General features: G+C 41.6%; 1 protein-coding gene across 2 annotated transcripts; it reads left to right on the top strand.

The window, feature by feature from the left end:
- The first annotated feature begins 12206 nt into the window (after window positions 1–12206).
- satb2 (SATB homeobox 2) lies at window positions 12207–62472 on the top strand. 2 transcript variants are annotated; one of them, XM_076874681.1, is made up of 14 exons: window positions 12207–12892; window positions 24232–24447; window positions 28509–28694; window positions 40102–40228; window positions 41197–41320; window positions 41920–42022; window positions 43747–43797; window positions 43877–44469; window positions 45467–45679; window positions 45805–45891; window positions 46665–46817; window positions 48769–48963; window positions 59732–59914; window positions 60012–62472. In XM_076874681.1, exons 2-14 carry the CDS (start codon window positions 24276–24278, stop codon window positions 60504–60506), a joined length of 2682 nt encoding a protein of 893 aa, XP_076730796.1. In that variant the 5' UTR covers window positions 12207–12892; window positions 24232–24275; the 3' UTR covers window positions 60507–62472. The 2 variants fall into 2 exon arrangements, with proteins under 2 accessions (XP_076730796.1, XP_076730795.1); XM_076874680.1 differs by having other exon boundaries at window positions 12208–12892; window positions 59711–59914.
- The last annotated feature ends 9617 nt before the right edge of the window (window positions 62473–72089 follow it).

Here is a 72089-nt window from a genome sequence, read left to right as displayed (position 1 = left end):
CATAGCACTAATGTGATGCTTTGTCAACTAAATCATTCCAACTCTGCATGGTTAATCAATGACACATGGCAGGTTCTGGCAGCGTCAGACTTTCACCATTCCCCTCATCTGCCTTGTCATTCCAACTCCTCCACTACCAGCCCCCTGACACACACACACACACACATACACGCTCACGTGCCAAACCAGACCGCTCGGCATACATATTAATGCTTCTGTTTCCTTTGAGCAGCTCCATCAGTCATTATCGCCTCACTCAGGATTCCCATTTCTTTTCATTTCACAGCTTTTGCAAAACATTTCACACACTCATGCAAATATTTGTGTGCACGCGTGTGTATATACACACAGATTTACACAAGCAAAGAATTTTATTAAATGTAACCGTTTTTCTTGAACATTTATGTGAGCTTATAAAGTCTGTCATATGTAAAAGAGGCAAAGAAAAGCAGGTGCTGCATCCACTCAGAAAAGGAACTGCACACGATAAATCGTTTTATTAGTTGGGAGGGACATTAGAAATAACCTGAAGGGCGTGGCTGAGGAAAGGAGGTGAAGGAGGCAGGAGTTGAGGAGGAATTATCTGTATCTGGTATCTGTGTCGTGATTATTTGAACAGCAGTTATAAAGCCATAAGGCCTGGCCCTGGTTCCTGAACATGTTGATTTTAAACCTCCCTGGACTGTAAATAATGACTGATTAAGTGGATACTCTCTTTTTCTTTCAATCTCTCATACATGTTCACCTCTGTGGTCCACCACACCCCCCTAAATATGTTCTGTATTAGAGGGTACTTGTTGAGTGATTGAAGTATGAAAATGGAAGAGGTGGGTGGCCAGCCGACCACCACACTCAGAGGAGACCTGTGACGCACACAGAACTATCCTCTGACACCACTAGCATACCTCTGCTGGCACAGCTATAGTCAGCACCACGGCCTCCACAGCTCTCTAATGTGGCTGCACCACAGAGGGGTCTGGAGGCCAAAGCTGATAGACACAGCAGATCAGTGGACATGTTTAATACACGTCCACATCATTCATACAACCTGAAATATCGCTCTACAATCCCAGTAGTCCAGTTCCTTGGATTGTTAGCTGCTTGCCTGTCGATCCCTCTTATCGTTTCCACTCACACTTGAGCTACAATCAGCTGATTTCAGTTTGTATGTTGGAGGAATAGCTGTACTATGCTGCTAACACAACTTTGGCTCATTGCAAGCACCTGCACACACAGCATGCTAACGCTAACAATATAGCTGAGTAAATATCAACCCAGCAACCAGACCCAGAACTTCAAAGGTAACAATCAGCCTCTGTTTCTACCTGTTCATGTTTCTAAAGTAGACTCACTGTGGCACTCACCTTAGTATGTTTGTGCTGGTTTTCATCTTTGATACAGGTTTTGTGAAATATAACAGATAGGACTGTATCTTCATTTTCTTGGAATAACATGGGGCATTTTGGGTTAAATATTACTTCAGCTATTTAAGCCTCTGAGTTTTATCTGTTTCATTTTAATGATTTCATCAATTTTAGCTTTTTTAGCATTAGAGGATTTTTGTTATCGTGGTTTGAAATTTCCCTGTGTGACAGTAATAAAGTATCTATCTGTTTTTAAAAAGAATATAAATAGCTGTTGACGTGTGTCAATTAGAATGATTATTTTAAGACTTAGGAGAACGATTAAAAAAACACACATTACATGTTCTAATGAGTTAGAGTTGGAGTTTGGGGTCATCGCTAAGTCTTTAACTCCTCTTCTGCTGCCGCCAGTTTGAACCTGCTCACTCATAGAAACCAATGACACGAAGCTCCCAGGACACAGTTTTGGTGCTTGGAACTCTGCAGCGCCGCTCTGTAATGATGTGGTCAAAGTACTGTGGTTCCTCAACACGTCCACTTTGCAATCTCACCAAAATTTCGCTAGCTGAGCTGGTGAAATGGGGGCATCCTGTTAACAGTACCACACTTAAATTCAATGATCCTTTTAGAATGAGCCAATTCTTTCGAAACTAACTGTAAAGACATTTCTAAGGGACTGAAAATCAGAATCACAATACTTTATTAAGGAAATTATGTGGTTAGAGCTGCTCCAACACAAGAAGAACAGTAACAGACGGAACTATATTAAATAATACAATATATTACAAAGTTACAAAATATGAGAAATAGCTCTAATATAGTCAAATAGCTTAATTATAAATATCCAGAATAATACAGAGATTAAACATGTACCATTGACATTTTACTTTAACCTGTAAAATGTTGTTATTTGTTTTTTCCCTGTATAGTTTGTGCAAAAGGGTGTAACTATCACAGTGTGGAAGGTGCATTAGATGGAGGAGTTGTACAGGATGATGATTTCCTGCCTGTGGCTGATTTTCCTCTCACTGAACGCGCTCCTGAAAACACCACAATTCAAAGATTAAGAGAAGTAAGTTTTACTTTACACACTTTTGTCCATGTGATATATTTAACAAAGATTTAATTAATAAATACATTTGCTTTTCATTTTTTGAAAATGTGACAGAATCACAGGCAATGGCAGAAGATAAGTGTAGGACTGGGGTGTGGAGTGGCACACTGAATCACATAGATTTTATTATTAGAGCCTGATTTTTGATTTATTCGTGAAATAATAAATAATATTAATTTTTTAATGAAGTACAAATGCAGCATAGCAAAAACAATACAAATTAATAAATAAATGAAATCAGGAAATAACTTTCAAGTGTATTAAAACTGTACTTCAGTAAAGTGCACGAGAAGCCCTCCTCTGTGGTCTCAGATCAAACTGCAGCCACTCGCTTGAGATTCCACCAAACACAAAAACAGTCACAGAAGTGACTTTCCACTCTGTCTATTTTTTTTTTACTGAAGCCGCTTCGAGCTGCATAACTCAGGTAAGCATGGCAGGAAGTCAGGGACAGAAAAAGGACACCAGGAGTGTTTTGCTGGTGTGAATTAAAGCTGCACAAAGAATGGAACAAATATAATTCCAGGTAGCAACATGCAAACAGTGAATTTCAGATGTATTTATTTAAAATAATGTCAGGCATTTAAATACTTTTATCCTAAAAAAAAAAAGTCAGGCATTGACAACACATTTTTAAAGTGAAGTTAAATATTTCTTAATAAATGTTTTTATTTCCTGCATGTCATTTGCTAGTTGCCCAGCCCTAACCCTGCCTCTTAACCTGCATAACTAGTAATATGTAATTTTAGTTTTTAGTAAATTGTTCTGCCAAGTTTTGGAAGTGAGGGAGCAATGAAAAAAATCATGTCAGCGGACACGCGTCCACATTTACACGCAAAAAACCCTCCCCTCCAAAATATGGGTTTATGGTAAAATCGCCTAATTACACTTCAGAGAATTAATTCAGGAAAAACACATTTAAAAAAAAAATCAAATAAAAATAAACAATAAAACAAATAAACTGATGTTGATATCTAATTAAAAGATAAATTCCTTTCATTTACACACAGTGCTTTTAAAAAGGATTTGGCTTTTGGGAGGTGTGTTTATTTACTGCATTATCACACACCTGTTGCTTATAGTTAAATGCAAAATACTGTGTAATGGTCATGCTGTAGATGCTGGTGTCCACATGTGCCCAGGAACTGCTGCAGACAGGTGACTAAAATATTGGGTTTGTTTTGTTACATTAAAGAAATTAAAGGTAAAAATGTTCCAACAAACCAACAAAATCTAAGATTTTAAAATGAAAGAGTAAGAGGAAGCAGTCCATGTCCCAGTTAGCTCAAACTAGCAACTATGGATCCAAACCTGTGTTTTCTGGAAAATATCTTAAATGAAAATGTAAAAAAAGTGACAAGGTAAAATATTCCACTGAACCACAGTAACATGCATAACTAAATCTCTCCATGTTCTCCTGCACATTAGAGGATGAAGAGAGCAGCAGTGGGGGCCAGCTGAGCTCCTGTCCTCCCTGTAGTAGGATAACATTTCACCAGTTTAGATTAGCTCACTCAGGGCCCATCAACACATGTGGAAGTGACCCTCAGACGGCTCTCACAGGCCTTGTGGCTGAGCAGTGTGTGTGTGTGTGTGTGTGTGTGTGTGTGTGTGTGTGTGTGTGTGTGTGTGTGTGTGTGTGTGTGTGTGAGCGAGACAGGAAGTGCACAGACCAGCTGATGCAGTGTGTGCTATGTTAACCCGTCCAAGGGCAGCACAGCAATAACAAACACAAGATCACAGCACCGAGGTCACCTCTGACCCCGCAGACTCGGCGCAGCCAGGCTGATCGCTCTGACGGCCGCTCAGGAATCCCACAGAACACACACAGACACACACATTTGCGTATTTACACACACTAAATACTCGACAGCCCAGTATAGGTTTCCTTCGGTGCGTGTTTTCAATCATTGACTTCCTTTAGACAAATCAAAGGGATTTACTCTAAGAGACAAAAGCTTCTCTGCTGGTGTCTGACAGTAAATGATTGACATTTACTTTGAATGCAGTGGCTCCACCCACCCAGGGGGGAGACCTGCAAAGTGAAACCATCCACTACACTATACCCCACACACCCTTGTTTACCCGCAAGGCTGTTTGCTCGTCTGTGTCCTGGTGGTCGAGGAGTCAGAGACGAGATGTGTGGGAAAACTGTGACAGGGACCGTGGAGCACGCATGTCCAGCAGCCTCCGAGGACCAGCATGCTTCATGGTAAGAGCCCGTATGCGTGTTTTGTGGGCGGGCTTTTTGTATGTACAGTTTTACCCCCAACCCTGTTGTTTCAGTTGGTAGCAGTGTGACCTGTGACCTCTCTCTGATTCCATTTTTCACTCTCTCCTCTGCCCCAGCAGACACTTTTAAAGCATATCCATTTCCTGCACACATCAGGCCGCTCTGGACACGGGGCTCGCAGGAATACGAGGCCGACCGCCTTGTTTATTAGTACAGACAGCTTGACGTGGGGAGTGTTTGCCAGCGTGATTGTGTCAGCCTTAGAGCGACGCAGAAACACAGCTGAAGTTAAAGTGGTTTTACGAGTCAGTGTGAGTGCAAGGACAAATGATCTTAGAGGCAGAGAGCATTTTGTTTTACTGGCGTGGCTGTCCTGTATGTTGGGTGTCTCAATCTAGGGGCTACAAGGGATACATTTCATGGTGGGGGGAAAACAAAAAGGCAGCGAGAGGGCTTAATTTTTTATTTCACCGAGGCTAAATATTAAGGGCCAAGCTGCAGGAGGAATTAGGCTCACCTTTTTTGATGAGTCCACCTCATTTGTCTGCGGCCCTTAGAGAAGCTCGGGTACTCTTTCCTATATTTCCTAACAGATTTAGTGTAGCTGGTGGTGAACGCCTGGACAGCTGAGCTCTGCGTCTGGCTCTCTGTCCATTTTGGAAGAGAATCCCTCTGGCAGGTCAAGTAAACCCTGGCCCCTCAAACACTGAACACACTTTCCAAACCTCATTACAGAGACCTCCGCTGTTTTGTTGCTCATGGGCGCCAATCAAACCCCCCTCTCCTCCTCCTCCTCCAATTCTTTTCAAATGAGAATTGAATTTCTTTTTCTTTTTTTTGTTTATGTTATCATTTGTAAATCTTACCAGAAGTGGACCATGAGGCACAAGAGAAGGGAGCTCGTACACACTTTAATGAAGTATTTATAGATCATTCCAGCTGTCAAATACTTGTGCCCAATGACATAGTGCAGAGTGCTGACGCTCACAATTGCCTTTCTCCCTCCAACTCGCTCTCCCCTCGTTAAGCAGCCGGATTTGATTTCAGGTAAGAACTTATTGGGAGGAAAAGAGGTGGCGGGGGCTGCCAGCGAGGGCCACGGCTTTTACAGAAAGGAAAACAGTCCTCTGTGTTGCATATCGGAGCTCAAGGAGCCCAGACGCTGAGACCCCGAGATAGGCATGAGGGCATTATAGCTGGTGTAGCTGATAGATGCAATTTGCTCCCACGACGAACCTCCTGCACTTTGTTTTGGAATCTAAAGGTCAACCTGTTACTGCCAAGTCTGTTAAATGATTCTGACTTGATTTTCCTTGGATATGTGTGCCTCAAAGGAAAATAAAAAGTTGAATCTGCTGTTGAATTCCTTAATAATACTGGAAAAGGTAAAATCTGCAAAGGGTTTCTATGTTTGGATGTCATTTTCTAAAGCTGGTCAGTGCAAAAGCATTTTAGCCACTTTCAGTAGAAATAGCAGCATTGACAGCAGTGATTATGCTTAATCAGCTGCTATTAGGAAGATTTTGTTCCTCTGATCCTTCTGCAACACTTTTCCATCATCATAAGATCTAATCAGCCCAGGATTCTTAGAAGTTATTAGAGCTTTTCTCATTTTTATAATGTTCATAATATGACAGTATATAGTATAAAATAATCATATTACATATATAATATGACACTAGCTGTTCTATCTATCTAATTGGTTATTAATATTAAAGAGTCGGCATTTTTTAATATATGTATTTTTATTTTAAAAGAATTCCCCCCCCCCCCCTCCAAACTGGTGTTTGTGGTGCTAATGCTTTCAGAGTAAAAGCAGTGATCCAGTGAGAAATGGTGTGAAGGTGCAATAATGGACTCGTGAGTCGTGACCTCTGCATGGAAGCAATTTGGAAAAAAGGGTTGAAAGTGCCGTAAAAGACAAATTAATCCTCGACGGAAAGGAGATACATCCTTAAAAACAAGCTATTTGGGCCTCATTGGCTCATACTTTACGCTTTAAATCTCACAGCATTTTTGGAGCTGACGTATTAGACAGAGTAAAAAAAAGTAAAACAAAAACAACCCAAACTTAAATACTCCGTTCATTAAGTGTCTTAACGGGATAGTGTTGGAGCAGTGAGGAGGTGGCCTGCTTTAAGCTTCAGGCCCGTACCTTTCATTTCCCCTCATTCGCTCCAATCAAGCAAAGCGCAAACAAACAAATGTGAAATGGGTGTTTGTGAAAAACGTATTTATGTTCGCTCGGAGCTTTTTGTTTAATGGTCTGCTTCGGGTCACAGGCCTGCTGTTCGTTAGGGCTGACTTACTTTCGTTTTCAATTAGCGCTGATTCGAAACATGGCCGCTTAATTTAGCGGAAAAACTGGAAAACGCAAGTTACAACACGTTTGAGTCGGCCCTAACAGAACGCCGCAATGTAGTAATAATACTAATACTACAACTATTCCCACTAATAATAATAAATCCAAATAACATTCAGCAAAACAAGCGAGTTTATAAATATTTTTAAATGATATTAATGACGCAATATTAGTTTGGACTTTTAGATTTTATTATTGTTATTAACAACAACAATAACAATAAGAATAATTATTATTATTCTTATTGTTATTATTATTAGTATCGTCAATATTATTACTTATACTACTGTTCCAGTTATTATTATTATTATTATTATTATTATTATTATTATTATTATTATTATTATTAATATTATTATTATTGATATTATTATTATTATTATTATTATTATTATTATTATTATTATTAAATACTATGCCGGTTCGATTTTGTTGTCATAAAATGAGCAATTCTGGCATTTTGGAATTTTAACTTTAATATTTCCGACATCATTTCTGCCTCTTAAATTCACAATTTTTCTTCTCTTTTTAATTTTGGGGTCAGTTTATATCTGAGAGAATTATTTCCACCCTTCTTTCACCATTCACGTCAATAAATGATCTTTTCTGTGGAGTTAAGAAACACGTGGTCTCATCAGGAAGTCCAGAAGAAGCTCCAGTCAAGAGTTTCCCTTATGTTTTGTATATATTTTCTAAAAACGTATATTTTATTTATTCGTTTTATGTTTTTAAGAAAAGAATGTACGACAGCCTGATAGGTGATCAGCGTCATGCTGTCAGTCAGTTCGTACTCCGTGTTGCTTTTGTGTGTATTGATCCTAATTTGTCATTATGGCAGTACTTTCTATTAAGGATCAGACAGTTACATTTAAATATTAGTGTTTGTCTTGCAAACGGTTTTTTTTTAAACAATTAAAGCAAATCTTTATTTCAAAAGAAAAAAAAAGAATTTAAAACTATTTCAGATTTACTCGTATTTGTTTTTCAGAAAGAAAAAAAAGTCAGTATCCAGTCAGTGTTTGGCGCTTAGTTCTAACAATTTTTTTAAGCGTTTCTAAACTAGCTGAAATCCATCTCACGACTCAACCGCGACACATAACCGCTGACGGCTTCCCATCAGGACTCGAGCCTCTGCTGCGTCTCTTTTCTTCTTCGCCACACAGCTGCGCTGTTCGCACAAATGACGCCTCCGCTCCCCTCTGGCCCGCACTTAACAAGGTGACAACAGGCGGCTGGAAAGCCATACGGAACCAGATGGCAAATGCACGGCACAGCCTGAGTGGTGCACGAAGAGCGATGTGAAACATGCACTCGTGATCAAACACAGAAATATGACTACGTCTAAGCAAAACAGCTCAGAGGAGCACTTAGATGCTGTCACTGAGATTAAGGGCAAGAAACGGCTTTGTATTTGGTTGCGCAGGGGCGTTTCCAGAATATTTTGAAATGGGGTGACACGGGTGGGGGCCAATAACAAAACATTTGATAAGGAATAAATACAATGCCAAGAACTGGAAGGCAGTGGGCTTTATATTGAGTATTTGTTTTACAAAGTGATTGTTCAATTTTGATTGAACAATTTTCTCAAGCAAAACCATCATCCTGCTTAAGCTCCATAATAATGGAACGCTACAGGCTTCAAATATATAAATATACTGCAAGTACCTAAAGTAGAAGTACTCATTAAATCATATGTGTATTATTTCATCATGAATATTGATTCATCAATGTATAGAAGTTTTTATATAGTTGTTGGCAGCTTCATCTCTACATGTATTACACATATTAGCATATTTACTCTTTGAAATGTGTAAACATAATCTGTGAATAAAGCTATAAAAATAATAAATGATATTAAGTACACAGTAAAACATTAGAATCCAAATATAGATGAGTGGGAGTATAAAGCCGCAGTAATGTGAGTAAATGTCCGCCGATACATTCCATCAGCGGCTCTTTGTGCGCGCTCATCAGGTGGCACCGGACACTGTGAGATTAATGACGCTCTGGTGCAAGGCCCTTGCTAACCCCACTGTCCCCACAGCGGACATGCTCCTGCGCCTATAAGCTTCCACTGTGTAAACTCGAGGCTGAAACAAACCGCGCTTATTTATTAATGCGTCATTTTCGCCTGATCCAAGCCAGACGCATTCTTCTCCAAATGATTCCGCTGACTTCTTGAATTTGAAATTAGTTTTGTGCCGGAGGTCTGCTCTGTTTAAAATCACAAGATCACTTTCTATAAATTGCTCTGCTCCCTAGATGTGAAACAAGGAAAATGCATATATTTATTTATTTATTTATTTATTTTGGGGTGGGTGTGGGGATCCTCGGGGCCTTTACCTGCCCGACAGATGCGCTCTCGCTCAGTAATGATACCTGCAGCACATTAGTCTCTAATCACTCGCGTTCTTCTTGAGCTTTTCGATCTGCGGAATCAATTATTCACTCCAGTCCCTTGAATTCGTTTCCATCAGGAATATTTCAGGGATCAATTTTTCATACTATTCCACGTATTTTTTTATTTTATTTTTTGCGCTTGTTTGGCTTCGTTCCTAGATTCCCAGTTCCCCGAGAAGTGGAAAACAGATAGAGGGAAGAATCTGAGTGAGTGATGCAGCGGAGAGTCTCTGTCCCCACGGCCTTTAATAATTCAGAGCGCCTGCTCCAGCCCGGTGTCTTCGCATGAGGAGGTGAAAGCCACATGATGCGGCTTATTAACGGGACAGTTCTTTGGGTAAACACAACACGCTCGGGTCCCGTTTAACTGCGGAAAAAAACTCGGAATTTAACTACACAATAAGGACCCATTATATCTGTTTTGTTTTTTTCTTGAGCCAAACGAAGTACTTTAAATATTTAGATACGCGGAGAACTCTGACTCTATTCTGGTGATCCTTGTTCCACATCTGCAATGATTACACATTATATTTTGTTTTATGCAACTTTCCTTTGAACAGCCTGGTTCAAAGGATGGATTTTTAAAAAACTGCGAACACGACACTGCTCACATCAGCGATTAAAAAAACAAAAACAAAAAATAGCTGACAAAGGGGAATAAAAATCGAAAAACGAAGAGAAATTCAGACGAAGTTCGTCGTGTATCCAAGACTTTAATTAATTTCAAAATAACATTCTGACATAAATAAAGATAATAGCTCAGGGCGCATGCGTTTTTTTTGGTATTGAGGGGAAAGTTTGGAGCGCGTTATTATCCAAAACCGCGCTCACTCTGCATCCAGCAGCCTGCATGTCTGGTAAGAAACAAAGCTTTAAACGGACTTTAACGCTCCTGTTTTGAACGTCTAACGAGCTCTGCGAGAATCCAGCACACCCAGTATAAACCAACAAATGTGCTCGTTTTCAACAACCGTCTGACATTTCATGAAATGTTCAATAAGCTCTTATCACTCTCGCTTTTATGCACACACGTTTTGTCATATCGCCTCTAAGAGGCCTGCATTTCTTGCAGTCCCACGCTGTTGCTGGCTACTCCCCCCCCCTCATCGCGAGCGCAGACATCACCGTCATTATCATATTTAATATTATTGACGAATGAGCGCCGAGAAGCGGACTGGCTCTCTGCCACTTAATTCTCGCTTCGCTTCTCTGGTCCCGCTTAATTCTCGCTGCGCGTCGGCGGGAGCTGGCGGTGCTGCCAGGTGTCTTCACGTTCCCGTCGAGGTCTCGGAGGAAAGGTGAGTGAAAGGATGTGTCTGTTGTTGTTTTATGGTTTTTGGGAGAGTGTTAAAGATAATCGCCCTCTTGATGGAGAGTGGGGAAGAACCAACTGGCGTCTCTCTCTTAATGAAGCCCTGCGGGGTTTAGTGTCTTTTCCACGGTTGATCTTCGCTATAAATCTGTGGTCACGCGTCACTTTTTACCTGTTACTAACAGATCTCCAGTATGCAGGCCCGTGCCGTCTCCTTTCCCCAGCAGGCAGGCGTACTGCTTGCGCACACTTTATGTCTGTTTTTTTCGTGTTGTTGTTGGACCCCGCTGCCTCCCCCAGTACTGAACCCATAGGCCGAGAGTGAGAGAGAGCAGTAAATGCGTGACCCCGCCTCCCCTTCTCCTCACCCACTTCTTCTCCTCACCGGTGCCGCACGGTTACTTGCTCCATGAAAAAGCTGCAGCCAGCAGTGCGTTCCTGTTGCAGATGTTGTAAACCGATGGCTTCATTTCTCTCAGTTCGAATGGGCTTGCAACAATGTGCGCGAGAGCCTCGACATGTTTGCAGTTTACAGTGAGGCTGCATGCAAATGTGCGCGCACGCAGGCCGGATAGGACGCGGAGAGCAGAAACAGTAGTGCCTTTAAAATAGTTCAAAAACAGCATTAATATAAACATCAGAAATACAATCTTGAAGGTTTTCACGCAGAACATCAGCACAGCTAAAACAAACAAAAAACAAATCTCATTCTCACCTACATTTGTTCCACATTTTTTCTGTCTTGCGTGACTTCGTGACAACGATATTTTCAAAACAAAGGTTAAAAAAAAAGCCTTTAGGCCATTTGACCCTAGCTGGCTCCCTTATCTATTAGACAGGGCGCAGTGGCATCTGTCTGTCAAGTCGCAGGTTTATCATTAACAGGGATCCCACAGCACTGCCCACTGCTGTTCTATTGAGCCATCTAATAAGAACAGAGAGAGAGGGAGAGAGCTCATCCTTGACTTATTATTAGGCTACTTATTAACATGTATCAGCACATGGACTTCAGCTCGGATGATACTGACATGCCTGAGGGTATTAGAGGAAAGCTGCGGCGCTGATAGCAGCGCGATAAGTTACTGCTGCGTGAGGCACAATCATTCTAATCGAAGAAAAAGTGACAGCAGAGCGCACGCGTCAAGGTCGCTCTGATAGGTGTGCGCTTGTTATGGCACAGAGATCTGAGGGAGATATGAGTCAGGAAAACTCAGCTGCTCCTCTTTGCAAGGAGAGATCATAAAGTCCGAACAACCCCACCCCCTTCCCTTCATCTGAATCTCCAAATACTTCAAATATGAAGGAGGAAGAAGAAGAAGAAGAGCTGTATGTCCTGTGAGAGAGATCCGGCCCACAAAACGCGTTCATGGGTTAGATTAGCCGCTTTTGACGCCCCCTCTCCACCCTCCCTCGCTTCCCTCCGCTTTTGTCTCTCCTCCCTTCTCTCCTCCCTCTTACAAGTCAGCGCGCCCGTTGGCACAGGAAAGATTGAAAGTGACATACACTGATTAGAAACCGGTCCTCTGCGTTGTTAAACCCCGCTGTGACACCGCAACTCGAACTTCGCTGGTTGTTTTCTTTTCTTGCTTTTCGGTCAGATTGCTTTTCTTTGCCCGGACTGTATAGCGTTTTTTTCGCGGTGCGTCGCGCTGTTTGTGAACATTTTCTCTCTCTCTCTTCCGAGGATGATGCCATGAGTTTAGAGGAGAGCACACTTGTGCCACAGAGACGCCTTTTGAGCTAAAAGGCGGGCAGACGCTTTAAAGAGGGGACGAAGATTTACAAAAAGAGCCGAACACATTTACGTGTGTGCGCTGCTGTCCACAAACTCTCCCTTTTCTTTCCTTCTCATCTCCGCTCGCTCCGCTGCTTTGGGCGCTATCCACACACACACACACACACACACACTCAAACCCTTCAGCCTTCACTACCAATAAATCAACTTTTCTTCTCTGTGGATCTCCTGCGCGGTCTCGACTCCAGACCCAGCAGCACAGGACCCGCGTGACCCAGGAGTCGAATCAAAGCCCAGCCCTGGATTCAATACTCCTGATCAATGGACAAAGCCTCCTCAGCGGGCAGCAGCGCTACAGACACGTCGTAAACAGTGAGTACACACACACACACACACACACACACACACACACACACACACACACACACACACACACACACACACACACACACACACACACGGACTGTCAGCAGCAAGTCTGTACTGAAGACTGTAAGATCATGTAGAGATTTCTCTGCAAAGTCCAAACAAATGCTACACAATCCAACCAGCCGACAGGAAACTCCAGGGACTTTGATTTTATGCTTCCTTGCGAAAAGTGAGTGATTCATAATAACATAATAAAAATAGCTATGATAATTAGTAAAAGTTGTACTTGTAATCATTCCATTTAAGGACTAATAATGTACTAATTATTGCATACTCAAGGCTATTGGCATTACGTTATCTTTAACAGTATTTATAGTAATAATTAAGTAGAAGTAAGTATAATAAGTAAATAAAATTAGAGAGTGAAAATCATATTTCTGCCTCAAAAAGTGTCGAAAATTACAGCTCACGGCTTCCTATAATTTCCTTAATGTAGAAAAACGCTCTGCTTTCTAATTACATACGGGTTATTTCTCCTAATTAGTCTTCGTGTTTGACGGGAGGTCACTTTCATAAGAAGTGTTTGAAATATTATCCATAGAGAAATATTATATATGTCTATAAAATTACGTACTATTATTTTATATTTTCATTTTTGAACGAGCTATTCTTCAAACATATTTAGATATTAAAAAAAAAAAAAGTTTGCCTTTAGTTCACATCTTCCCTTTATTAATTAGCGCTTTGATAAAAACACAAACAGCGTGAAAATAACGCAATGTTTAATTTTATTTTTAAAGTAAAGGATCAGGATAACTCACCCCTGTGTGTGTGTGTGTGTGTGTGTGTGTGTGTGTGTGTGTGTGTGTGTGTGTGTGTGTTTAAGTGTGCTCAGGTTTAAAATACACAGACAAAAAATGAAGTTATATTTTCAGTAAACTAGAGAGAAGGAAAATAGAATGCGTCACAGGATTTCTTCACTTTGTAACTTTTTAACCTCTAAAAAATATAATTCATGACGAATTACTTTGAGAGGTGTTACAAATTAACACGTGCTGAGCTTAAATAACCCCTTACCACCACCCCTCGTTAGTTTTACACTGTTTCGTTTGCAGAGAAACACATATTCACCAGAAAACGGGACGAGTGATGAATAAAACATAGCGAGGGGAGCAGAGAGGTGTACGACAGCGTCCAAGTGTTTCCTGCTGCTACAGGGGCCTTCTAACCTCTGCGACACATCGCACACTCAGAATCTAAAAGTTACCTGCTGCTTTAGAGGTCTGTAAAATATTGGGGGGGGGGATTCAGATTCAAGTATTCAGATATAGGAAGAGGTTTGGGAGTAAAAGGCCTCCATGTCTGCTGCGCGTAATCAGAAGAAACCAGAGCCAAATGCGTTTGGCTCCAAATGAGAAACAGTCCCTCTGCAGACCGTCATGTCAGGAGCAATAGTTTGTCCTGCTAAACACAAACGCTTTTTAAAAAGCTTTTCCCCCCCAAGACAAAGCCACACTTCTTCTGTTTCCACGTCACAGTTAACAGTGTTGTGTATGTGTTGTTAATAAAGCAAAGTTCATATCTAAAAGAAAGGCAGTGCTCTGTCCCCCTTTCCCCTCGCTTGATTTTAAAGTGATTCCTTTTATTTCGGCTCTGTGCGTAAAAGCCGAGGTTCCTCATGCTGGAGTCTGTCCGTCCTCTCTGACCTTTAAGAAACTGCAGGCTGACTCAGTTCCTTCTTCGTCTCCAAACCACCAAGAATCCAAAGCAGCGCTCGTGTTTAGAGTGTTTTTCTCATGGAGTTTGACTCGCGTGAAGTGCCAGCTTCCCTTCGCACACACGTCAGGTTTTCTTTTTTAATATATATATGTACACACACACACACACACACACACACACACACACACACACACACACACACACACACACACACACACACACATATATGTGTGTGTGTGTGTGTGTGTGTCTCTCTTATTTTGTTGTTTTGGTTGGTCAAGCTAACTAATATTAATATTAATATTTAGAATATTTACATTTTATGAGTTGCAGTTTCTAATTATGAAATAACGAAAACTGCCGACAGCAAGGTGCGCGCAAGCTGCACCTCAGTGTCCACCTTTTCTCATTCTCTCAAGACAGCAGAGTTCCTTTAAAATATGTGTATGTGAAAGGGGGAAAGGGGGGGGGGGGGGGGGGGGGAATGCAGGATTTTATATATTTATTTATATATTTTAGCCAACCGCGAGGAAAAATGAATTCGTTTCGGCTGCAGTGATGGCCGCTTTCTGGGGCTGCCTGTCTGCTCAGAGTTTACTCACAGGTTCAAAAAGTTGAAGAGAGAGGAGGAGATAGTGTGGAACTCTAACCCTGTTTTTGTATATTTAAAAAATAAAAATAAAAACCTGATGGTGATGCTTTTTAAAGCTTGGCCCGAACACCTAAAAATAGCCATTCTTTCATTTATTGAGAAGTCTTTATTTCTCTTAACTTTAATATCTGGATATACTTTGGGCTTTCAGGAGTTATCCAGCTATAAGAAACTGAGGTTTCATCTACCCTTAAATGGTCCACTGGAAATATTTCAGGGACTCTCTTTCTCCATGAACCCGACTATCTGTTCACATATATTATAGGTGTGCTATTGAACCGTAGATTAGATTAGAAAATGTGTGTGGGCGCTGATGATGATGCTATGGGCGTCACTGCTGCTCTGTGCGCTCACATATACACTGTTATATCTCCCATTCAGCCTGTTTCATAATGGTCTCACTGACCTGGTGATCATAAATGAAGCTCTTAAAGCCTGAGGAACCCCCCACCCCCTAAAGTAATATCTACAGTTATTCTCATTCTGGTGAGGCCTGCGTGAGCTGTGGTGAATGGTTTGGCATCAGTGTGTGTGTGGATGTCACAGTAAAATTTTACCATTTCCCTCCAGCTACTTCTCTCCTCTGCGGGCAAAGTAACAGTAACTTTTTTTTATGATGTAGTGCAGTTTGAATCTACACCTCCTCACTGTTACAAGAACCTGGTTGTGTCCAGCATCGTCGTTTTGGATGAGCACGCGCATGTGTTTGCGTCTCGTGCACCGCATTCGTCCCCGCTGTGAGTGGCTGTGCTCTGAGTCAGTGTGTGGTCCCTGGATGTGTTAAAGCAGAGTCTGTGTAGCACGCTGGCTGTGGTTTGTGTGGCTCCGCGTCTGTCTTTACGCGGAAGAGCGTGCGCATCCTCCCAAATGGAAGGGCGAGGCAGTAAATGCTCGCTCTTCATCCTCGCGTTATCGAATGAGATGTTTACGAGAGAGCCAAAAATGTTTGCCAGAAGGGCCATCGTCTCGCCCCCTCACTCTGCTTGCTTTCTTCACTCCGTCTGCGCGGATGTGAGTTTGCGTGTGTCTGAGTGCGTGGAACCACCTCAGAGCTTCAAAATAGTTGTGTTTCTCTTAAAGGTCCGTCCCGCCCGCCTCCCCCCTCACACCAATGCTCTCCACATCACAGTAACACATCTGATGGCCATAAACAGCAAATTCCGCACTAATGTAACCTTCCCGAACAGCAATCATTCCTCATAATCAGCCACATAAAAATGTTCATGTAGTTCCTCATGTTGCTTTCAGACTTTCAAAAACACATTTAGAAAGTGACACTTTTTTAACTTCCCCCTCAGTGTATTTTTTATTCCTTTGCATTGTCTCACGTATTAATTATTAGTGTCAGTAAAAGTGATGCAAAATTAACAGATTGACTTCCTAATGCCGGTGCCGTCATTTAGGGATGCACTGATACATCAGTGAAGAAAACACTAGCCATGTTTACTGATAAATAAGATAATATTTACTGATATCTGTAGTCGATATTTAGCTGTTGTGTTACATCAACTTTTATTTCGGCCAAATAATCCAAAACTCTTTAATAAAGAGCTGAAAATCTACAAAAAAATTCTGTTACTTTTTCAACATGAACATTTTCTTTTGTCTCCAGGGAGCAAAGTAGAAAATAACAAACCACAAAAAATAAGTAATAGGTAAATAAAAAGTCTCTATGGGTATTTATAATCCATGCTTCACAATAGGTCTAGCTCTAATTTAATTATTTCTGCAGACATCCAGGAACCAGATTGATTAATAAATAAATATCTGGCCACATGGATCTGAATACATTTCTGCAGCACTGTCTGTTGGTAGTTTCAGCTGGGATACTGGTCTAACTGATTGATATTGACATCGACATTTCCCACCATCACTGGCTGATATTTATCTGCTGTGTTGCATAAATTTTGAGCTCACTAAATAATTTTTAAAACTGTGTAACAAAGAGCCAGAAGACTTTAATACAGTTTGGTTACTTTTTAAATGAAAGATTTTTCAATTTCCTTCAAACAAAGAGGGGGAAGAAATGACGTGAAAGATGTGTTCTATTTAGTGTCAGTGCCGGGTTACAATCCCAGATTCACTGCATCCCTGTAGTTTCATTAATTCCACAGACATTCAGAATGTAAGCTGATAACTTGAGCTAAAATGATCTGTTCATTGATCAACGATAAATAAATAAATACTTTGAATAAATTGGCAACAATTCTAGTCATTGATTTATTTCATTTTTTTTTAAAGGCGTGAACTAATTCAGCTCAGTTTTATTTTTTATAGCAACAATCCACAACAACAGTTGCCTCAAAGTGTGACTAAGGACTCGAGAGTATCAGAAAGATAAGTAACCCTATATTTTGGGGAAAGGGAAAACTTTTTCTCTAACAATTTAAAACATAAAAGACACTCTGAGGGCCTCGGATTAGGGTTAGGGTAAGGTCGTCATAGATTAGTTGTCACATTGGCAGCAACCTCGGCTGGTGTACCTCTGTGTTGGAACAATGTTACTTTACCCAAATCAGAATCTCAGAAGTTCTTTAAGGAAACACAACTTTGACTACAATATGTCACTTCAAGGCACTTTCTATTGTAAGGTAAAGACCCTACAACATTAGAAAGAAAACCAGACTCAGGGAGGGGCGGCCATCTGCCGAGACAGGCTGAGGGCGAGGGAGACAGGACAAAAGTAACACCATGAAGTCAAACAGTTCAGACGTTTAAAATCCGAGTCGGTGGATCCACAGGATCAGATCCACATCAATCCACTTGAACCGAACCAAACTGGCTTTTTGGGGGGAGTGGCTCGCTTCTTTCTGTGGGTAATGTTCAGGCAGTCTTTGCGTCACATGCCGTGTTCATGCCTCCCTGCATATACGTGTGTGTACATTCTGAACATCTTTGACGACAGGGCTTTTAATTTTGCCCCCTCCTCTTCCTACTCCTCCTCCTCCTCCTGCCTGCTTGCCTTCTTTTATCTGTGCTGCAGAGCCAAGCATTAACCAATAGCTTGATAGCCCTGCTATAAAACTGGATGTCAAACGGGAAGAACAGCCGTATCTGTGGATATTTCCCTATAGGTGACGCCTCTCTCTTTCTCCCCTGTTATCATTGCTAATAATGCCCTCATAGGTCACTTTTTCTCTTCCTCCCTCTTGCTCTCTCTGGCTGGTTTTGCATGTTGAAGGCAGAAACCTTCATTAGCAGACACATATCATAACGGTAAAGAGAGATATCGGACAGGCAGTTACAGGAGAGACTCGCAAGTCTGTGTAAGTTTGGCTTCTCTTCTATAAGCGTCTCTACGACGGCAGTCTTAGAGGTCAGGAGGATTTCCTGCTAATGCTTTCATACGCGTACGGAGGACTGAGCAGCTTATCCCGCTGCTTGGCTCACTCTGTAACTTTTTAACAACTTTTTGCCTTTGTTTAAAATCTCAACGTGTGCGTGTGTGTGTGTATGTGTGAGTGAGTGAGTGAGTGAGTGCTGGGGCTGTGGTGTTTACTGCCCTGTTTCCTGTAACACTTATCACAATGGGATTAACTGTGTGTGTGTGTGTGTGTGTGTGTGTGTGTGTGTGTGTGTGTGTGTGTGTGTGTGTGTGTGAAGGTGGGAGGCAGGAGGTTCCTTCTTTTGGTCCATCTTCTAAACATTCGTTGCTCTGACATTTTGAGCACGCGTCCACACTTTTAAACAAGCCTTACAATCCAGGTGAGACAAAAATAAAAACCCACATGATGCAGCGATCATCTTTAAAAAGTAGAATTAAACGGTGACCAGAGGCTCCCGGCTTACCCCAGCCACCCTTCGGTGTGTGTTTCACATGGACGGGACTACCAGTCAGTGTTTGTCATCTGTCTTGATTTGCAGAGTTTAGGCTGGCTTTGAATTACACGTTAGCCTCTGTTTGTGTGTGTTTACGTCTTTGAGCTGGACACATTGTTTATAGGTGTGTTTGTTGTCGTGTCCTACTCTTCTATTTCTCTGGGTGTGTCCTCATTTTTGCTCTGCAATCTCGTCCTTGGCCTCCAGTATGTATTTGTTATGTCTAGAACAGAGTAATAATGTGGAATTTGATAGTGGCTTATCATCAAAACATGAGGTTGTCCCACTATCAAAGATTACGCGGGACAAACAGAACTCTTTCTGACACTCTCAGAGCACGCATTAAAGGGTGAGATTAAAAAAAGAAGGAGAAATACTTACGTCTGCTAAAATAAAATCAGCTGTTATAAAAACAAGTCATTTTACAGTTTTCCAAGAGCTCTGACAGTTGGCCAGAGAAGCAGTAAATTGGTAAATGTGTCATGACCCTCTCCTTATCAAAAAGACATTACATTTGATCCTTGTCTCCATAGCAGAAAGATGTAACAGCCCATCTTATCGCCTCTTTATTAACTGCTTTAACTATCACACACCTTATCACACAATGCACCGCAGATGAATTTAGGATGCGGATGATAACGATCTGACTTTCTGAAGGCTAAATCCATGATTTTAATGACAGTCTAAGCCATTAACATGTGATGCATTGTAAAGACACTCACTTAAAGACATTCTTCAGAATAAAAGGCTATTGTGAAACCAGCCTGTAATAATTGCATAAAATAGATTAGCATTTATCAGTCTGTTGCAGGATGTTTACGTGATACAGTGACACAAACACACACACACACACACACACACACACACACACACACACACACACACACACACACACGCACACACCCAAGTTATTTTCACCACTTGACACAGTTTTAGGGTTTTTACAAGGAAGACAGCTGAAATAAAAACTGAGGGAACAGTGTGTTAATGATGAACATCGCTGTCTGCTCCAGTTTGGTGCTTTGAGTACATTTAGATTGAAATACTATTAAATTAAGCAAGTATGGAGTGTTTTCACACAGTGGAGCTTTACCTAGGATACACCCAGCATATCATCTGCAGTCTTTCTGCACGATGCCTCAATTAAAATCTAAATACCTAAATATAATTGCACATTTGCTCTACATATATTATAAAGTAGATTACCCTGCACAAAGCTTTACTGCTGATATGAGCTGCAGCTGTCATAAATTTGCAAGTTAGATTTTTTTTTATCCTAAAAGAAATGAATAAACCGAATTATTCAAACTCATAGCAGCTACTATAATATAGGAGCATACAAACATATATATATATATATATATTGTTTTAAAAGGTGCTTACAGTGTCACTGTCATTGTGTAACAGTTCTGCATTTAACCCTCAAACTGTTGACAACGAGAATATTGATTTTTTTCTTATCTTGGGTTTTGGCAAGCACGCAACAAAGAAAGTGATCAGTCTAACTGAGACATATCAAAATCTATTCACACTTTTCCAAAAACTCTTCTGCAGAATGCAAAAGGGCAAAAGGGTTAGAGCCCCTCGATGACTTAGATCTCATAAGATTGAAACTCCTGGTCTTGCTTATCTCAGCAGGACAATGTCGAACCACACGATGCACTTATTACAGAAACATCTGGATCTGGGACCAGAGCATAAGTGTGAGGGCTAAACTGGCATGTATCTGTCATCTGTTTAAAACACTCAGTGCATTATGAAATGATGACAAAGGAGGGCTTGAAGGGCTGAATTGCTGAAACACTATATCAAGCCTTTCAAAACTACTTAGTGCTGAGTTGATGGAAGACAACTCCACCAACCCCACCCTAAATCTGTATTTTGGTAGAAGGCAAAACTGAGTATTCGGTGCAAAAAAAAAAAAAAGTTGGATTAAAGAATTGAGAGAAAAGTTTGTTTCTGGTCTTCAATAACATTGACTCAGACCCTAAATGTATCATTTAAATGACTTGTAGTCATTACACTCTGTTAGTAAGACTAATATTTAGTTATTTTTTGGCTAACAGAGTTGTGGAAAAGTTGAACTCTCTCAGAAATACAACTCAGTGTAATGCTATATTCCTAAAAGACATTCTGCTGTCGTCCTAACGGGAGTGTCTTATCTCAGGCACGCCACCAAGTGAGTGAGTAAGGTTAACAAGAAAGAAAAAAATGCATGGCTCAGTAACATTATCTCCTGCATCAAATGAAGTATAATTGAGGCAGAATGCATTTAGAGATTAAGAAACTGGTCATAGATTGTGTGTTCTTGCATGTAAGTCTTAGGTGAGATGGTGAGATGTCGGCATGTGCAGGTCTCGATAGAGATCACTAGTAGCAGTGTGGGGAGCTTAAGCAGGATGGGACCTGTTGGTGATGAAATCAGACTCTTTGGAGGATTATTTGTAAATGAGAGGCAGAACAAGTGAAATGAAATAGTTTCATCCTTCGAACCCTCTGACGTCAAAGACAAAAACACCAACAAGCCCTAGCTCCAAAACAATAAGTCAGACGCACAATCACACCTCATAAATGAATGAATGAGAAAAAAAAGCCAAAAAATAGAAATGACATATTGTGATAGCCTCTGGGTCACGGTTAGGACCAGCACCCACGATCCTTATAAGGTGTGGGTGTGCACTCCTATGGCTAGAATTTCTACATACTTTTCTACCTAAAGCCAAGCTTAATGTGATAATTAATGTATGAGAGTTGGATTAAAAGGTAACGTTTTCACATTTTCTACTTTCTGAAATGTTGCTTGTCTCTCAGAATATCAACAATCACAGAATCCCAAACCCTAAACTCTTGACCCCCACCATTCAAAATACATTTCCACTCAGGATAAAATATTTGCCTATAACCTAACCTATGATCAGTGACACAGATACTGCAGCAACTAAATAAATAGATAAAACAGTTGACTTCATTATTTGTTGCACTTTGTGACCAAATAGGAGAGATAAATGTGCTAAATGTGACAAATTACTTGTGCTGTTGGAGGTCTGCAAGGTGGAGTAAACAGTATGAAAATCCCGTCGGATGCACGTGACTTGAATCAAACCAAACCCCTGCCATTCAGACGGCACTTCCACTCAGGACGTGTAGGTGCAAACCGATCAAACGGGTGAATGGAAAAAATTGCATCATTAATGATTTTGATAAGTACAGTAACACTTATCATCTGCAGCTGCCAGCAGCCACTGAATTGATCTCAGTCTTGTGTTATATTCAGTTGTTTTTCATCGCTGGTAGTGGTTAGATTTATTTGCAAAGCCTCTTGTTTTTCTCAGGAAGCCTCACACTGAGAATTACAGCTACCATTGTACTCGTATTTAAACCCACTGCTTTCCACTCTGTGTAACTCTCTGAACTTGTCTTTCTCTTTCTTTTTTTTGTTGTCCTTTAAGCCACTTTTATTAAACTCTGCCGCTTACATTTTTGGCCTCTGTGCCTCCCACCCACACTTTTTAATCACTCCAAAGCTAATGTTTTTAATTTATTATTCATTTTGAAATTTAGCCCAGGCTCTTAAAACGTCTCAGATTGTCAGTATGTTTACTTTTTTTTCTTCTTCTTGTGGTGGTTGCTTGTTTTCTTTTCAGCTGTTGTTGTGTAAGAAGGAAAGCTTGGTAGTGAAGGTAGAGAAAAGACGAGGCGGAACGAAAGAGGAGGAAGAAGAGTGAGTGACACCACCACAATAAAAACAGCGCCAGTAAAGCCTGCAGAAATATTAAGAAATTCAAACAATAACCATGGATTCTCCCTCATTTGTTCTGGTGAATTTCTGTCCAGTGTCCAAAAACCAAAGACCCTGTGTTTCTGTTGGGCTTGCAACTCTGCCCACAGCATAGTTACAGTATGGAAAATAGTGCAGTAAATTAAAAAAAAGCCTCACGTTTGCCTTTTTCTACTGACAGTTTCTAATCTCTGTGTTCACTGAGGGTCACACATGCCGGCTGATATTGTCCAGGGCTCTTATGTAAATAAAAGCAGTCCATTTGGCCTGAGTGAGCTGGCTGCTCTTTGATACTTTGGCATGTGTCCCCTGTCAGGCTTGGAAGCAGAGCTAATGGCATTATCCTATATTAGACTTTTGGCTGACACGCGCTCATCAGGGGATGGAAGCCCACGAGGCTCACGCTCTCATCAGTATATCAGCACATGGAGGCCTACATGTTAAAGGTAGCAATGTTATGAGGTACTGACCATGTGATAGCACGGGTAGTGTGAAGCTCCCAGATATACAATCTGCCCATCTCTCTTTTCCTTTGTTTATTCGTTTGCTTTTAAATATAATTTATGAATATATTTATTACATTATTTACTGCAACATGGAATGGGAAATTTAATTAGTTCATTGTGTAATACAAAAAGTTTACAGTTTACCTTTAAAATGACATCTGTTCTCTTGGCTAGAGTTTTATTTATGCTGATAAAAGCTTTATACTGTAAGCTAAAGGCCACGGGGAGGACTCTCCTTTAAGAGCAACCGACCTCCGGCAGAACCAAGTTCAGGGAGGGGCAGCCACCCCATCAGGTGAGGGGTGAGGGGAAAGAGGAGCACGGGGAAACTATGACAACAAACGGGATAAAAAAAGGATCTATGAGATAGATAGTAAGCAAAAGATAACGTTGTGGCATAAAAATCCATGAAGAGTTCAAACGGGTGGTGGAGAGGAGGTGCTGTGTGCATCACAGGAGGCCACCCAACAGCCTGAGATAACATTCAACATAAATAGGTGCTGTGAACTGCCTCTTAGAGCTTCCTGACTTCTTTGTTTTCCTGCCCGTAGCGCTCAGTCCCAAGCCCTTTAATTACTGAAGATATAAATCTTTGAAAATGGTTGACAAATATTTAACACTCACACAGCACTAAATTGTGCATTTGTTAGCCACAAATCAATATAGATTTAGTGTAGCAGTGTGTGTTTACAGCAGCAGGAAAGTGGATTTCTATGGCACAAAGAAACATGATACATCAGGCTTTGACTTGTATATACACAAACTTGCAGGAGAACAAATTCCTCGTTTTGCCCGTCTGAAAAATACAGATATCAATGTCTTATTTTTGAAATTCTGCTAATCATACTGTAAAACTTTTTTTTTGCAGACTCATTCTCTCTGGCTGGAGATCCTCTGGGAGCCTGGAGGAGGATGGAGCGAGGAGGGGAGAGTCCCATCACCCAGGACAGTCCCGAGCAGAGGGGGGGCAGCCCAGATCTCAGCGGCCTCCCACCACCGGGGAAGAAAGGCCGGTTGGAGCTCAACGGGAGTCCCACTGGGCCACGAATACGCCACAACGGAGCCCCACTGAGACCCCTCGGAGGTAAGGCTCATATTGATCACGAGGCGTGAATAAAAGAAAGCAAATTTCTATCAGAAGATAGATTTTTCAAAAAACAAACACTACTTCTAGAGTCTTGGCAATCAGGCAACAAAGAAAGTAACTTGTACTGATGCATAAATTATTAGCACGTTACCCACAAAATTGGCTCTTCCTTTTTCAAAATATAGAAATAGAAGTCATAGAAATACATTAATTAGTTTGGATTAAACTGTCAAAGTTAAACGCTGTCATCTTTTATTTAATGAAAACAAATGATCATCAAGCTATTGATTACTGCAATTATTTAAAATCCATAAATCCCTGAGTTTGTGGATCATTCGATTATAAAAAAATATATATCAGAGAAAGCTGTGTGATCACGGTGTCAGAGGTTTTAAAGCGCTTATGTTAATCAAACCCCAAAAGCAGCTTTTGGCTTTACAGTGAACCACATCCCGCCCATGAGTGGAGTTTGGCACAGTGTGCCATGTAGTAATGTGGCGGTGCTGAGGGGAGATGCTCAAGCTGCTTCTGTCCAGTTAATGTATAAGTCTGGGGGGAACGGTATAACACAGGCTTACCAAATAAAGGAGATTGCTCCATATAAACAAGATTTATACAAGTCACCGTGGCTTATTGATCCCTGCATTCATTGTCAAAGTTGGTTCTTGTTAATGTGCAGCTGCACGAGGGGATGCAGTTCCCCGTCTGTGTTTTGGGGTTTCATGTTGCCGGGTGTTTGCAGTTTTTTTAATCTCTTAAACTCACTTTTACACACTTTGTCTGGTTGAGATTTTAAAACATTTGCACATCATGAATTTCAATTTACTCCTTTTATTCATTACTCGTTTTATGTTAACTGAAAATTCTAATGACCAAGATATTATTTGAAGTGTGCACTTTGATATCAAATGAAGGTATTTAGTTGAAAACAGGCTGGATGAGATTTGGTGGTGTACTTGAATGAAAATGTAAAATTGTCAGATTGCAAAGCTGCTCTGGAGCATAGAGATAAGTAAGTGAAAGAGCAGCTCCTCGTGGACTACAGAGCTTAGTCTAGACAAAACATTCAGAACAATCAGCCTGATCTTTGCATCTTTGGGACGCCCCACACCGTTAGTTATTTAGGTCACGATGTGTACCCTCTTACTCGCTCTGGGAAAATTCAGGTCAGAGAATTATTTTCTTTTTTTAGAGTCTCTGTATTAATGTTTAAATGATACATGTTATGAGAATTGTGAGAATTACTTTTTGAGTACCACTAAAGGGAAAGATGGAAACACTGTTTAATTTTAGGGTCTACATAGTGGACCTTATTTGCTTTTACTTATTTTCTGCCATGTATAATATAATTCAAGTGTAATTCTATTTTATTTATATAAATAAATAATGAGCAATTAGTAATGTAGAATGCAAAAGTGAAAATTTGCTAGACTTTATGCAAATTTGCATCAAAAGTCATGCTGCATATTTCTGCAAAACTCTAGGATCCAGCATAAATATCTGTGGCTTTGAGCAGTGCTTGGCTACAAACTGTGAGTTTGTAGCGATGAATCTGCGTGAGGTTTTTGGAAGAGCAGCTAACAAATCAACAAGAAGCTCAGGTTTGACCACAGTAAGAAGAGAAGAAGAAAGAAAGTGTTGAAGCAAGAATGGATGATAAAGTGTAAAAAAGGAAGGAGACAGGGGGCGGGCTTTTCTGAGCTGAACGGATGGATGGTTGGTTGGACTGCAGTAATGATGGGTTGTTTTCAAAGACAGGAAACTCAACGTGTCTCCTCCAAACCACTGCTGCCATGAGGAGGGGGCCACACACACACAAACACCATATGTCCACCAACTTCCAGGCTGCGACACTCACAACAAAGAAAAGCTGCCAAGATACACACACCCCCTTCCACTGCTTGCATACACATATCTTATTTTAATATCCCTGTTCACTCATCCCTATACATATTAGAGGGATTAGAGGTTTGAGGCTACATCACATCGTCCAAACCAGATCATACAGTCGGCGGGCAAATCACAGGACACTGCATATGAGAGAAGACAGATTGAGGTGGAGACGGAGGAAAGAGCGAGATAGAGGCAGAGAGAGAGGGAGAGAGGAGTGCTGGTCGGAGGGAGCTGCTCTGTGTTGACAGTTATATTTCCCTGTTGGGGGAAATTCACTTACTTGAATTGGCATGGTGCTCCAGTGTGTAATTCACTCCATGAGAGCCTGGAGGACTGGGAGCAGAGTGATTAATGAGGAGGAAATAGAAATATAGAAATTGACTGATTAAAACAACGGGTGGGATGGATCGGGGTGCAAGGGGAGCTAATGCTGCATGCACCCTAAAGTGTTTGTATGGATGTGTGTGTGTGCCGGGAAAAGGAGACAAGCATGCCTCCGTGTGTCTGTGTGTGTTATTGTGTGGTATTCATGCAGTAAAACACACGCCATGCATTATTAGTGCTGGGACGCTGCCTAATGCCACAGTCCGTCATTTCTTCAGAGGGCTTTAATTAATTGCTGGTTGACAGGTGGCCCAAAACCAAAAGCCTTTTAGGAAAAAGGCGGATATTGGAGAGGACGGATTGATATTCCACTAAATAGCCGAGAGGAAGAAATTTTGGGATTGGATTCTTACCTTAAGCAGATAATGAAGAAAGAGGAAGAAGCACATGAATAATCAAGACCTGGATGACAGTGTTACAGGGGCGTCAGACAAAAAGTTTGAGAGGAAACAAAATAAAAGAGAACTACAGGATTTTAAAATAAAAGGCATCCACCAATTAGCCGTGGAGTAAGAGAGACATCAGCTGTTATCGTCAGAAGCTGTAGATGTTGTCATAAGTCACTCAGACCTGTAAGGCTTATATTTTTCTGTCTTTAAGCCTTTTCTCCAAGCTATTTAAAAATGAAATCCATTTGGTTTAATGCAATCCAGTTCAGATTACAACATTTCTCACCTTAGAGCCCCTTTAACCTACTAAAATTGAAACATGGCAGTATTACAGAAGAAAACTAACAAGTTCTCCTTCAGCAGATCTTTTTCTTTAGTGAGAAAAATCCAAATCTTGCCTACTGAACTTCAGCTCTTTCACATGCATGAACTGCTGCTCAGTGAAGTAGGTGTGAGTGTTGAATTGTTGGTTTTAGACAACAGACAACCCCAGCTCAGTTCTGAAGAGAATGTGACAGATGAAAATCATGCAGATGCTGTTAGTCTGTCACTGTCTCTATCTATCTATGTGTATATATGATGTGATAAAAACTTTAAACTTGCACATGTATTGCAGCGATGTGGTTCAAAGCATTGCTGCTGATGGCATTAAAACCAAGTCAAGGATTTTGCTTTCATGAATGCATGCATGCGCGTCTGTGTATGCGTGTGTGGTATTAATGAGGGACAAGAACTTCTTCACTTGATGTGTGTGTGTGTGTGTGTGTGTGTGTGTGTGTGTGTGGTAGAATTTTCCAGAGAATCTGGTTTGAGTTTTTCACCTGGTTTAAATTTGCATACTCGAGAAAGACTTATCATGTTAATTCAAGAAGCTGTGACCCTACACCTCTCTTTTACCATATATTAATCATCTTTTGCCACAGCTCTTCCACTTTTTCTGGTTGCGACACTGTTGTCACATTTTTATTTTTATGTTATTAATAAACTAAGATAAGCAGCTGCTGCTTTCACCCTTAAGTCTTTTGTATATTGGTTTTGCATACGTGCTATGGGAACCATTATTATGACTACTTATCTAATAGTCCGTTAGATGCAATGCCTGTGAGCGTGCAGCGTGCAGGGAACAACACTGTTAGAGTCTATGTAAGATTGCATATCATTTTCCATTCCTAGCTGGTTGCCGCATATTGAGAGTTTCAGGTGTTGCAATACTCAACAGTGTGAAAGAAAAAGGATGAATTGATTACAAGCTTAACCCGCAGTGAATATAATCCACATGTTTTCTATCTATGAGGGATGAAATGCCATGTGATCGCAGACAATTAAAGCCAGGCATTAAAAAAATCTTCCTGTTGCTTTTCTCCTTCTTCTTTTTATTGTCCTCCACAACAGGTCTGATGATTCCAGTCTTCTGTGTGGTGGAGCAGTCAGATGGAGGGATCCAGACAGACGGATGTGAGGGACGAGAGGAGCACGCAGAGTTTGTCCTGGTCAGGAAGGATATACTCTTCTCTCAGCTGGTGGAGACAGCTCTGCTGGCCCTCGGGTACTCCCACAGCTCTGCAGCACAAGCCCACGGTCAGTCAAAGACATGCTGTTACATCTGTAATGCGCCTATTCTCTCCATGTTTTAAAAGACACACGTTCTTACACTGAGACAAATTCTTGAAAGTGAACGGTGTAATTGTATAAGACACTTGTCAGAATATCTACATGCTACACTGTATAAATGTGACTGTGCTAACGCTAACAGGTTTGCTGTCCTCTCAAAGACCAAAACCCCCAAACTAAAGTATAACTACGCAGCAAATGATTATTTGTTTGTCAGCCAAGACGCAGACAAACCATCAAAGTTTGAGAGCATGAATGGGCAGAGTATGAGTTTGGTAAGCCTCAGGCTGCAGTAGGTTCATACATAAAATACACCTGTTCATGTGTGTAAAACTAGATTATATATTACAAATATGCTGCAAACAGCTATCTCAAAGGCAAACCTACATCTGTTTCCAGTCTTTATGCGAGGCTAACTAGCAGCTAGGTAGCTGCTAACTAACTAGCAGCTAGTTAGCCTTTCATGTAGCCTGAGATTAATACTTGTAAATGAGTATTCCTCCTTAACTAAGGGTTAGAAACTAAATAAGAGTGATGATTATCAGTCATTTTTAGTCTATTTGAAAAGCTACAACAAGCAGCCTATTAGCTTAGCTTAACGTAAAGACTGGAAAGCTCAAAGGTAGCCTAAAATGAGTGTAACTTAGATTATTAATAGTGTTATAACAGTTGAACCAAAAAACCCCTCCTTTATCAAATTCAAAATCAAACTCCAGACATTAAGTCAACATCAAAAGGAACCCAAACGCAACAACAACGATGCTGCTAAACAAAGTAAAACACTAGGTAAATACAGAAAGACTACCGTATTTCCCGGACTACAAAGCGCACCTGAATATTAGCCGCACAAGCTAAAATCAGGGGAAAATCCTGTTTTGTACATACATTAGCCGCACCTGACCAAAAGCCGCAGGTGTTTCAATATTGACTTATCATATGTAAGAGAATATGCACAAAGCGAATTGTCAGGAAAGAGATGGCTGTTTGGAGACACACCCCTTTTATTAATATTTTGAAAATCAAGTTATGGGTACATATTTGCACATGTGCTGTGCTTCATAAATGAGTAACAAATGTAGTACATAACAGTAACCTACAGCACACCAGAAAAATAGATTCGGACTACCTTTTAGGCTCAGGTGCAGTGACACGGCTTTAACAAGAAGAAAAGTCAGTCATTCACCACCATCTTCCTGCGCACTAAAACCACCAAAGTCCTCTTCTCCAGTGTCGGATACGAACAGGCTCAGGATGGCTTCGTCATCCACTCTCAGCTTCTTTCCTTCGTTGTCACTTTCAAAACCAAAGATAATCCTCATTGTCATTGTCAGTGTCGGAGTCGAACACCCTCTGAAGGGCCGTGGCGGTGTCCTCCTCTTCATCATGCAGCAGTCCAGCCCTTCGAAATCCGTTGGTGATCGTGGATGTTTGCACACTTTTCCACGCTGTCAGAATCCACCGGTGGAGTTGAGCACAACTTGCTTTTCGCAAGTTTATCGCCGCTCGTCATCCACGACTCCCGCTGAACGCATAGCGCTACTTTGAAGTTTGTTTTTCGCGCTACTTGTACGGCACTATGTTGCCTGGCGGATGGACATGTGACCAACATACCACTCTTGAACCCCGATCCTTCCGCCAGGCAACGTAGTGCCGTACAACAGCGGAACAAACAAAACAAATCGTCTTACGATATCACAAAAATCATGGAAAATCTATAGAAAAGCCGCACCTGACTAAAAGCCGCAGTGTTCAAAGCTTGTGCAAAAAGTAGCGGCTTATAGCCCGACAATTACGGTAATCCTGTCACTATACTATTACTTAGATTCTTAACATGCTATGTCATGCTGACTCTTGTTGATAGCATGACAAAAGTTTCACTGAGGCTCACAGTGTAAACTATAATACTGTGTCAGAGTTAAATGTCCTGCAGCTCAAAGGTCAAGACAAGAATGAAAGAAGACTCTCCCTCTAATCAGTGGTCTGAGAACAAAAGTGGATGTGAGGTTGCCTATTTGGAGCAGACACTGAACTATTACAGTGGCAATAAGCTAAAGAATGCTTCAAAAACACAACTGAAGCACAGACAGAGCCTGTAAAACTCATTAAAGACACAACAAAGAGCTGGACAGGAATGTCTCCCGAGACAAAAATATATTGTCTATGTGTGTGTGTGCGTGTGTGTGTGTGTGTGTGCGTACAGTATGTGTGAGAATGTTTATGAAGCAGAGAAAAAGAAAAAAAACTATAATTTATTGTTGCACACATGGTAGTCATCTGAAACAGGACAGTGTCATTTACTGCTGTCTTTTCTCAAGTATGCAGAATATTCCATCTGCGGGAGTTGCCTCACATCACTATAAAATGGTAACAACAGAGTGACAGTGAGCAACACAGCTATTGCAATACTTTGAAAATGGTGGGAGATCCCCATCTGTTTGAAATCTCGATTGTTTGTGTGTGTATGCATCTGCCATATAAGGTCCTGGTATTCAGGACAAAAAGAAATCTTGTTTTGCATATCGTCCTAAATATGATACATCATCTGGTGACCGCATATGCTACTGTTTGTGCAGTAGCATATGCAGCAATGCATGCAATATTAATAATATAGTATAATACGTTTTTTTCTTTTAAGCTGACCTTCCTGTAGGAGTTTAATTTAAATGATCTGATTTGCTCCACTGTACATGTTTGGAAATCACTGTCCTATAATATGTCTACTATAGATTTCTGTGATTTAACTGACTGTGCCTGCTAAGGTAGCTCACAGCACCAAAAAACCAGATGAGGATAAGTCTATACAGGAAGTACTGCTGCATATTCAGGTTAAAAAAGATGACATTAAATAAAGAAAACTAAAAAACGGCTTATGTGAGTTGTGGAAATCTGGATCTAATGTTTACAGTGTTGCAAGTAGCCATCTCTAAGCTGGTTTATTGCTAGCTGATGCTCCAGGCTGTGGTTGTTCAGGTACAGCTGTGGTCTAAAGCAGCAGTCCCCAACCTTTTTTGCGCCACGGACCGGTTTATGCCCGACAATATTTTCACGGACCGGCCTTTAAGGTGTCGCGGATAAATACAACAAAATAAAATGGTAAATGGCCTGTATTTATATAGCGCTTTACTAGTCCCTAAGGACCCCAAAGCGCTTTACATATCCAGTCATCCACCCATTCACACACACATTCACACACACATTCACACACTGGTGATGGCAAGCTACATTGTAGTACCGGTACTGAAAAAAAGAAGATTTATTCATAACACACGTGAAAAGACCCAGGAAAACAGAGTTAACGATAAAAACGATAACAAAATAACGCTGAAAACCGATAAAAACCCTGGAAACTATACATTTCACACCTGAGCCTCAACTCTCGCGGCCCGGTACCGGTCCGAGGCCCGGGGGTTGGGGACCGCTGGTCTAAAGCTTACATACGCTCATCACAGTAATTTGGGGATTTTAATGATTTCTTTGAACGGTTCTTTTTCTTGGTGGTATAATTTTACAACATACATCTTTAATGACTTGGGTGCATAAGTTAGAATTTATTTGGGGTTTTCTTTAAAAGTATGCATATAGGCTCAAATAAACACACTCACTTGAATCTTTTAATAAATGGCTGAAGTGACTTGTATTTTCACGAGGCCAAGTCCAATTAAATAGTGATTATGAGTGACTAAAACTGGTAGTTTCTCTTTGCCAACAAAAAAAAAGAGATTTGTTTGCTAGTACTCACTGGATTAATCAATACACAAAACAATGGGAAAATCACTGGAACTTGGTATATGGACTGGTTCTCATATACTGCTTTACTGCTCCACTTGAACACTTTATACAACATATCTCATCCACTCAGTCACACTTGCATTCATAGAAGCACTTTTTTGTGTAATTTCTTTCTATCTAACGCTCACACTCTGATGGTGAAGATGCTGAACTGCCGATTTGCACAAGTTGGAGCAATTTCTAAACAATGCCGATTCCATGATGATCACTTCAAACAGCTGCATGTACGTACATGTCATTTGGATGTGTTGCCACTTTGCCAAGGTCTTGAAAAAGACGAAAAACGAAAAGTAACTGGCAACCCAGAAAACCCCAAGATGCAATGAAGTCGACACTGCTGGAACACCAGTATCACCAGTATCACTGACCACAGTGAAGCATGTTTTGTGCCATGTATAAGTACATGACACAAAGTAGATGGAATATTGAAGGTGAAGAAGGAATGCCTCCAAATTCTTCAACTTAACAGGTAGAAAGTTGAAACTTTGACTGGAATTATGCTAGAAGATTGTTAATAGCTATCAAGAGAGGTGGAATTTGAAAAGGAAATATTAGTGTGAGCCTGTATGCAAACCCAAAATAAATTCAAACTTCTGCACCCAATCCTTGATTTTTCAAGTCACTATAGATGAATACTTTTTTGAGTGTGAGTGAACTTCTGACCATGGCTGTGACCCTCTAATGTCATATGTCAGTCAACAGTAACCTTTGCTCTCATTGGAAGTTGGTTCAATTGCTCACCTCAAAGTCAGATGAAGTCACTGACTGTCACTGACATCTCTGTGTTAAAGCCTGCTAAGATGTTTCCATCAGCTCAATTAGTTATAATTGCAATAGCTTTCTTTGGTGAGAAAAAATAACAATGGAAAAATGGAACATCTTAATCCCGCTGTGTATTATTAGTGGTACTGTCTATGCCAAAGCATAAAATGAAATCATATAGAAAGGCCCAGGTGATTTGAGAGTGTAGAAAATATTTTATTTCCTTTATAAGATAATAGTGAGGTGATCTTAAACCAATTGGCCAATCTGCTTCACTGATATTAGTCTGTTTGTATTCAAAGTGTAAAGAAGAGCATTTATAAACTGATTGTTGTGAGCTGCTTATGCTGCTCGTCTTTTGTTCTTCTGGTTGGAAAGATTCAGAGCTACAATTGAAGCCTTGTTAAATTAGTTAGAAAAATAAACTTTACTCACATGCACATCATCCAACACTGATGCACTGAAATAGCACGCTAACTGCTATACCAAGTGTTTGCTGTGGTCTGCAGATGAATGCCATTAGTAGCATCAGGGGAGTAGTATCAGGGGAGGTCTCTCTCTGTCTGTCTCATCAGTGTGCATGGAAAACAGTGAGACCACATTGGTCTCCTGTCCACATCAATGAACAAACAACAATAAAAAAAAAAAGCTAGACTGAATGGGACATCCCAACTCCACACAAACTAAACTCCTGCAGCTGACTTGAGCAACGTTCACGTGTTACTTGTAAACTCTCTTTAACCCCTGCAAGGATCCACTGGCATAGAATCGCACTTAAACTGGCATGCACGCTTGGCATGGAATACCATGTAGTCATGCAGTATCACAGACACAACACACTCTCTCTGTTAGACACACACACACACACACACACACACACTTCTCCTCAGCTTCTCTCAAATGAATACTTTTTGTTTTTTAAAACAAGCGTTTATGTTAAATGAATAATTTCTGGCTTAAATTATACATTTTTTCCCCTGCGGTCCACAACCAAAATTACACAGAGTCCCAGCTATTTTCTCCCTGTTTGAATTGTGTCCTGCATTCTTGCGTCCCGGCGTTGTATTTAAAGTCCCCGGCAAGGACCACGGCCTTTCTTTAATTAGCTTAGCCCAGTAATTAACTGGGAGATATTGTTTATTTCAATTATAAGGGTTTGAAGGCTTTTATAGATTGGATGAGAGCAGACCTGTATTTTAAGGATTTAGTGAGCAAACAGTTAACAGTGGTCACTGAGAGAGAGCGAGAGAGAGAGCATTGTTGCTGTGCCACGTCTAACAGGCCAAAAAGGGTCAGTGCTGCAGAGCTGCAGTTTACTGGACATATGACTTTAAACTGGCTGTGAATTGCTTCTGACAGCATGTCGTTACATTTTGGACACCACTTTGTTATAACACATTCTTATCAGTTAAAAGCTAAGCTTTACTGCTTAATAAATTACTTATTAGTGCTTTGTGAATCTGTGAAAAGCAATTATTAAGGACACCTTTTGATTTGTAGGTTTGCCAGGTCTATTTTCGACCCTTTTATTAGAAATGATCATAGCAGCCCTTGCAAAAAATGTTTGATTTACCGAAATGAGAAAATTTTGCTTTTTGCAGCTGGCGAGTCACAGACAGGATCATAATAAAATCAGCGTATTAGTCAAAATTCACAAGTACAATATGTATCTTTAAAGAAACTTTTCAAAGGTTTTACTGAAACTGTGAGTTGAGGTTAAGAAAAGATCCTGTTGAGTTTAAACACACAGAGAGCCCACAGTGACCTGAGACACAACGTGTTTATTTACATAAAACCAAAATCATCGTCTTTTTTTAACTGAAACCAAACCGAGTCTTTCCATTCGAGAGCTCCATCCCAAACACCATCTAGCTTTAAAGTCATGTCTGTGAACATCACTCTAAAACTGGACTCACTGCTTCATAAAGGCAGATGATCAAAATCAGTTTTTAACTTGTTAGTATTTATCAGGCTAGCAGTGAAACACTCGGGGTAGTGTTAGGGTCATGGTTGTATTTTAGCCACACAGTCCATAACCAGTTTGCCCAAATATTCCACATAAATGGAAATTTATGTATCCAGCACCATCTCGACCTCTAACTAGGTCACAGGCAACCTATAGGATTGTAAGAGGAACACAGAGATAGAAGTCAGCGTACTACCTACAGACGACTGAGTGTATGCTGTGTTTGAACAGTTGCAACTTGCAGTCAGGATTGTCTTTACAACAAAACCTGAAGCCTTTATATCACTGGCTTGTTGACAGAAATAATAATTTTACCTCATAGAATATGTAAGTTTAGATATCTTTCAATTTGAATGCCAAGACTTTGGAGAACGATAAAGAGCCTGGTGCCTCATAAGAGTTCATGATTGTATATACTCAATCAGTGGCACTGGCAATAACCCAAATCCTAGTTGTGAACTAAAACCCCAAATTTTTTGGAAAAAAAATATAACTTTTGAGAGTGACTACTTTGTGGTTCCCAATTTTCAATACTTGGGGGAGTGAAAAGGAAAAAAAATACATCCTCTGATTTCAAAGGGTTAGGATTAGGGTCATCACTGGTGAGAACGTAGAGCTCAGAGAGTTCTGTATCCAGTGAGTTGCATCATAAGACCAACTGGTGCCGTTACTGAAGCTTTCGCTCCCGCTGGGCCGTTAGAGTAGACAGAAGACGTGTTTCACTCCCTGAAATGACAGCCTGATGGATTTTTATTTAGAGGAGTACCTCAAATGATAGACATCAGAGTCTGACGTGTGCGGTTTCAGTCAGTGTGTTTCCAGGGGCAGAACCTGGAACCATTTTCGAGGTCTCACATGTGTGTGCCGGCTTCGGCCTCTCTAAAATGCCAAATTGGATTAACATGTGTATATCTGAGTGTGCGCGTGCATAGTGGCATCCAGTGGCGTGCAGGGCTGTACGGGTGTCGACACAAGGAGTCAGAGACATTAAGTGTGTGTTTGGATTTGCATTTGTGTGGATGGGCACCCTTAGACATGAGCCAAGCCACCAGCCGGCCACATAAAAGCGTGTCTCTGGGAGGCGGAATTTTAATGTGGAAATGGGAACAATGATTTCTACTTTTAAACGTAGACGAGAAGCAGAGCCCATTGAACAGCAGACCAAAAAAAAGAAAAGATGAATCAATTATTAATGTATTTACCGTCACACTGAGCGTGAGTGTGTGAGTGCGTGCGTGTTTGCATGTGAACTGCTGCATGCATGCGTCCACGTCTCTGCATGCTGTCATGTGTCCTGTGTGAGTTTGTGTTTGTCTGCTTATTCACCCGTTTGCTTCCACCCAACTTGGCATCAGTGGAATTGTTGGCTTGTTCTCAGATGTGCTGATGCTACATGCAGAAAATTAGTAGCCAGGGGGTGAGGCTGTTCTCTGCTGCTGTTGTTGTTTGGGTTTTAGAAAAGAACATGTCACATATTATATAGTGCTGCATTATTTCCGGTTTGATTTCCTCCCTTAGCTCGTTTTCCCTCTTCTTTATTGCGTGCCACACCCTCATTAGTCTCACCTGTTTTCTTCCACACCTGTTCCCTGCCTGTGTCCAGTGAGTTGATCGCATACCTCTCTGTATAAACTCTGCAGTTTCTTTCTCCTAACAGATCACCTTGTCTGTTTAATTGGGTCTTCGAGCAATCCCTGTATTCCTGATGCATTTCTTATTTTTCCCATGATCCTTTTGGGCTGTGAAATGGAGATTGCCCTTTGCCTGCTCCCTCACTACCAGCCTTTCTCTACTTCTGACTAAAGATTTGGATTTTAGACTTCTGTGTATCTTGCATTTAGCTCCTCTGCCTTGCCTTCCTTATACATGTATTTTTATAGGCGCACAATATACATGCGATTGCATGATTGATGAGTGCAGATTTTAAAAGCGTGATTGTTAATTTCTTTTAACGTTGCATTAACATTTTCCGTTAGAAGCACCGTAAGCCTCCCTCATCTGAACTGTGCGTGCACGTGTGGGAAGTGAGAGCACTCCAATCTTTTTAACCTTCTTTATTGCTTCTGTCTGCATATGTAAACATGTTCTTAGCAGATTCAAAGCCGTATGACCATGAGGCAGTTTTAACTTCCATCTTTACGCCTTTTCCTCTTATTTACATCTTTGTTCTCGTTCCTCTAATTCCACGTCCGATGATGGCAGGTGGCTGCTCTTTCCCAGGCCTGCTTCTGCAGACGTCTCTTGCTATCATCACCAAGTGCTGCTCACGGGATTGGCTGATTGTTGGAACTTTCTCTAATATCATAGGGCCTCTACTTACAATATAAGGCACCTTAAGATGACTGTTGTTGTAATTAGCACTATATTGATGAGACTATTTTGAACGAGGGAAGCTTTCAGATAAGATAGTCATTGATTGGCCTGTTAGGAATATTAGCTTGGATGCCATAATTGAAGAAATCCAAACATATGGATGCGTGGCATTTCTGATACATTTGATTAAAACTTGGTTTATTGTACGTGAAATAACTCAAGAAAAAAGCATTTTAGAAATACAATTAAAGCTTTCATATAGAAAAAGAAGCTTTTTCATGTGCTGCAGATTCACTTTAGCTCACTGTGCTGCTAAAATCTAACTATTTAGTTCTGTTTGAGTCCTTAAATGTCTCCATGCTGGTCTTTAGCTCCTCTAGGGCAGCGGTCCCCAACCCCCGGGCCTCGGACCGGTACCGGTCCGTGAGTCGTTTGGTGCCGGGCCACGAGAGTTGAAGCTCAGGTGTGAAATGTATGGTTTTCAGGGTTTTTATCGGTTTTCAGGGTTATTTTGTTATCGTTTTTAATGTTAACTCGGTTTTCCTGGGTCTTTTCAGGTGCGTTATGAATAAATCTTCTTTTTTTCGGTACCGGTACTAGTTTTATTTTGTTGTATTTATCCGCGACACCTTAAAGGCCGGTCCGTGAAAATAATGTCGGGCATAAACCGGTCCGTGGCGCAAAAAAGGTTGGGGACTGCTGCTCTAGGGTTCTTTTCCTCCCTTAAGGGGGTTCAGACTTTTTTGTGCATAGGGTTTTAATGATGCTCTCTCTGTATGGCCAAATAATTAACAACACAGCTCTGCCTGAGTGGAATCAAAGATATAACTGAGCTGTAATCACAGCTAAAGGAGAGAGGGAGATCAGAGAGGACAACTCAGAGAAAGGCGGGAGGAAAGGACAGGGGGAGATATGGAGGAGAGGTGGGAGGGAATAAGGGGATGAAAAAAGAGAGCGAGAGAGCGAGGGAGCTTCTCAGGACCCGTCTGGATCTCATTTAGAGGATAGTAATGCGATTAGCTTTGTTTAGTTTTCACAGCTCCAGCCAGTCCGCATGAAAAACCCATGTGAGTGAGTGCGGTACTGTGTGTGTCTGCTCGTGTGTTCTGGTAAAGGTGAAATGCTCGTGTGTGACTGTGCGTATTACGCTAATATTCTTAAAGAGATTCAACTAGATTCCTTAAATCAAGAGATCAACAGTATCGTGGCAGTGCAGACCCGCAGAAACACGAGTGCCTCATAATTCAAAAAGAAAAAGCATGTTTCTGTTTGTGCTGACAAAGACCCCAGAATGTTTCAAACATTAGCTGAAATCCAATTTAGCCCAGTCCGGCAGCAGAATTTCTCACAGATCTATTTGCAGAGGGGTTTATGATGTTGTGTCTCTTGACTCTGTATCCATGTAACCAGAACACTGAGAGATGGTGATGTGTAGATTTGAAAAAATAATTGCAATTTTTGAGCAACAGAAATAAAATCAACATGTAGGGATAAATATTGCAGGGCTTGAATGATCTAAACTGGCTGCTTAGATCATATGCTTAGCTTCTGGGTGGGAAAATGATGCCTGTGTGAAAGTACCTTAAAAATGCTTCTTTCTCATGGCCAGCAGAAGAGACTCCTTTGGTTGGGAAAAGAAATTTGGAAATCTAAAAGAAAATTGTAATTTTGTAAACGATGGTCTCCATTAAGTTGTACAGGAAGATCAATCGGGCTATACTTTTGATTTCTCAGTCAGAGCCACTTGGCAAGGCAGGACTTTCCTAACTAGTGGGTGTCTCCAGAGCATTTTAAATGTACATTATCCCAGTCTTCAAAGTGTCTGTTAACATTCCCATCCATCTAACATTCTCAGAATAAAACAAGGGCAATAAACAGTAAATTGAACAGTAGGTGAAGGTGGTGTGTTCAATTCAATTCAATTTTATTTGCACAGCGCCAAATCACAAGAACAGTCACCTCAAGGTGCTTTATATTGTAAGGTAGACCCTAGAATAATACATACAGAGAAAAAACCAACAATCATATGACCCCTTATGAGCAAACACTTTGGTGACAGTGGGAAGGAAAAACTCCCTTTTAACAGGAAGAAACCTCCGTCAGAACCAGGCTCAGGGAGGGGCGGGGCCATCTGCTCCGACTGGTTGGGGAGAGAGAAGGAAGACAGGATAAAGACATGCTGTGGACGAGAGACAGTCTTTTCAATCTGACTGCAAGTGCTGTCTTTAAAGAAAAACACCAGTCAATAGAGTGATGGCCATCCAACACTCAGGAGGCCACTCTTTATTTAAACACCACTTCTCATGGTTAATAACAATCAAAGCCAAGCCGTCTAAAATGTACAACACTTTTCTAAGCTACAGTTAGCGTGCAGCACTGTAGAGATGAAACACTTTACTAGTCACAGTGAGTGCTTGGGTGAAAATCTCTTTTGCTGCTTTCCATCATAGTCTGCTGAGTTTTGTACTTCCTCTGTTGTGTGATGTCAAAAGGTTGTTTAACAATGATTGAAAATTGACAGAAGTATGTGCTCTCTCTTTTCAGGCATCATAAAGGTGGGAAAGTGGAATCCTCTTCCCATTCACTTTTTGACTGATGCTCCAGAAGCAACAGTTGCTGACATGTTGATGGAGGTTTACCACATGGTCACATTACGCATTCAACTACAAAGGTCAGACTGTGTTTTGAAAGACAGATGTGAGAGGATGTTTTTTTTTCTCATTCATTAGACTTTAGAACAAACTGTGTGCAGCACTGTAGCAGAGACTTGTAAGTCTGTATTTTATGGGTACAGTGTGTATGTGTGTGTGTGTGTGTGTGTTAGATCAGATACTTGGTCCACTGGGCTGCTGATGTCATTGCAGCTGATTGCAGTTCAGGAATTTACCATATATATCAAATTTGAAAGCAACAATATTGAAACACTAAAGTTCTATTTAAACAACCCGGTAGGGAATTATCTATTATCTGTCTCCGTCAGGGAGAGCCCGCGTGCCAGGAACTGTCGGTTCCCGAGAAATGGTGAAGCAGAATCTTGATGGGTAGATAAAACCAGATAAACTCCAGATGAGAGGGTTATTATTGTTATTGTCTTGGCGCATACCAGCCAGGTTTGTTTACATGTTTATTCATGTATCCATGGCAAAGGCAGACGTTTCACATGCTTCGTGCTCCGAGTTGAAATTATTTATTTGAGGTTAAAATTAAATAAAACCAGAAAGATTAAAAGGAGATAGACCCTAGATGGGAAGTAGTGGTTTGTGGTTGATGTTAATACATGATGCTTGGATTATGGTTGGGGTTATGTGTTCATTCCGGTTTACATTTCTTTTCTTGCTTAGAGTTACATGAGCAAATATGAACCTAATGGTGGCTTAGTTTAACATTAAACTACTTTTTAAACTTAAATAAACCTTGTAGGATTTAAACCAACCAGTCGTTGGCGATAAGTAATCTAACCCCTGACCTTATGTGTCAAAAGAGGTGACTGTGACAGAATAAAATATGCTAACTGATACAAGTGCAAAACTACTTTTGTCTCCCTCTATAACCTACAGGTAGATGTGGAGGTAGGTTAGTGGTTGTGCTCCTGTCCAAAAATGAGCCTAACAAACTGATGTGTGGTTTTGGTTTGTATAGTTTTTCAAAGCTGGAGGATCTGCCCTGCGAACAGTGGAACCATGCAACTGTCAGGAATGCTCTCAAAGAGCTTCTAAAGGAAATGAACCAAAGTACTCTGGCCAAAGAGTGTCCTCTATCACAGGTATGACTCACCAGAATGTAGCATCTCTACTGCGTCTTCATATCAAGGAGTTAATCTGCATGCAAAAAGTGCTCTAAGTACAATGATCCTCTACAAGAGATATCTTTACACATGTATTTTAGTGACAAGCTCTTCACACACCCTGGCTACAGACAGCCCTCACGAGATCCATTTGGGCACATTTAGAAACAGCCACGAGCTATTGTTGCAAGCTTTTAATCAAACTCCACCCCAAAAGTTTAAGTGCCGTGTTAAAGTCCTCAGCTGTATGTTTGGCCCTCTAGCCTGGTCCTATTCTCACTCGTGTCTGAGAAGTGTTTGCATACTGTGTTTAAATGGATCTCTGGTGGGGGTGGCGATCACTGCATCAATTGCAAGCATATGTGTATGTGGCTGGAGATTCCCTCGCTGCACCGTACTGGCTCGAGTTTCCATGGGTGGCTTCCAGTCATGATTAATGTTTGTCTGTTTCTATTGTGTGCGCGCAAGAGTGCATGTTGTATGTGTTTATGTGTGCATGCCATGTGGTTGTTGCGTGAGTCTAAGCATTTCATATTATGCTGGTTATTAATTATCTCTCCCCTCTTGTTCCCTCTCAGAGCATGATTTCCTCCATAGTGAACAGTTCCTACTATGCCAACGTATCCACTGCCAAATGTCAAGAATTCGGTCGTTGGTACAAGAAGTATAAAAAAATCAAAGGTGAGGCTAATAGAGTTTGAGCCAGAGTTCTTAAATCATCTGGTAGTTGGACCAGTGGCCAAGGAGTTGTAAAATGATTTCTGGAGTAAAATAATAAAAACATACAAATCTGTCTACTTTTCTGGTGAAATGATAACACAGTTTTACTTCTTCTGCAATATACTTTGAAATAAGTCACACAAGATTATCTGAGAGTGCAAACTCTTGAGCGAGAGCTGCAATGAAGAGCATTAAATGAGTGCTCCACTGATGCAACACTGCACTCCTATAACATTAAATGGACAAAAGATGATCGAAACCATTTTTTCAACATCTAATCCCACATTGTCTATAATGCAGCTCTGAAGACAGCAGAATTTTATAACTAGCTACTAAAAGGCCCAACTCACTTTTATTTTAGCCATGCAGCTACAACATATGTGAGCTACATGTAACCACACATCTTTATGGCAACCCTTGATACACCACATGAGGAGTGCAAGAAGCGTGACTGGTCAGCTTGGGCTGAGTTTCTTAAGCCATAGAGAGGGACAGTAGCATAGGTGGGCGAAAAGGTTCAGTGGTTTATTCCAGAACGTACTTCTAGCAAAGACTTAACACTGCAAGTCATCCAGGTGCCACTTGCCCTCTATGTGAATAAACAAACACTCACACAAGCCCTGAATATCGAGAGCTTGCTCAGTATTCCAGCTGCTGGTGTATCCAGCAAAAACTAATAAATGAAATAAAATAAAATATTGGATACAAGTCAGAGCAAAACCTTAGATTTGAGAAAGGATGAAGCCCTCAGTAACTCTGTCACTCTCTCGGTTAGGGTGTTGCAGGTTTGAAGTCACTCACAAGAGCCATTTTCAGCCTCTCACTTTCCAGAAAGATGCTCACAGGTTAGATTGTCGTAGCTAAAAGGTCCAGTTGACTGATTAGAAGCAGTAGATTAGTTCCATCCATGAGGTCTGCCTTGGTAATGGGACCTATGCTAATGTTAAGTGTTAAATGTCAAGTCATTGTTACTATTATTTTGTCTCACAGTTATTAAAACAATTGTTGCTGCTATATCCAATATATATATAAAAGTATCACTTTTAATTGTTACAGCCTGACTTAGAGTTATACATGCGTATCTGTGTTTAATATCTACAACTGGAGTCCAGTCCAACTTGTGAATCATGCATCTTAGAAGATGTGGAGGAGTAGAAATCAGGATGGCTTTATGTAAATGGTTACAGTGACACTGATTGGATGTGATATTCAGTCATATAGTCCCCATAATATCCCTTCTTTTACTTAACCACACCAGCTTGTCCCACTCCCAAAAGCTACATTATAATAATGTAATAATAACAGAATAAACACTAGGCCAGAAGAGGAGAGAGGATGTAAGAAGAAAGTGAGAGAGGATGGAGTTATGCTGGAGCCTGCTGCGCTCCTGCTACGAGCTGGTGTTAAGTTACATTCAACATTTCCTCCATCAGTCCTGCTCCACAGATGTTGACATGACAGTTTCTTCAGAGCTGTTGTGGAGCTTTCAGCCGAGAACCCATGACACAATCAGCATCAGCATATGTAAATGTATATACTTACATTGATTTTTGGACACGTTAGGAACTTTAACTTTGGCTCAAAAGCTTAGCTCTCTTCTTTAAATGGATGCTGACGCAAAGTCATAGCTTTACACCAGCAGCATCATGTCACTCTTCTGATCTTCCGTTTGTTTTGTTGAGCAGGAGATTACTTGGAGAAGATGTGGTCTGGACGAGATGCTGCTGACATAAAAAGTAAGGAATATAATCCATTTTTCTGATACTGTGCTTAAATGAAGATATTTATTTGAACACACTCTCTGATTATCTCCAGTTGAGAGAGACAACATGGCCGACTTCTGTGTGTTGGGCCAGAGACCTCCACCTCATCTGGCTGGCCTGGCACAGCTTGGTCACCTGGGAGCCAGCAGTCCCCTCCTCAAATCTCCAGATTCGCAGGCACCCTCCCAGACACCTCAGCAACCACCTCCTCCTCCTCCTCAGCAGCAGCCCTCACCTCATGGTCCCCTCCATCACAGCCCTCCTCTCCGTACAGGGCAGGTGCCTCCTCCTCCCCCACCTCCACCGCCTGGTGCCCTGCAGCCCCTGCTGGGCCCAGGTGGACTGCTCTCTCCTCAACTCTCCCCGCAGCTGGTACGGCAACAGCTCGCCATGGCCCACCTCATCAACCAGCAGCTAGCCGTGAGCCGCCTGCTGGCTCACCAGCACCCTCAAGCTCTCAACCAACAGTTTCTGAACCACCCGCCGATCCCACGTGGTCCATCCAAAGCTGGCGGTGACCACCCTGGAAGCAACCCCTCTGCTTCTGAAGTCTCCTCTGAAATCTACCAGCAGGTCAGGGATGAGCTGAAGAGAGCTAGCGTGTCCCAGGCTGTGTTCGCCCGTGTGGCTTTCAACCGTACACAGGTAGGAACGCAGAGAAAGGTTAAGGCTAAGGCGTCAGGAGAGGAAGTTGTAAGGGGAAAATGAGAGGAAGAGGAGGAAGGCGATGTGACAGAGAAAGGAAATCAAGTTTCTAGTTGAATAAAACGTATGCAGAGGTTTTTAAATCTAAAAACTGAAATATGGCATTCAATGGCGTTAATCCGTCAGACGAGACCAAAAATACCCACACACATTTCTTACATTATATGGATCATATCAGGTGAGAAGAGGTTTACTGGGTAGAAACAAATGCCAGTTGCCCTTACTGGTCTGATTTTCACAAACACACACACTCAGAAAAACAACTCGGCTAATTTATGGTCACCCACCTTTTGGTATTTTTGGTGGGCTTATCAGAAGCGTGGCTGGGTTGCTCGCTGCGTCATTCAGTCTCCTCCTCCACCATCGCAGCAGCACAAACACCTGATGCATTCAGGCTGTGCTAAACTGGTTACTGCACGGCCCATTAGATCAAAGTAATGGGAGGTGGCTGATAGACCTATTGGTCTAGAGGCCAGGTGTTTTTCACTGGTGCATCACTTTGTGGTGGGTAGCCTCTGTATTTGAGAAGCTCAAACCAATATGCAAATACTTTTAAGTGTCTAGTTGTACGTTTATACGAGAAAACGAGCAGCTTCAAAGTGATTTACATTTGACAAAATCTATTTTTCAAGTCAAAATGATAAACATGTCTTTGTGTCAGCTTAATAAAAGTGAGGATTGTCTAGTTTTGAACATTTGGTTTAGAGGTTTTTAAAAAAAAAAAAAATTCTGGATACTTTTGATATGCATTTGTGAAATGAAAGGAAAAAGCAAATTGCCAGTCTGGGTTTAAACAAAGAAGCCAAACGAGTCCAAGAATAGCATTAATGGAGCTTCAACAGTACACTTGAAGCATGGGAAAGGGACCATATATTTCAATTTTCCATGCTAGGGAGATGCAATAACATATCCTGCTGTGTGCGTTTGTGTTGGTCAGGGCCTGCTCTCAGAGATCCTGAGGAAGGAGGAGGACCCTCGCACGGCCTCGCAGTCTCTGCTGGTGAATTTGAAGGCCATGCAGAACTTCCTCAACCTGCCTGAGAGCGAGCGAGACCGAATCTACCAGGAAGAGAGAGAGCGCACTATGAACCCTTCGGTCGGCCTTCCCCCCTCCAACTCCTCCAACCCCGGCGCACCACGCCTTTCACAGGTTAGTGTGCCCAACGGGCCATAAACTGCGGTTGCCATAGCAGTGCATCGAGCGAGAAAACAGCGGTGTTTTGTATGAGTAATCATATGTGATGCTAACATGCCTTGTGTCATGTATGAGCTTAGAAAGTGTGGGAGAGGAGCTTGGAGGACCAGAAAATCCCAGATACCTGGGCCTCAATCTGGAAGAACAAGGCCAAGATCTGTAACTCTGTGAGTTATCTACCATCTTTAACTTGCCCTCACAAAGTAGACTGCAGCATGTCATGTGCTTCATCCTAAAACCTGCGCTGGGATTTGAAAATTTTTATCTTAACAAATTCCATTTATAATGGAAAACAGCTTCAAAGCCATCAGAGGGACATATTGTAAACATAAAGGACATTATACAGTATTTGGAAATTTCCTTCCACAAGCACGTGGAGCAACATCAGTGATAAGAAGTACCCCTGATGTCAGGACAAATGCCCATTCATGGATCTGGGTGAATTGGTGCGCTATTCTTATTATGGCTATGTAAAATTATCTCAGCATCGTTTACACTGGGGGAATGTAAGCTAGCTGGTCTCTACATGTCTTGTGGATGACTTCAAACGCTGTGTATACAAGCTTTCTGAGAGCCAATACATGTTCATTCAAACAGAAACAACAAAGAAAGACAAAAGAGGAGGACTTAATGACTTTGATCTGTAAACACAACTCATGTGGGGACATGCGCTGCAGATGTGCAGCTGATGCTTGTACTGGGAACACTGCATGTCTGTTCTCAGAGCGACTTGGCCTGATCATCAGCTGATAACCTCTCCTCATATGTGTTTGTTTTTGTGGTTAAATTTCATAGTAGATTCATAAAGTAAATAACAAGCCTTAAACAATACGCGGTACGCCTCTGTGACTGTTTATCACTCATCTTGTTCTGTCGAAGCACAATAAAGTTCCTTTTTAAAAATTTGTGCTCTGCATTACATCATTATCCTGTCTCCCAGCCCAAGCCGTCTGGCCCGCCCTCCGACCTCCCACTGAAGCTGGAGTCACTGGTCAACATTACATCAGGCATCTATGATGAAATTCAGCAAGAGATGAAGCGAGCCAAAGTGTCCCAAGCTCTGTTCGCAAAGGTGGCGGCCAACAAAAGCCAGGTGAGGAGACTGTTGGGGAAAACAAGCCTACAAAATGACTTAAAGTGTTTGTTTTTCAGGTCAGATTCCAAGTGCAGTCACATATTTATATGTACTGCGATAGCGTAGCTGATATTTTTTGTACCCTGTGAGTTAGATAGTCAACTTGTTAGTGAGCATCACGATTGAACCAAAATCATTTGAATTAATAAAGATTTATTACAAACTACAAAAGTTGTGGGACTGAGTAGAGCCAGCAAAGCTGGTACTCTGCCGGTAACACGATCTAAATGTTCATCAGCTGTTTCACCATCACTTCAAACCGGACGTGTGTGATCAGTTATGCTCTTAAAGCTCTGGTGACATAATGTTTGACATTAACACTGGCTGCAATTATTTATACCTCTATTGTTTTTTTTTAAATTTTGAATCTTGGCCGCACGCATTAAGACATTATTTATATTTATATGTATTTACTTCTAATTTTTGGATAAAAATGAAAAAGGAAACACTTCAGTTTTTGCTTCTTGGTCTTAATTTCAGACCACGATGACTGAAACAATAATAGGAATTCTTTAAAAAAATAGTTTTTTAAATTTGTAGCAACTTGATGTTGCAGGATGTGACTCACATGGGATGTAGGTGGTCTATAAAGAAGGCTTGACAACATGTATACAGTATGTGCGTTGCTTTTGTGTGTATTTAGCGAGGTACCCCTGGTTGGTGGGTCTGGGGGTGGCTGAGGGTCATGGCTCACTGCACCCATCTGCTGCAGCTGGCCAGCAAGCAAGGACAGCAAGCAAGCGGGGGAGAGAGAGAGAGCGAGAGATGATCAGGCTATTAGCGGTGCATGCTGCCCGAGGTGGCTGGTTGAACACAACAGCTGGTGTCACAAACTGAACCAGTCTAGCAGATATAATTGAATCTTCTCCGTCTCTCCTTCCTCCGTCTTCCTTTACCTCACACATCCTGCATCCTTCCAACTTTTACAACTTTTTATTTTAATTCGAGCTTCCCTCCCCGGGGTGGAGGGTGTCAGGTTAGGTGGTCTCACGATCTTGTCTGTGCTTGTCGCAGATGATGTGGTTGTGTCAGCCTCGTTGAGCCGTGACTCTCAATGGGGGGGTGGGATGAGAATGCTATAGATCTCAGCCAAGGACGAGGTGCTGCCCCAAGTGGACAAGTTTAAGTATCTTTGATTCTCGTTCATGATCGAGTGGAGTGGAGCACATTGACAGACGGATTGGCGCAGCTTCACCACTCTGTTGTGAAGAGAGCTGGCTGTGAAAGCAATGCTGTTAGTTTATGGGTGAATTTGCATTCCCACCTTCATCTTAGCCGTAAGCTCTGCATACTAATCAAAAGAATTAGATTGTAGATGTAAGCAGATGAAATACGTTTCCTCTAAAGGGTACCTGGGCTCTTCTTTAGGGATAGGGTGAGGAGCTTGGGGTTCAAAACACACATCAAAAGGAACCAACAGATTTAGTTCAGGCATCTGATCAGGATGTCTTCTGGGCACTTGCTGAGTGAGGTGTTTCCAATTTGTCCTGCCAGGAGGAGGCCCTAGGGCTGAGAGAGATGCTGGAGAGATTATGTCTCTCAGTTGGCTTGGGAACACATAGGAGTTGGAGGTGGTGGCTGTGGAGAGGCAGATCTGCTTCCACTGCTGTAACACAGACTCAGATAATGGATGAATAAACTCATTCATGTCTATCTCAGTTGCCACTTGTCATGCTCATCCCCGCTGCCACTTTCCAAACAGAGTAGATGCAGAGTCATCTGCTCTGCGTGCACGTGTGTGAGAGAGAAAGGTCGTAAAAAATTGCATAACAATTCTTTCTCACTGTGTATGACACAGTAGCAGAAGTCACCCATTAACATCCCTGTCAGCTATCGCACAGTCCACACTTCCTTTCTTTTTAACCTCACCTTTCCCCCCCCCACGCATACATCTTTGTCTCCTCTTCAGGGCTGGCTGTGCGAGCTACTTCGGTGGAAGGAGAACCCCAGCCCTGAGAACCGCACTCTGTGGGAGAACCTGTGCACCATCAGGAGGTTCCTGACGCTGCCGCAGGCCGACAGAGATCTTTCATACGAGGAGGAGTCCAGACACCATCATAGCGAGAGGCTGCACACCGTCCTCCACATGCCACAGGACACACAGGTAAGTGTTTGCATGTGGAGGTAACGTGCACCTCAACACTCCATATCCAGATGCGGTATACAATGGGTGGATTTTATTTACAGCTGGCACAAAGACGGTGTCTCTAGTAAACACACTGAACAGATTTCCTGCACATCACCTCATCTCATAATATTTACAACTTGAAATCGGGAGAAAGTGCTTGGTCTTCATACCTACAAACACGTGTGTCCTAAAATCTATTTTTGATGGATTACTCGATTATTTCAGAACTGTTTCTTTAAAACATGGCCACCCCTTCTAATTACAATCTCCTAAAAAGTACGCAGATATGAATGTGCTGAACACACAGTACGGTATAAACACTGACTGATAAGGATGACTAAGATGCTGTAAAGAATGATATTAGAAATAGTTGTTACTGAGCTCCATTTTCATGGCACTTCTCACGTATTAAAACAGATGGAAGTGTATTCCTCTACCTTCAGAGACCAAATCTGTCATTATTATTGAGTCATTATATTTATTTAATCTAAGTTTGCGCAGTGCTGTTTGATCTTGTGGTGGGTGCACATGTGTTTGTGTGTCCCTGTGTGCCCCAGTGGAATGAAGAGTAAACAGAGTTGCTGGGTGGTGTGGCACTGGAGGAAATGCCCCATTAGTTTTTGAGGAGGGAGGCAGAGGCTGAAGGAGGCTTGAGAGAGAAGGGAGATCGATGGAGGAAGCACAGAAACGTGTTGGCATCTTTGGTTACTGTGAGCGCTCCAGTTGGACACACGCTGAAGCCGCCCCACCTAACTTTATCTGCATGCCTGGGTTTTGCTTTTTCTTCTAGTGCAAAGCTTAAATAAATTAGAAATGTAAGTCAAGTCCAATTAAAAAGTAGGATAGCACTTTATAATACGGCCCGTGACAAAGGTCTTTATTTCTCTGCAATTAAATTGAATTTAGGTGTATTTTATTTGAAAGAATAATGCAGTTATATTAACATGCAGATGCTTAAAGGTAGAATAAAGGGGTAACAAAGCAACAGTTATGCTCTAAATCAATTTAAGTAGTCCTCAGTAATTTTAAGTATTTTACAGGAAGGAGACAGAAATTATACGGAAAGCAATTTCAAGTATTTACTTTTAATTTTAGGTATAGCATAACAAATTTCACTGGTGTGTAATGAACAGGTAATGTTGTTCAATATTTTTCGTATTATGGTGTGAGTTAAACGTGCCTTCATTATTAAATCTTTTTTAATCCATGAAGGATTTTCCATTCATCAGTTGTCATTTTACACTCAGGCTGTTTTGTACATTACTTACAGTACAATTATTCTCTTCTTTCCTGTAAAATACCCAGTTATGCGAGGTAAAGTCACAGCATGACATGACCCACGCCCTGAAAAGAACTGTGTACTTATGGTGTCAGATAAAATGCACTTATAGCTTAATTATTTCCTGACTTGTAGCCCCCCCCCCCCCCCCCCCATTGTAATTATGCATTAAGTTGCAGGCCTTCCACAGCATGTCTTTATCCTGTCTTCCTTCTCTCTCCCCAACCAGTCGGAGCAGATGGCCCCGCCCCTCCCTGAGCCTGGTTCTGCTGGAGGTTTCTTCCTGTTAAAAGGGAGTTTTTCCTTCCCACTGTCACCAAAGTGCTTGCTCATAAGGGGTCATATGATTGTTTGGTTTTTCTCTGTATCTATTATTGTAGGGTCTACTGTACAATATAAAGCGCCCTGAGGCAACTGTTGTTGTGATTTGGTGCTATATAAATAAAATTGAATTGAATTGAAAGTATCGATAAAAATTTTTTTTTTTATAAATAGTGCCATGATCCAGTGGCGACAGCCTCTATCAGTTATATAGTTATATTTAATGTAGGAGTGCTGCCACAGCATGCAAACCCTGTATACATGCCTGTGGTTTACCATACTTGACTCCAGAGGAGGAGCTTGTTGGTACATGAAGGTATCTGTGTTTATGTTAATGTTGAACCTGCCTAACACAAACACCCCCGTTCCCCTTCTCTTGCTTGAGGTAGAAACATCAAGCAGCTGATTATAGTTTAATTTTAAAATGCAAACATGAAAAGGTTCAAATTCCCCAAAATGTTAAATCGGTGTAATGTCCAGAGAAGCAACAGGAAGTGTGTCACTTCTTCATCTCCTGACCTCGCTGAAAAGAGGTGGAAGATCAGGTTCGACGGTAGAAACAGCATTCACTGCTTGGACTGAGTCTAGGTCCTCTGGTTGAACCCGCCAGCTTACTCTGCCCACAGCCCCCGTCACCCCCAGCTCCAAAGCTATTATAGCCCACATATAGTACATACCATATGCCATAAATCAAAAACAGGCCAATGCTCAGACTTCCCATTTGGTATTGTGACATGAATCCTACACGGCTTGCTTTGCAGCTCCACCCACCTTCACTCTACCACCAAGCCTTTTTTCTCTCCTCCCAATTCAGAGCTTTGTATTAAAGACTGATGGGAAGATGCAAAGGAAGCTGTGGTGGCACCATTAACACATTCCTCTACTCCTCTCGCCAAAGTCTAAAAATAAAATTTACACTCATAAACGCCTGTGTAATAACCCTCCCACCCCCCACACACCCCCAACCCACCCTCACTCCCACCCCAAGAGACACAGGGAGAAGAACTGTGGTGAAACGCTGGTGATTTATTAATCGGAAATGAGGTGTGTGTGTTCATGTTGCTGTCTTGAGAGCCCCCCCCTTCCCTGCTCTGTCCCAGATGAAGCCCTCCACCAACCTCAGGCTCCAGCCAGCCTGCCACCACAGACCACACATGTGTCCCATCTGCCACACATACACACAATCTCATACTGATAGTTGGTAATGTGAGCACTCTGTTGTGTTTGGACAATAAGAAGGTCTCTAAAACTGTAACAACCAACCCCGGGATACACATGAAAAATGAACGCAGTGCTGCTCTCTGAAGCAAATGTTCACATACCACTGATGTGTGTGTGTGTTTGTGTGTGTGTGTGTGCTTTGTACTGGACTGTATGTGCGGTACCATGCTAGCGGCTCTGTGTGAGCGTGTCTATGAAGTGTGTAGGTGCTGTAAGAGTGTATTTGTAACTTCAGTGAGCATCACATTTCTTCATGACTGACACAGCCCCAGCGTTGGCTCTACAGCTCTCACTCACATGGCTCGAGCAGTTAAGTGCGTCCCACAGCTAATTTGGCAGAGTCTGCCCTTATAAATAATTACTTTATTGTTTTTGCTAAATTGATTTCTGCTGCAAGTCTGGAGGTGTTTATGTGTGTGCATGTATGACCGCTCACAGTGGCCGAGACCCCAGGAGTGGTGGACTAGAATCAGAAGTTACAAGCCTTACTCCACTCATTGTGTCTCGCTTTAGCACAAAAATTACACAAAATTATTAAATTATTTCTGTAATAATATTTGTTTCTGTAATGATAATATTTCTATAATAATACAATTTAAGGCCAAAGTGTTGTGACAGATTTCTTTACTACAACAAACATGTCTTTATCATGTGGAAATCTTATATTAAGATATCTCATTGATTAAATATGTAGTTAGATTTGTGTACAGTGACTGTGGCCCACGATGTAAAATGAGTTTGACGTTCTGAATCAGAGCTATTTTTGAGCTGTCTTTGCACACAGATCTATGCAGGGAATCATATGCATTCTGATTGTTGAAAGAAATGAACGCTTTTTGGGGGGAAATGATTGATGAACTCATTACCATATTATGAAAGATATCATGCACATTCTTAACTCACTTGTTTTACTAGTAGGACAAATTGTTTTGCAAAAAAAATTGTGAAAATATGAGCATTAGATAAGAAAAACACAGGGCCCATTCCTGGGTTGTCACGGTGATTTAGTACTGCAGAGCCATTAAAACCGAGGGTCTCGAGGTGATGTAGGTATGTGGTGTTTAAAACAATAGTGATCTAAATGGGGACACTAGACAAATACAAACTGACTTATGGGTCAAGCCTGTTCACTGGACTGTATGCTGTCTTTAATGAAACATCAATCTTCATTGGACCCTCCCTGCCTGATAAACGCCCCCCCATTTTTCTAAACTCCACACCCTTATTTTGTAACACAAGTTTTCTGTAAAAATAAATAAATAAATAAATAAAAATCTCCAAACCCAACCCAATGCCAAAACAACCTCAATGACATCACCAGGCATTATTTTTCCTAGAGCTGGGAAAGTTCCCACCAGAGCCGTTACACAACTGATTTCACCAGCCGAGCAGTGCTGATGATGAGTAAACTGATCTCAGTGTGTGAAACAATAGATTCTCTGGACCGTAAAAAGCAATGGTACCCATACCTTCCTTTGGTGTAGACAATAAAATAGCAGCATTTCCTTTAGCTGCCTCAGTTTTAAGCGACAGCTAAATTACTTAGCATGCTGGCTCACTGTTACGACTTACTGGAAATAAAACAGAACCACCTTTGACATAATTTCCTATTATAGAAAGTCAAAATGTGTCCTGTCAGCGAGTTGTGTAAGCTTTTATATGTCTGACTTCCATTGGACAGCACGTGCTGCTGTTCACTGACACCAACTGTTGTGATCAGCTCTCACAGAGTTGATCACAACTAACAGCAGGAAAAAAAACTGCCAAGAGATTAAAAAAAAGGACTGTACAAATAAAGCGTAGGTCTATAGTCGACTCTATTTGCTTGTTTTTACTCTGTTTCGCTTAATGCCATTTAATGTCTGCTAAAAAATAACACTAGAGCTTTGAAGCAAAGTCTAGCATCTTATGTCTAAAATCTTACTGAGCTTCCATAACAATTTAATGCAATAAAAATTAATGTGAAATGATTTCATCATGTTGTTTTGCTTTTGGTAAATGTAGTTATAAGTCTTTTCCCCACTGATAGAATCCAGCTTAGATGTCTTAAAGGAAACAGTTAAATGACCTCTGCGTAACTTCCAGAGAAAATACTCTTATTATCAGTTATCACTTAATGATTGTTTTGGCCTCTAGCAGATGAGTTTGACTCCACGACCTGGCCAGGGATGAGCTCCAGCCCCCACGCGACCGTGATAAGTGGAGGAAAATGGATAGATAGATTAGTGGTTAGTTAGACAACGTTTGCAGAACAGTTTGTGTCATCTAACTGTGGGCGACCGCAGCCAACTGTTAGCGACAAAGACAAACATCAGAAAGTTTTGGGGCAGCACCCACTCTCCCACTGATTTCACCCAGCAACAGCTAGTGGCCTCTGGCACCCACTCACCAACATGTCAGGGAATATACTTTTTCCCCCAGTAAACAGATGATGCTGAGGGTCGTCAGGTGATCAATTTCTAGGCCTGTATGACCTGTACTGTTATGGAGAAAATCAATAGCATTTGTCATACACAAGTCAGATTACACAGGTTTACTTTGTTATACAAGTTAGCATCATGGATCAGGGATTTGACGAGGTAGCCAGCTAGCATTTCTGCTCAGATATGATTCTATTACCATTAATGTAAACAAGCAAAAGCTACCTAGGTAGCCCACTAGTAAGTGGCACATCTGTTCCATCCATGGTGATGGTTAATTCATAACATTAGTAATTAGTAATTAGTAACAAGTAATTTTATAACGACAGTTTTCATGACTAAACTAGTCTCACAAATCATGTTACAATCTTTCAAACACTGTCAATAAAAACGGCTTAATAATAGAAAAAAACACAACCAAACACACATTCATGCAGATCTAGCGCTGCAAAATATGAAAATAATTGTACGATAAATGATAAAGCAGCATTTTTCAGTTTCAGTTTGTGTAGTCTATCCATTTCACTTCCAGACAACATATCTGCCTCTCTCTTTTCCTCCTGGTTTGTCTCTCAGTCTTCAGTGCATCCCGGTGGCCTCACTCACTGTTGCAGGGTGGAGTTTGGGCTTTTTGGCAAACCACAATTAAGTTAATTGTTTAATTGCAGATAAATGGAATGAATACCACACACACAGTTTGAATGAAAAAAAGATGCGACAATGCAAGTGCGTGCATGTGTATACACACATGACCCCAGCGCTCAGTGACATTACGTGTATACAGTTTTTCATCAAAGAAACATTATTATACCAAAAAAAAGTTATGTGCAGTGACTCATCTACTCCATTAGTCCGGATCCAGTCTCCATGAATCGCAACCACACACACTTCTTTAAATGCAAGAGTGAAAGAGACAGACAGAGACAGAGATGGAGGGAAAAGGGGGAAAATAAAAAACACACTGATTAACAGGAAAGGTGAAGTCATGCAAAAAACCAACAGAAAAGTGATTTTTCCTTCATTACATATTTATCTCTGTGTTAATGCCGTCTCTTGTGGTCACCCCCCCCCCCCCCCCCCCCCACCCACAACCAAACACACACACACGCATACACAACAAAACACACACAGACAGAGAGCGAGAGTTAGAGGTCCTGCAGGACCAGAGCTCATTAAGGGGAAGATGAATATTTCATGTTCTATAATTCTTTCATAGTTCTGCGTCGTGATTTGCCTTGATTTACGTTTTTAAAGAAAACTTTTTCATTTCACTGCAGTGCACTCACGGCGCTGCCAGAAGAGTGAGAGAAAGACAGAGAGAGGGAGGGGAGAAGTGAGAAGGAAAGAGAGAGAGGGGGGGATGTTTTTCAGGAATATTGAATCATGCCACAAGAAGAGCTGGTCTGGCGCTGGGCTCCAGTGCTTGTGGTTTTGGGAGAGCAGGGCTGTATTGTGTTGCTCTGAAGTGACATGTAGTCCTTTCCAACGTTTAATGGTGAGAAGTAGGCAAGCTGGACTGCATGGGAAGGGGGACTAAAGGTGAAACAGGCCAAATAAACTGTAAACGTTTAAGAATAATTGTAGCATAATCGAGATCACGTCTGACATGTTACGTTTGGTGAATATTTCTGTAAATTTGCTCATTCGAAAATGGGACAGCAACTCCAATACTCTATGACCCGAGTAAAGGCTTCTCTGGTGAGTTTATACTCTCGCTTGTGAATTTCAAGTCTTTTTTAAATACTGTATCATGTTCAATATGTCAATTATGTTCCCCATTAGAAAAACAGGAAGGATAAACCAGTGCACGTTACTGAGCATGCAGTATACGCTGGTTTCTCGGTCAGATCATAAAACACAATTTTTTAATAGTCTATATTCAGAATGATGCTACAGTGGTCGCGTTAACAGCTAAATTGCTCACGTTTAAAAAATGCAAACTAAAGCCGGGTTCATGTTGCACTCCTCGGTACCACTGAATGCATGCATCTTAGCATTTTGGTTCCTTTTCATGTACTTTTTCATATGTTGCATACTGAATTTTTCCGACACTGAATAGTAGCCAAGTTGATATCTACAACATCAGACTTCTGGATGTCATAGTGGGTGTTTTCCTAAAAACAGGATCAGGATGCCGTATCAACACGTCACGTTCTCCACTGGAGACATGTTCGTATGTTTCTGTTTCTTACATGTATGAACTGCTGCTGTTTTCTTTGAGCCTGTGACCACCACAGTCTTTTCCTGACCTTAACAGAGTACAGCAAGTCCTCATTTAGTTATGACCATGATCTTTCCCTGCCCTTAGACATATGGGTTTTAAACCCAAACCATGATCTTTCCCAAACTGTAACCCAGCACTTTTGGTCCCTAAACTTAACCAGATCATTACCAGAGAGGTGGCTGCCTTATGAATCATTATTGTGGACTTCATATGGCAATGAAAAATGATGGGTAGTTGGGCAATGAAAAGCATTTTAGCAGAACTTCTTTGCCTGTGATCTACAACGATTCCAGCTTGCCCAGTTAGTCTAGGTAACTAACCCCAGACTGTAGGTCAGCCCCCTATGACACATGACCACGGCTTGCTGTTTTGATTTTCTTTTCAGTTTTAGCTTTTAATTACCTTCGCCAAAAATTGGTTTCATGATTTTTTTACTTTCTCACACACCCAGAGTTTGCCGTACTGGATTCTGTAAGATGACAGAATCCAGTATGGTGACGGTGATTAACAAAGTGATTAATTGAGAAATAGTGGAGCTCAAGAAGCAAAGACACAGAGGGTTAGACTGAAGTCGTAAAAAGTGGAAAATGCAAAAGGCAATCAAAACAAATCGAGTCGAAACTAGTTTTTAGGAAAAATATACAACAAAAGTGTTTGATCATGATGCTGAACTGCTCAAAATTCAACTAGGATCCTAATTTATTATAAATGGTAAATCAAATTTGGTGTGGTACAAACATTTATTTTAAATACTGAATCAGGGCTTGCAGAAAGTAGTTAGAGAGTGGTGTAGGTAGAGGACACGGGGAGGTGGGAGCAGGGGTTCCTGGCATCTATGAATTTTTGGAGTCGTGTTGGGTTGGCCGGGACTCGCTTCATTAGTGTCCTGAAGCATTAGAAGTGAGTACAGACGTGGAAAGGAGGTAGAGACAGAAAAGCTTCAGGTATGGCAGAATAAGACAACAGATAAGAAGCATTTGGAGGTGAACTTTGAAGGAGCCCTGTGTGCTCGCCTCTGCTTTCAAACATATCCGTTATAACATGTAGGAGTCCAGGCTCCTCTGTCGATGCATGCATGTGCGGCCCCTGATCCGAGAGTCCCTGCCGTCAGCTCAAATAAGCATTGAAATGATGAAGGTCTGTGTGGGAGTGTGTTTGGGGTGGTAGGTTTCACAATCCCCTCTATGGTTTACCCTCAATTTAGCTATTAAGTGTCTCAGTATGTTTGTATGGGGGATATTTGTGGCTGTGTGGTCCTCATTAGAACAGGGATAGACTCTTTTTTTCCCTCTCTTTTCGGTCTTTGCCTCTAACTTTGTATTGCTAGTCTGTCGCATTCTTACAGTCTTCTGTTTTTTTCTTCAATATCTAAAACCGTCAATTTGAAAAATGGCAAAATAAGGAAAAACCTACAGAATTCCTGTAAATGCCCCCCCCCCCCCCCCCCCCCCTCTGCAGAAATAAAGCCCCAGAAATGAAATTGGAGCAATTTCATGGTCTGACCAGCCCTCGATATTATTTAAGTAATACCCTGTTATTATTGAAAAGAGGGAGAGAAAAGTGAATGACTATTATCTTTATGTGGGTCCTTTAATTTTAATGCGCCACAGATTTATAGCTGGGCATTCCAGTGGGGAGGCCCCTCCCTGCTCTTAAAGTGAGCGGGCGGGACAGAACCGCAACGCTCTCACAACAGCCACTACCTTCTGACAAACAACCAAAGTCCCCACGTTCCCTCCGAACACTTCATCCGGCCCTCCTCAGTGCTGTCACACGGCCATCAGGCCCATCCTGACAGCCAGAGGATCCTCTCGGCACAAGCTCCGCTTTTCTATGTATTTCTATTGCAGCTCTCTGTACACATAAATCCTGCTAAACTTTGAGCTCTTTGTGTCATAACCTGGATTACTGAATAATCTGAGTTGATAAAAACCCAGGTACACTTGCACCAGCTGTTCAAGCAGCAATAGTAGAAGTTTTGTTTTTGTTTTTCTTAAACTAAGTTTTGGTTCATCAGGCTGCGTTTGACACAATGTCTTCATTTTATATGAAAGTAAAAATCAACCAGATCAGATTTAAGAACAGATCAATAACCAGCCAGCCAGTCTGGAGGCTTCTCCTGACGAGTAACTATAACAAGGAAAAATTTGTTTTTAGCATGATGTGTATGAAATACTCCTAAAAATAGCCTCTATGATCAAATGAGCACAAAAGCAGTGCTAATGTACTTTGATCTTACAGTGACTAAGTTAATGTGCTGAAGTAGTTTACAATGAATATGCTTTTTTAAACTCCTGTTTACCCCTTTATTAAAAGAGAAGTTCTAAAAGAGAGCCAGCGTATATTGTATATGAAATATTGACTAATTATTGAATACTTGTTATAAATACAAGTCTAATCAAGTAAAAGATAACATGAAGTTTTTCAGTTTCTCGATTCTGGAGCTCTTTTGTTCATAAATATGGTGATGATACCAATTCCCTATGTTATCAAGTAACAGCAGTTCTGTTGGTGTGTCCGTTTAATAGAGTGTCAGTTACAGTCTAATGAAGTTAATTGTTTTGATTCTGCTCTATCTCTATCTGCTGGTTTTTTGGTACCTTATATGTTCTTCTGTTGTGTTTTTGTTCATTTACTCTCACAAGTTTTCCTCCTTGTGTTTCCTATCCTCTACTATCAAACTACAACAATAGCTGCTTTCTGCTGACCTTATCTAAGCACCAATTGCAGATGATGACTCCTTTGTCCTCATTCCCCCTCTACCCTCTGCCCCTCTGAGGCTTTGAATTTGCTGGTTAAATAGTGATTGGGTCTCATAAGTTTGTAAATAAGAGACTTCCTGGCAAACAGGTGGTTGGCGTTTTACTAGAGCTAATCTTACACACATTAGGTCAAAGGTAACCAGGATGCATTGGTGTTTGAATGCCAGCCTTGGAGCAGCTTAATAGACCATGACACTGTGAGCACTTGTTCTCACCCTGTGTTCACCTTGCAGCCCTGGCTACTGTGTACTGCAGGTGGAGGGCGGTATACTGGATGATTTATAAGATGTTATGTAACATACAGGGTTTTGTAAACTGAATATAACACTTATCAGGTGCAAAACTGTATTTCTGATCAAATGTGAGGCATAAAGTGCAAAAACCCACGGTCACATAAATGCTCACACAACACATTTATATACATTTAGATCAAATAGTGTGCACTCTCGCTCCTGGCTGCAGTCTTGATCAGGGGTCACTGTGCCCCATTAATCAGCTCTTTTGCCTTTCTCGCCAGGCACTTCACAGGCCACCCCCAGGCCCCATGAAGGAGCATCACCTGTCTCCAATGCGTGAAGAACCATTGTCTGCCCCAGCGAATGAAGAGAGGTCACAGAATATGGGTGGAGGACCTACAGGTGTTGCATCTGGCACTGTTGGCGGTGCTGGAAGCAACAAGAAGCCCCGATCGCGCACCAAGGTACCGATGGTTATCGTGTTTTCCCATTCTGCATTTTGTTATGTGGGTTTGTTCATTTCTTTATCTAGTTTTTGACACTTGGCTGTGTGTATTCTAGATTTCTCTAGAGGCCCTGGGTATCCTGCAGAGCTTCATCCAGGATGTTGGCCTGTACCCAGACCAGGAGGCTATTCATACTTTGTCCGCACAGCTTGACCTACCCAAACACACCATCATTAAGTTCTTCCAGAACCAGCGGTATCACGTCAAGCACCACGGCCGCCTCAAAGACCTGGGCGAGGGTGCTGCCGCCACTGGAGGGGTTGATGTCAGCGAGTACAGGGAAGAGGAGTTGCTTTCGGGCTCAGAGGACCCAGAGTCGAGCGAGGATGGGGCTGAGGAGATCTACCAGCCCACTGAGGGGAACAGTGGGAGCAGTGGGGGGCTGAACCAGCCTCCGACATCCTCCAGCTCCAACTCCAGCCAGTTGTCTTTAGGGTCCAATGCGGCTCAGGAGGATTGCAAGGACAAGGGGCAAGGCAGGCTTAGTGGACCTCTTGCACCCGGGAGCTCCTCATCCAGTCCTCGAGAGCAGGCTGACTACCAGAGGTAGAGACTGACGAACAGAGAGGACAGAGATAAAGAGAGAAGCACGAGAAACGTATGTTCTGTGATAGGAAGTGAGGAATTACTCAAGAAATTATGGAGGGTGGCAGCAAAGGAAGGTTAACGTCTACCCAGGCACATTAACCAAGACAGCATTGGGCTGAAACACTGTACATCTGAAATGATCAGACAGACTGTGTACAGTACCAAACGCAGATTTGTAGAGTGAAATTACCTCAGTAGAAGAAAACAGGTTATTGGTGTGCTGTGATACGGCAGTAGTTGTATAAATGTGAAAGAATACTCCCCCGAGGAACGTTTAAATAATTCACCCCAGATTTTCATTCGTAGGAAATACTTTTTCTACTCTGACCTCGAAACAATCGCACCAATTTATCCTAATCAGCCAGGAAAGCCACGCTCCTCCTCTTTAAAGACAGAGCACAGTCATATAGAACTTAATTGGTGGGCTGGGTCCTCGACAAAAACGACGAAATCCTCAGGACACACGCTGATGTTGCTAATACTTTTGCCTGCCTGAGACCGCAGGTACACAGCACTCTCTGTGCATCTTCAAGCTTTATTTCATTGTGGTAAAGGCCGACATACACACACACACATACTCCCTGCCTCTGCCTCACAGTCACACTCCAGAATAGTCCAATCTAGCACTTACTGATCACAAGGACCCTGATATTTAGTGGATGTGCTGTATTCTCGTCCCCCTTCTCCCATCCATCTGTCTCGCCGCTCAAAGCTGCAAAAGACAAACTGTTTAAAACTGAGTGTGGAGAGGAGCAGTGGACAGTTTGGCAGGAGGACAGCGAAGAGGATGTGGCGTGGAGGGACCCTCACATTCGTGTGCAAGAGGGAAAAAATGTTAGGAAAGAAGAGACAGAGCAGCAAGCAATCAGTCTTTCTCTATGTGGTAGTCCACCCCTTCCACTCTTCCTCTCCATCTCACTCTCTCCCTCCCGCCTCCTCTCCTCTCTCTAATTGGTGCCCACAGTCTTGTGTTTCACCACACCTACCCGCACTTAAACTTCACCAACCCTATTTATTGCTATCTTTATCCATGATTATTATTATCATTATTGTTATTATTGTTGTTATTATGGTTAGAGATGCTGTCATTGCGTGCTATTTTTAGTTTTTATTTCCATGGTTTTAAATATTGGTTTGCAGAACTGGGCGGTTGTTTGGATAACAAGAGACATTAAGAGTGCCCTGCCCTACAAGAAGAGGAAGAAGAGGAAGAAGAGGAGCGGAGAGAGCGAAAGAAAATAAAAGAAGCAGTTACTGAGTGTTATTGGGTGAAAAAAAAAAAGCCCTGTCAAGTCGTATTATGCCAGTTTTCTTTGGGTTTTTTTATAGTTCTTTTTCACATAAATAGAAAATTTGCTGGAAAAAGAAGAAAGTAAAAATGTGCTTTTTTCTGCAGTTGATGACAATCTACTTTTATGAGCCATTAAAGAAATGTGGCAGGTTTGACTCTGTTCTTCACTTTTAATGTCTGTAAATACCCGACATGGGATAAATTGTTGTTGATATACTTTTATTTTGCTGAGTGACTTTAATTGTTTGAGCCAGTTTGGAGATTTTTTTTTTCCTTAAGACAACTCAGTGGAATCGGTTCATTTTATTGTGAAAAGCAAATTCAGTCACAAGACTATTTAAAAAGAAAGCAAATATCTTTTTCTTTTTCTTTCTTTGTTTGGTGTCTCTTGCAGATGTGTAAGTAAATAGTATGTTGGAAACAATATCTGAGCATGGATAGTGTCTCGTTTGACTATCCCGATTGGCTGCTACACTCAGAAAGACGACCTGCCTTTTTAATTTTTACGTCAATCACTCTATATCATTATGTTGTGCTTTTCTGTATGACAGGAATCAGGGTTAGACTCAAATGCAGTTCTGATGAAATCTTAGTTCAGTTCAGTGTTGAAGTGAATTAAAACTTGTGAATTCAAAAAGTGTCTGTTTTTACTTCTATTTTATACATCCTCTCAAACACCCCAGAGCATAAAGACACACAGATTGTCACTGGGCTAAACCTTTTGCTAGACCAATCAATTAAAGGTCTGTGTAAAGCCTCTGGGGCTGGTTTTTCTAATAAGCCAGAGAGAGTGACAATAATTTAGACAGAAAGGCTGCCAGCACTCTCAGCTTGCATTTTTTCTCTCTGCCGTGCCACACGATTAGAGCTGCTGGAAGCTGACATAAAAACAAACTGAGCCTGTCCTGTGAACATGACCACTGCCAATATTATTACTTCCCTTGCTCTTTTATGAGATTGTTTGAAAAAGAAATGTACAAGAAGCAGTAGAATTAATTAATCTCTCTAGGTTCAGTTAAACTGGCACAAATATTATTTTGGTTATTATCAACTTATCAAATGTAATGACCATTCATATTATAAAAATTTTGCTGCCACCATTGGTGTAACTTTACTTCAAAAATGTACTTTTTATTCACATTACAGGATTAACTTTGGAGGAAATCAGTGGAATATATTTGTATTAGCGTAAAACAAATACATATTTGTAATTAGCTGTATGTGTAGATTATATGGTTTAGTGTAGTCTTGTGCATATTTATGTTATTAATATTATTATTATATTTCTCTTATATTGATTTTGCTGTGTTACACAACAAGATCATAATGGTCCCTCCACAACATGACCAGCATCGAGCTCATTCATTTCTCTTGGAGGAGCATTGTCCAGCAGCTGAAAGGCACAAAATAATGTAAATTAGGTCACACACAAAAAGGTTGTCCTCTCTGCCATCTTGTTAGCTATCCTTAACGGCTCTTTAATAGACTTTTATATAATTTAAAAAAGGAGAGAGATTGCCTGCTTGTTGCAATCAATCTGAGCCTGTCTGCACGGGTGAATGTAACTTTTTTTAAATAGATAGTAATAATAATGTCAAATTCACCCACTGCAACTGCATGGGGAGAGATATAGCAGACCGACTCCACCTTATTGCCATTTTACACCAAAGTTGCTTTGAAGATGTCAACTTATTGTGAGTGGCCTAAGACCTGGTCTGTGGCTTCAAAGTAACCATTTCAAAGGCAACAAGATCGCAAGTTTATCGCACACAGATGCAGTCGTTTTGGTCATGCTGCAGTCTCATAGCACTGTTTTCCATTGCATGACTCTAGCAGCTGTAACACAAAACAACAATGGTCCCGATAATCCCAAAAGTTTTTGTTTTTATGTAAATCTAAATTATTTGCTTTGCTTTGGAAAGCATTTGTCATCATAAAAAAAATGAAATAAACAAAAAAAAAAAAACCCAAATATCCACCAAGGAGTTTTTAAGAAGTGACGCCTACAGCACATTTTGTTCATTTCATTAGTTGAATTTGTTTGACTCGTCTATAAAATAAAATAATGTAAAATCAGTCAACATCAGTCAAGGAAAAAAGTATAGAAAGTTCTTAAGCTTGAAAGAAAACTTTTGTACTAAGTAAAGGAAAAAATTTGCGAGTAGTCTTGTAAAAGAAAATTATGATTAATAGATTATTAATAATTTGTAGGTAGGTTTGGAGATTTTCCAAGTTTAACATGAACTAATTAGTATCATCAAATGCACATAAAAAAGAAACACTGAGGTGTCTTATTATGGCATATTGATTGTAATTTTGTGTGTATCTGTAACATTAAGATGCTTCAGGCGACTTCAGACTGGCAGCATTACAAACACGACAGGCTTTCACACCAGCAGTTGATTAATCAGGAACCGTGTGGCATCCTGAATACTGACTTGAAGAAATGAGTAAAATAAAATAGCTCATTTGTCAGGCAACCTAAGGACAATCAGCTATAGCAGCAGAAAACACACACACACCCATACATGCACATTTTCTTTAAATTGCCTCACTAACGAGTTTTAAGTCTGATGAGGTGTGACAGGGCATAACAATCTTAGTGTTTAACCTGCAAGCAGGGGTTGGGTCAAATCTGTGTGTCTGTGTGTGTGTGTGTGTCTGCGTGTGTGTGTGTGTGTGTGTGTGTGAGTCGGTCTGTTGGATCCTTCAGTAAACAATGGAGCCTAAGTGTTGATGATGAGCTGGAGGGCCGAGGTCTCCTTGCAGAAGCGTTTCCACTCAGCTTGTCTTCTCAGAGTGAGGACAATCAGCTCACGCTGTGACTCTGCCTCTGTAGGATAATTATACCTGCTGAGGTACACCGATGTCTCTGCGCTCTCCCCTTAAAATACCCCGTCTGTCCTTTTTTCCTGGTCTATGCTGCAGGAGGCTGACAGTTCTGACAGATCTGAAGAAGCTGCCTCATAAATGTGAGAATTCACTGATACTTTGTTCAAGTTTGCCTTTGACTGTTGAAGCTGGTATGACCATTAGCCATCAGATAGAAACCTGTCATCTATTTCTTTATTTCAGCATGACTCACTCGTTTATGTTTAGCTGCTCAAGTTAACTTTGCAACGACTCGTTTGATGATGTTCAAAGGCTTCAAAGACCATTTTGCAGCGCTTTGTCTTTTGAACAATGTTGTGCATTGTATATAAACTTGAAGAGGGCTTGGCTTGAGGGAGGATGGTGGGGGAGCAGGCTGGGCCGAGTCAACTGTGTGGCCACAGGAACCAAATATTGCTTCATTTGTTCATGTTCACAATCAAAGAAAACCAAGACTGGGGAAAAAAATACAACCCAAGAGGCTGTTTTGGGTGGAATTTACTGGAAATTGTGGATGACAATGCAGCTTCCTGTGTTTATATAGTGAAACAATACACTTTTAAAAGCACCATTACTAAAGGCTGTATGGATGTTTAAGGAAATTTAAGCAAATATGCTCTGACAAGGCATTCCCTTCTAGTCAAAGTTCTGAGATTTCATTTAAACTAATCAGACTCAAACTAAATAAAACAGGACATTATGCGAGATAAAGCTAATAAGTGGCCAACGGTGCGATCTGAAAGGTAATGTTATTCAAACCTGTCAATTCTTCTTCGAGCAAACCTGGACTCAGAATTGTATTAGTAAGGAGGTCTCTGCGGATATTTTAGGGAATAAAAAAAATAAACTTTATCAAACTGTCGCCTGGCATAAACACGGAGACACACGGTTTCCGTTTAATGCTCCAAAATCCATCAGCCCAAAATGCACCAGCAAATATTATGCAAAATACGGCTTTTAAAGGGACAGCAACTTAATCTGAATGGAAATGCTGTATTCCGCCACGTTATTTCATCTCAGTGATGACATTTATTCCAGTAATAGTATTTGTGGCCTGCGTCTCCTCTTTCTTCTCGTGGTAAGTGCTAAAATGGAGATTACATCTCAAAATGTGTTTGTCAGGGCGTTTGGGGAAGCAGGCGCGTCTCACCGCTGCTGTACCCATCCGTTCTAATCCAACACACGGTCTGACTGCTTCCTCTGCTTTGCGGTAAGCACCTCTGGTTTTCATTCAGCACCACCCGTTCCCTTCTCCTTCCACCTCGTCCTTAAATCTCCTAATTCAACTCATTATTCGCTCAATTGGTGGGCTTTAACCCCCCTGCCTCAGGTCCTAAAGAGCTGGTAGTCATTAGGAGCCAGGATTTGTGATGGAGCGGAGCAGGCGGCAGTAGGCCCAAATCCTCTCTTGCACATATGTAGTATCATAAAGCTCCTCGAGAGCCTGTGGGGTGTCGCTGCAGTTTTATCAGCCTCCTGTGTTAAAGAGCGGGGCTGTCAGAAGTTGGAAGAGAGTCAGCTCTGCTCGGCTGGAACAGAGTCGCAGACAGACAGCGACGTACGCGGCGAGACCACCCACAGGTCTGTGGTTCTCTGAGATGCTAGCTGCAGTCTGTGTGCTTATGGCTAATAGGAGCTATGCATCTGCACGGTGATGACTCCTGGGAAGCCTCTGGGGAAACGGGGGATGATCATTTGACCTCCCATTTTAAAAACATTTGACACTTCCAGGCCTAATGTGTTAGTAGTTTCTACTTACTTTTCTCTACAAGATAACATTATCAAAATGATCAAATTTTAATGATTTCATTTATATAGCATCAAGATTCTTTTCCCTCATAAACATGAAGCAATGCTTCAAATAATTAATCATTGTCTTGGTGCAAATTGAACGTATTTCATTCGACCAGATTTCATTAAATGTCACATTTTACTTTGTACACGTGTAACAAAATTTACATGAAATTTAAATGACATAAATTCAGCTGTGCCCCACCCATACTCACCTCCTGTCCAAACCTTCTGTTTCTGAGGGACAGTCAAAAGAAAGCTGCCTTAAAAGGAGAGAGACAAGCTAGCTTCAGAGGATAAACTGGGCTGCACCGAGGCCCAGTGTAAGATAAGTAAGTATTATTAGGACTCGAGCAATGCCTAACTCAAACCCCTGGTGCTTGCTTTTCACAAGTGTGCAATCCAGTGGTCGCTGAATTTTTCTTAGATGAGATATTTTTGTTTGCGGCGTCTGACTGTTTGTGTGTTTTTGCATATTAGGGGGAGAGAGAGATTGACAGGTGTCTCGATACCCAGAGTCCCTCAGACAGCTGTGAGGGCACCACTGTGGGATATTAGGCCTGATAGAGGGATGATTAGAGAGCATTAGAGGTGAAGGCGGGAGACAGGGCACAGCTGTTGCTGCTAACTATTATTACCCACATTGCAGCATCTGAGAGGAGTTTCTCTGCCGAATAGGCTCCCACACCTGTGGCCTCCCGCTGCGCTCAGCAGAAGTGCATGGATACACTCAGAGAGCACGTGTGGGTCATACCTGGCAGTCCCTTCAGCTGTTACACACCACAGAATCTCAGGAAAAGAGCTTTTCTTGTGACACGCTGCTATTAAATATTTTGTCAGCGTGTTTTTTGATCCATGACAGCAAACTGCACACAACTGAATAAGACAGGGGGGTAATGTGATTTTACATGGAACAATCTCCTCTGGGAGCTTTGACGTAGCGCTGCAGAGAGGGTTGGGGCAGCTGCTGGGTTTGTGGCGTGGCAACACTGTAGATCAGTACTAATGCACTGAAGAAACAGAAGGCAGCGGTGGTAGTCACTTGAGGGGCAACATGGAAACAAACAATAAACAACAGCAGACATTCAATTAGCCAAATGTTACGGTGAGATTAACAACTGCTTGTCAGGGCTGAGCCTTTCATCGTATTCTTGCTGAATATATGGCTTGTGACATTTCGAGCTGATCAGAATACTTTCAGATGTTGCTTTGGGACAGAGCGAGGACGACTGGAAACCACAGTTGTGTTTGTTTGATTGGATGTGCGTTTGAGAGAGGGGATTTATTTGGCATGAGGCGCAGACAAAAACTCAAACATGGCTATTTTGTCAGTAAGATGCTGAATGCTGTTTGAATTAAAAATGAAGCAGGTCGCGTAGGGTCACATTTGTCTCTTACAATCTGGGTCTTTGTCAGGCAACATCTTCAATACGAGAAGGCTAACAGCTGCTGTGATTAAAAATAAATTGCACTCAGCACTTCTTGAAACCCTGGAATAACTAATCTGGACTGGGGCATAAAATATAGATGAGGGCAAATGTAATAATTTCATTCATCAAAGGATTTACTTAAACACTTTAAACCAAAGTACTGGATACACATAGAGCGAGGATTGTTCCACCACAGCAGCAGCAGCTATGCCATAATGAAGACAATATTAGTTTGAAGCATCAGCTGGGAAAATAACATGTTTAAAGCATTAATTTATAAAACTGCTGTGTTTGTGATTACAATTCAAGGGAAACTTGAAAACTCACTTTCCTCTGAGTACATGGAGGCAGTACGTCCTTTTTTTAAGGTAGTACATGTAACCAACTTTAAGGTATAAAGGTGAATTACAGCGCAATAATTACTTGGGCTCGTAATAAGACCCTGGCCAGAATCAGAAGACACCAAATTCGTATGGAGCCAAAGTATTGAGCAGCAATAATGACCTGGACACAATGTTAACTTTTGAGTAGCCACTCTTGTATTGTTACAAAGTATAACAGGTATTTGTCCAATTTGTACAGATAAAGTATAAAATAAAATAAATAGTGTGCACACTCAACAAAATAAAAGTACTCGTTGGGGCCCTTTAAGAATTTAGAGTTAAGCTGGCGATAGCCAACTTCAAAGGTCCTTGTGAATGTAACTGGAATGTATGAGTGTGTGGTGTGTATCTTCTTTGGGGTAGATCGTCCTCAAAGTGGTTGGCTCGCCATCTATCACAACCAGAATATCGTCCTGGTCCTTGGACTTTTCCGTCCTCTCCAAAAAACCTGACCTATAATCCAGGTCATAAAATGTACATTCTAATCAGTCTGTTTCAGATGCATTGTTTAAGGTTAAAATACAAAATCAAAATATTGCATCACCTCATATTCATTGCATCAACATCTTAAATCTTATCAAATCTCACAGTTCTGTTGTACAACATTCAATTTTCAAGCATATCAAATATGAGAACTAAACATCTAAGTTGCTCAAATATTTCTCTATTCATGTAAACATTAATTAAACAATACTTATGGTAAGTAACCATCGACACTCAAAATACAATACACCATAACAAATTCAGAACTATGTGCAAATAAGCAACAAAATATACATATGAGTTCAGTTCAGAGGCATTAAAGCAGTGTGCTTAATTTCTCCACGCTATAGGCCTATTCGTGAGAGAGAAATGCACTAAAAATTACCCTCTAGATTACTTTAAACTCACAGTGAACTGACAAAAATTAGCTTTAGAGCAGCTAAGAACATGTTGCTCACCGTTGCTCTGTTTCACAAAAGCCCAACACACACTGGCGTTGGAATTGCAGCAGCTCTCCGGATGAAAGGTGAGTGGTTAGCCTGTGAGACACCGAGCTAGCATTAGCATGATCGCGACGGTAAGTCTCTACAAGGTTTTTCCATCAGAACAACACTCGTCTTACCGACGTTGCCTCTCTCCTTCATCCAGCCACTCGACTCCGGACTTCCAGCAGGTAAGTAGGCTGGCTTCCCTTCCTCTCAATCCTGAGTTTTCCTCTCTTTTGTCCGTGGATTTCTCGGTTTGAGTAGCAGATGCCTCCACTCCTCTTGCTGAGATGAGAAAAACCCGGGAGCACCATGCACCTCCACTTCACTTCCTGGCTGACAGGGTCAATGCGGCCTGGGTAGGCTCTGATTGGTTGCTGAGCTAGGTGCCCTCACGTGGGGTGAACTGAGAGGTGCATTCAATGGTCATAGGAAATACGACGCTTGTTGATGTGGACAGTTAATATAAAGAGAATAAGTATGATATTTTTCATCTGGGCTACACCCTCCCCTCCTGAACTCATGCACGTCCCTGTGCATTGTAGACAGTTAAATGATGATTATTTGACGGGTCAAGGAAGAGGGCGAAGCAGGCTCTTCACCATCACTGATGACATCGGCCCAAGCTGAAGACAGTCCTTGCAAGAATGATTTTGCTGCAGTGATCAGAGGATTGCCTAGCTCCGTATAGTCAAGCCGTCGTGGCGGACGACGGTTTCTCTCAGATCTCCTTACAGAATCATTTGTATCCATGTTTTCCCTTGTATCCACTGGGACTATCTCCTCCTCTCTCTCCTCAGAATTCGCACCTCTGGTGCCAGCCTCCTGAAATGGAAGTTGCCTTTCTTGGACGTCTGGGTCATCAACAGGTGAGTCAGTTTCAGTTAAGGTTATTTCATCCACTTGTTCGGTCGGTGTGACTCCATTGGTAGATAAGTACTCAGTATCATCTGTAGTACTGTTAGGCATATCAGGTATGTTGCCAAAATCAGATTGGCTGTCAAAAACAGGTGGGTTGTCAATATCAGGAACATTTACAGGACTCTCACTCACTGTGTGGACAGGGGAACTCAACCAAACAGGAATGAGCAAATCATCTTCTTCGTCTGAGGAGTTCTCTTCCTCTAGCGCTGGATTTGCACGGGTTCTTGGCCTGCGTGACACTGGCTTCTGTACATGCTCACTGCTTTCCTCCACAGGTAGGTAGCCACATGGTAGCAACAGATCCCGGTGTAGTGTTCTTAGGGGACCATCTTTGTTTTCAGGCTTAACTGTATATACTGGGAGGTTGCCTGCCCTTCTCACCACTACATGCACAGTGTGTTCCCACTTGTCTGAAATCTTATGTTTGCCCCGGATACGGACATTCCTGACCAATACCCGATCTCCAGCTTCCAAGTCTGATGCAGTTACATGTCTGTCAAACCTCATTTTGTTCTTGTGAGCCATCTTTGCAGCCTTGTCCATAGCTAACTTGTAGCTTTCTTTGAGACGTGACTTGAGTTTTTGCACATATTCAGAGTGAGATGAGTGTTGTTCCTCTTGCACTGGCAGGTTGAATGCAAGGTCAACTGGCAACCGAGGTTGGCGTCCGAACATCAGTTCGTACGGGGAGAAACCAGTCACTTCATTCCTGGTGCAGTTATAAGCGTGGACCAGGGGTCTTACATGGTCACGCCAACAGGACTTATCTTGATCACGGAGAGTTCCCAACATATCAAGCAAGGTACGATTAAATCGTTCCACAGGATTGCCCCTAGGATGGTATGGGGTTGTCCTCACCTTGTGGATACCAGCCACCTGACAGAGCTCCTTGATTGTGCGGGACTCGAAATCTGGACCCTGGTCACTATGCAATTTTTCTGGGATGCCATAGTGTACCATAAAGTTCTCCCACAGACACCTTGCCACTGTGCGGGCCTTTTGATTAGGTGTTGGGATAGCAACTGCAAATTTAGTGAAGTGGTCCGTGATCACCAATATATCTTTGGTTCCACTCCTGTCAGCTTCCAGGGACAAGAAGTCCATGCACAAGAGTTCAAGAGGTCGTGTCGTATTAATGTTGACCAAGGGGGCCGCTCTTTCAGGCCGTGCCTTCCTCCGCACGCACCTGCCACACGTCTTCACTTTCCTTTCCACGTCCAAAGCCATCCTTGGCCAATAAAATCTCGACCTTACAAGGTCCAGTGTACGGTCGACTCCCATGTGACCCATATGGTCATGCAGGCTGGTGAGAACTGTGTTGCGAAGCTCAGCTGGAAGTACAAGCTGGTAGGTTTTCTGGGACCTCTCTTGGCGTCGCCGGTACAAGACATTGTTGCGGAGCTCAAGACGGTTAAGCTCTCGGAGGAGCAGTGGAAGCTCAGGGAACTGTGTGCGCACGGTTGGAGGTGGTGTGTCCCCATATTCGATCTGAGAAATAACATGCTTTATACACTGATCGGCTCTTTGCTCGTCTGCCAGCTCTGCCTCAGTTAGATGGGGAATGGTTGGCAGACCTCCAAACTGTTCCTCTTGCCCATAGCTATCAGGTACAGCACTAGGAGACACAGCAAGCACCTCCACCAAGGCAACACAATCTGCATCTGCCTCTCTTTCATTGTCAGGACTGACGCTGTAGGTGAACTGCCTCTCACAGATTGCTTTCACCACAGACTGATTTACAGCATTGATGTTGTCTGGATCACAAAGGTGATCTTGAGTGAACTGTTGTATGCGTTCAATCTCTTTTTGTGATTTCAGGTCGTCCGCTAGCCCTCCGTGTGGTCTGCGTGATAATCCATCCGCATCTCCATTCTGCTTCCCTGGACG

Source organism: Maylandia zebra, linkage group LG16 (genome assembly GCF_041146795.1).
Source record: "Maylandia zebra isolate NMK-2024a linkage group LG16, Mzebra_GT3a, whole genome shotgun sequence".
NCBI classification, from domain to species: Eukaryota; Metazoa; Chordata; class Actinopteri; order Cichliformes; family Cichlidae; genus Maylandia; species Maylandia zebra.
Note: the sequence above shows the minus strand (reverse complement) of the source record. Positions and strands in the feature narration are given on the sequence as shown.

Coding starts and splice junctions, on each gene's coding strand:
- satb2 (XM_076874680.1), top strand. CDS start 24,276: ATGGAGCGAGGAGGGGAGAGTCCCATCACCCAGGACAGTCCCGAGCAG. Junction 45,680..45,804: donor GCGCACCACGCCTTTCACAG/GTTAGTGTGCCC, acceptor GTATGAGCTTAG/AAAGTGTGGGAGAGGAGCTT. Junction 45,892..46,664: donor AGGCCAAGATCTGTAACTCT/GTGAGTTATCTA, acceptor CCTGTCTCCCAG/CCCAAGCCGTCTGGCCCGCC.